This window comes from Mauremys mutica, chromosome 3 (assembly GCF_020497125.1).
Source record: "Mauremys mutica isolate MM-2020 ecotype Southern chromosome 3, ASM2049712v1, whole genome shotgun sequence".
Lineage (NCBI taxonomy): Eukaryota > Metazoa > Chordata > Testudines > Geoemydidae > Mauremys > Mauremys mutica.
In genome coordinates, this window is record NC_059074.1 from 161,796,058 (window position 1) to 161,868,146 (window position 72,089).

Here is a 72,089-nt window from a genome sequence, read left to right on the forward strand (position 1 = left end):
TTTCTGGGACAGACTTCTGCATACAAATGTGTTTTGGCATTTGTAACCGTGGTATTATCAGTCTTTTCTTTTCATCAAGACAGTTCTGACTTCTGGTTGTGAGTCACACTAAATTATAAGGACAAATGGAATCGGAGAATTCATCATTTCCAAAGAAACGTATGTCAGCACAACATTAAAAGATACTGACAGCCTCTTGCTTTTCCTTCAATCAGGTCAACTCCCACTGAAGTTATTTGAAGTAAGCGGGTAGTGTGGCTACCCGCGTTGTCACTGAATGTATCACAGATAGGTTTACCCGACTGGCCTTATAGGGTATAGCTACACTGCAATAAAACACCTGTGGCTGGCCCATGTCAGCTAACTGAGGCTTGCGGGGCTCAGGCTGCAGGGCTATAAAATTGCAGTGTAGACATTCCGGCTTGGGCTGGAGCCTGGGCCTCAATGTCTATGCTGCAAGTGTATAGCCCTGCAGCCCAAGGTCAGCTGACATGGGCCACCCACAGGTGTTTTGTTGCAGTGTAGATATACCGAGTGTCTCACAGCAAAGCCACTACAGTTCCAAAGCACAGATGAAAAGGGGTGGATGCCAGGAGCCTATGCTGAGGGGTAATCTGTGCTATACAGACTGCAGAGTATGGCTACATATTGTCACCAAGTGTGGCTGTGCACAGTAGCTTTTTTCAGGTTAGTATAGAGGATCTGCTTCTAAATGAGACCTCCAAACCTTTCCATTCTCCCAAACAAGCAGGAAACCAGGAGGGCCAGAGAGGCACTTCCATCCCCCCAAGGTAGAGTAGGGGCTGTGGAATGCTCTGGCCCCACTGCACAGCCTGGGAGAGAACAATTCTGCCTCCCTTCACTCCCCACTGAGTTACCCAATACTCAGATGAGTGACAGTTTGATCCTGCTTCCATACAAGTCAATGGAAAAACTCCTATTAACTTTAATGGTGAAGGATCAAGCCTCTTCTGAGACTGGGTGCTGGGGGCAGGATTTGGAGCAGTAGGGGCTTGATTTATATAGCTATATATTAGGAATAAGGCTACAATTTCGTCACGGAATCCGTGACTTTCAGAGACCTCCGTGACTTGAGCCTGCGGTGCTTAGGAGCTGCAGGGTCCCCCCTGCTGCCTGGGAACAGTGGGGGCCCCCCGAGCTCCCAGCCACAGTGGGCTGCAGGGGTGCCCCACAGCTCCTGGCTGCTTTGGGTTCCCGGAGCCACCGTGGGTAGCCAGGGTGCCCCAGCAGTGGTGTGGGGACCCTGCAGCTCCTCATTTTGTCAAGCATATTTTGATCTGAAGGTGGGCATTGGTGTTTTTGTTGTTTAATATAAATGAGGTTTGTTCTTGAACTATATTAACCAGCAAATTAATGATTTAACTTAAATTTAATAACCACCAAAACCAAAGATAGAAGCAATGCCCTTGTCAAACTGCAGAAACCCCCTTATAACACTTTAAAAAACAACAATCAAAAACCAAATCTAATAGGTGGAAAAATTACAGTTCTAACTATACAGCACGTACTAAAACACTTCATTTGCATTTTTGATATAACTGTGAGTACTGTTAACAAATATGGTCAAGATTACTTTGGGTGTCACTGATCCACATAACTAGGCCTTGCCTACCTACATAAGGAATTTTACAGAAAAATTCCCATTAGTGCTAGTACTATTTCAGCCTGGGACATCATCAGTGAGTACTGTAGGCTCTGATTGAAGTCAGTGGGACTACTCACATTCTTAACATTAGGCATGTGCTTAAGTATCTTGCTGAATAGGGGCCCTAATGTAGATACACCTTCCACAGTTGACCATGACAAGTCAAAAGAGCAGCGGGTTTAAGTAGCAAAAACTGGCCTGTCTCATCTAGACTGGGGCTCTCTCAGGTAGCAGAACCAGAGGGAATCTGTTTATAAAATTCTCTAGCGTAGACATGGCCTACACTAGAGGAGGAATGTGCAGGGCTCATGTAGATGTCTCAAACTGTGTCTGACAATTATATCTTTTCACTACAGTCTGATTGTCTAAAGCTCCATGATTAAGACAGCGATTGATAGCTCAACTCCTCTGGCACAATGGAACTCTCTTCAGTGAGTAAAGCTCAACTGTTCAGGAGACAAGGCTTTCTCAGGGGCTGGTCTGACCTTGTAAAATGTACTCCTCTGAGAACTAAGGACCATTACAAACCTCACCACCTTCTGTGGCAAGCGCAAGGAACTTTTCTCTGACCATTCTTTCTCCAACAAACATATAACAACACACACATTTATATTTAAAAACCCCAAATATACACACTACCAAAACAAGACACTCCACTGCACATGCTTCTTCCTTTGGAGAGAGGATGAGAGAACAAACAACACATGACGGATGTGTAGTCATGTGGCTTAATGCACTACTGGAAGGCACTTGAATACTATAATGACATGCCTGGTATAAAAAACTATATAGAACAGAATGTGCAGATGGCTACCATCTTACACTGTGCCAAGTGCTTTCAACTACATTAACAAGTGTACCAGTAGGTGATCAATTGTCCTGTTACTTCTCCTTATTCTTGCATTTCATTTAAAATAAAAAGCCGTTTCAAGGAGCTTATGCTATATATTCTGCCACCACAAAATACAGCCCCTGTACAAAGCAGTGAAAAGATCAAATTCTTTCACCTATATTAACTCTAGTCACTGCATTTTTAATTTTTATTATTTTTAATGCCAGGTTACCTGGATTATTTGGATCTGCTCTTCCATGCCTGTTCCCAGGACCCTGGCTGCCTTTACAGATGCCATTTGTGGTCCAATAGGGATGTTTAATTCTCACTGTCTCATTTTCTCACAATCAGTACTAAGAGCCAGCAACCAGTGCAGGCTGGGATTTCAAAGGAGCCTATGAGAATTAAGTTTCCAAATCCTATCCCATTTCAGTGGGATTTGGGCACATAATTCACTTTGGCTCCTTTGAAAATCCCTGCTGTCACTTTCCCAAGTTTATTTTTATTAATCTTCTCTCTCTTTACCCTACCCCTTCCCTTTAAAATACGGTGTGGGAGAAGCTCGGAGTTGTGTGTCAAAAGGGAGCCAGACACTTGCTGTTCCAATCCAGCCATTGTTAGCAGCACTTAAAGAGTAGGTAGGGAATAAGATAAGGGAGTTACAGCTAAAATACCCAGGCTTAAAAAAAAAAAAAAAAGTTCTATTTTCCTTCAGCTGGAAAATGGAGGGAGAGGGGTTGTTTTTTTGTTTTACTTAGTGACTCAGTCCTTCTTTTGCATCATTAGGCTTTGGTGTCTTGGCTTGGACAAAAAAGCCTAACTGCCCAATCAGAGCCTGGCTTTGAACCACCAATATACCCTGAGCCACACTGTAATCATTTATAAATGCAAGCATCCTGCATGGTAGTGTCTCTCCTGTGGCGAGCTGTCTCAAACACCTAGATCAGGGGTAGGTAACCTATGGCACGCGTGCCGAAGGAGGCACACGAGTTGATTTTCAGTGGCACTCACACTGCCTGGGTCCTGGCCACCGGTCCAAGAGGGCTCTGCATTTTAATATAATTTTAAATTAAGTTTCTTAAACATTTTAAAAACCTTATTTACTTTGCATACAACAATAGTTTAGTTATATATTATAGACTTATAGAAAGAGACCTTCTAAAAATGTTAAAATCTATTACCAGCACATGAAACCTTAAATTACAGTGAATAAATGAAGACTCGGCACACCACTTCTGAAAGGTTGCCGACCCCTGACCTAGATTGTCGTGCAGTCAGTTGGGCTACTCCAGGTGCTCATCCCCTCAATCTGTCAGGGAAAGTTTAGCATATTGGCACAGTGTATATTAACTAGCTCTGCTTTTCCCTCTGTCCTGTAGTAAGGGGGGGCCCACTAGATGCATAGTTCCTGCAGGAGTCGTGCTATCTGTGGGTGGACATGAAGGACTGGGACGGGCACTAGCATACACAAGGGGAATCTGTGCAGATGTTAGGGAATCTGCAAACAGCCCCACCAGATTATTTTGGGCACAAACTACCCATAAACTGCATGAACCACTTGTAGAGTTTCCTTTCCAGTCCACATGTGAAGCCGTAGCTAGCCATCTCATGGACTTAGGTTCTACATTAATCTTAGATACAGAGGAAACTATCACAGAAAACGGAAGGTTCAATTTCTCTTCAGACAGGACATTTTCTAAAATCTCTCCCAGCTGTCCTTTGCTTTCCTGGAGAATCATCTTTGACCAGAAAACAGATACCTACTACCTGCCCCCATCCATGTCTTAACAGTTTTCTGGCTAACATAATTCCAACAGGTCCCCATTTCCACGCTTTGCCATCTGGATCTCATCTTTGTTCATGGAAGTTCTATTCACCCACTTGGCTCCCTTCATCTGCACAGACTTGTTAAATGGTTTTAAAGATGATTTACTACCAAACCTTGAGTGTTATGATTTAACAGAAGGAGAGATTAATTTAAGTGCAGAACTTATAATTTTGATATTAAAAATAAGGTTACCAATCATTTTTGGCTTCCCAGGTTTATCAGCTGATTTCAGGTTTATTTGTGACTGTTCTCTGGTTCCAAGTGTCTGCAGTAGCATGCCAGTTAGCCAGGAAGTATTGCAGTTCATAGCACCAATCTAGTCACAAATTTTAAACCTCTTTTAAATACAAATTTATAATGGCAGAAGATTAAAAACAAAACACACACTTGTGCTTTGTTTCCAAGCAGCACAGAAAACATTTACTAGTTTAAATTAATTTTCTTTTGCTCACTGAATTATGAACCCTACCAAAGTAGCAGCAAGCTCCAGCAGGTATCAGGAACCTGAACAGTTAAATCCAATCAGTCATTTTTCATATTTTCCAAACATGGTTACTACTATAGTATGGTCATGAAACAGCAGCTGTGGTCTAAAATCACCCCTTGGTTGCTAATCCCAGTAACTAATGTCCAACATACTCCCTCAGTCAAAGGGTCTGATATTACCTCTGACATCTCCTCTCACCGCAACCCACCATCATCACGGCAGTCTTGCTCACTTTCATTCATGCCTCAACCTCAACTAGACACTGGCTGGGGGGGGGGGGGAGACTAACCATACTGTCCAAGTCAAGCCTTTAACACGTTACTTGTATCCCCCTCCCCGTGCCCCAGTTTAACCATCTGTAATCTTCAGAAAGTACTTCTTAGAGCACCTGTTCCATAGAGATTTTCTGAAAAATAATATTTCCAGAGTTTTTAAATTATTGGACGATTCATGACCCTTTTGTACCATAAAGACTGATTAACATAAAACCATTTCCAGGTTGTGTGTAAATCATAACATATCTATTCGGGAGTTGGATAACACTTACCTACTTCACAGGTGTGATGATAGTTAAAGAGTAGAAATGGGCACAAAATCTATATCCAAACATCTTCCGAAATGTAGTGAAATCCAGATCTGGATCTGACCTTCACAGTTGGTCTCTAATCTGTATAATGGAACTAAACAAAACTCCAGATCCACTATGGTGTTTAATAAAGGGAACCAAAGTAGTCCACTGATATTACAAAGAAAGTAAATAGTACAATGGGTCAATGATATGATATTCTTAACCTTTTTCCAGAGGGTATGGCTGGAGAGTCTTGCCCGCATGCTCGGGGTTCAGCTGACCGCCATATTTGGGGTCGGGAAGGAATTTTCCTCCAGGGTAGATTGGCTGTGGCCCTGGAGGTTTTTCGCCTTCCTCCGAAGCATGGGGCAGGGGTCGCTTGCTAAAGGAGTGGGGGGATCGGCTAATGTGGCCTGCATCTTGCAGGAGGTCAGACTAGATGATCATATTGGTCCCTTCTGATCTTGGATTCTATGATTCTATGAAAGGATGGGCACAAGAACCAGGATTAATTTTGTAACTATTCCTATTCTCACCATATTTGTACCAATTTCTTTGAGCTGCTCTGGGATGTCATTAAAAAGCCATAATGGCAGGATGAAAAGAGCTTGTCATCTCTCTTGGTCTCACTGCACCTGTCGCCAGAATGAGTTACCACCCAATGTTAGTGCTTAAAAAATTCCCATGACAGCAACTGCAGTAAGAGCAGAAAATGGTACAAAAACCAAACTGATGCATCATCATTACACTTTTAAGAGACTACTTGTCACAGGTTGTAATTATGGCTCTGCTAAGGCAATGTTAGCTCAGCTGCTTCAGCGCACACCTGTTTCAACTTAATCTGCGATAATTAGGAAACGTAGGGCAGCAAAGAAAAAAGCTTTTCAGTTACTATTTAAAATAGTAAAGTTTGTGTGCCATTTAAAGTTCTGTTTTTCAGAACAGACTGCTGACTTGCTAATGCCAATGAAATGAAATAATGCAAAATATTTTTAGCAGCAGGAAGTTGTTACTTGCTACTGCCAATTACATGCCTTGTACTTTAATACTGACACTTTTTTTCCTTCACTTATTCTTCAAGATAGGTAAAATCTGGCTCAGGGCTAAACACACAAGGGTAGAAAGAAACCTCTCAGCCCCATGGAGTTGGCTGACTCCCCTGAAGCCATAGCCAATACTGGCAGGGATTACTGTGACAGAGCATACAACAGTGTCCTAAATCTGCTCTTCAACAAAGGGGGAAGAAGGAGATTAAGCAAGAGACTTGGATGTACTGACTTTGGCAACACAAATACCTTGTCATGCCAATAAAGTTATTGAATTTGGGGAAGGGGAATTGGGGCAAAGTGGAAAATAAAAAAAAATGAAATAAGAATAGATTTATCAAACACTGACACAGGGTTGAATATAAATAATGGGGACACGAGGTTTCTTTATATCACAATCATTGTTATTTACAGCTCTTTTAAATGCAAACTGAGGACTCAAGCGTCCTCATCTTTTAGTTTAAAATGTGATCCTGCAGGCTCCAAAATAGTTCACACAAATATAAGTCTCTACAGACGCTCTTCCCAAAGAATTTTTTTCTCCAAAAACAGGGTATATTTAAGAACCATTATGACATCTTTCACTGCATTATTCCCTATACCTAAAAAAAACAAAACAAACAAAAAACCAAATACAGCTTTAACAGCTATTCCAAAACTAGATTTCTAAATATCACTACAATGATAGTACATAACAAGCAACAGTGCTGAAGCTAAAGACTTCTCATTTTAACACAAACCTTAATGATTTCTGTGAAGTGCAGTACAACCCTGTACGTGTGTGTTTCACTTTACATACTGTAAGTCTTTTTGAAGCCAATGGGATTATTCAGTGCATAAAGTTATGCACACGCTTAAGTCTTTGCAGGAATGGCACCATAATTTTTTCCTCAAATGTAACTTGCCTTATATTACACACTGCTACGTTTGTAGACTGTAAAGTTATTTTTATCCTTTTTTAAAAAAAAAAATCTATTACAGATTTTTCCATCTTGGAACAAAAACTGGATGATCTGGAAACTCATGGAACAATATATATTAAAGTTTTGAAGATAGTTTGGCCCATCTATAAATGGTTTTAATACTCTCCGTATCTTCCACAGAATGTTGTAGCTTCATGTTTTGCATACTGGACAGTAAAACCATAGTAAGTATCAGTAGTTTATCATCATCCGGGCTAGGTTGTAAGAAAGTTGTATGTAACATCAGTGTTTATATGAAGCTGGATTTGTATTTACGAAATAGATGATGCACCCTTAGGGATTGTCTAGATGAACAGTTAGAGTGATGCAGGCTAGTGTGCAGTAGACACACCCTAGTTTTCCATGCACTAACTGTCTATGTGGACCATGCTGCCATGTACTAACCATTCACTGTGCACTCTGATCTACTCCTGTTTCAAAGCAGGGAACTAGAGAGGCAGCAGGATCCACATGGACACTTAGTGCGCGGCAAGCTGGGTTGTAGATTTACCTCATACTAGCCTGCTGTACATTAACTGTTAGTGGAGGCAAGTCCTTGCCGTACATAAACATGTTATTTTGAAATATTAAGTTAATTTCATTTATTCATTTGACATTGCTGTCTCCACAGGCAATTTCTTTACAATCCAGGAGCTCAATTTTTCCAGTTCAGTTTTGTGTAACTCATGATTAAGATTTGGAAAACTATGAAAAGATGTTGCTACTCCCAATGATTTTAACATCTTGTTGGTCTCTTCACCCCACGAATGCAGAACTAACTCATCAGCTGTTCCATGACACTGAAATAATTCAGGAAGGACACTTTCATTTTTTTGTAAAGCCTAGAGGGGGGAAGAAAAAGAGTTCAAATATGGATTTTAGAAGATGCAAATGTTGAACAGATATATAAAAAGTTTATATATGGAATTCCAATATGCTAAACAAGCCCCACTTACAACTGCAAAAATCTACATGCAGCATTTGATCCTGCTCCACAAAACCTGAATAGAAGGATTAATGTTGACCTGAATAGGGCAGAATGGAAACCGTGACCTTTATAATCTGATAGACATTCTCAAAGAATAGGTACAATAATTAAAGATGGAGTGACAACATCCATGGAGTGACAACAAATAATTTGATTGCTTAATGTGCCACTGCGCACTTGGCATACTTTGCACAGTGTAATAGCAGTGAGACTGCAAAAGTAAGCAAATAAACAATGTGTAAAAATAAAAGTAGTTTTCAAGCCTTTAGTCCCTGATATTTTGCTTACCCATTGTTCTCAGTGCAGGACATTCTCTGGGGTTAATGACCACCTGGAGTTAATCAATTCCACTCCCCAGGAAATGCCGTGCTTCAATTGTTTTTGCCTAATTATCAGTTTATCTTTTTAGGTGGAATTTGTATGCGCTCCAAAAGGTATTTGTAAAAAAGACTGGCATTTACTCACCTGGTAAACAGCAGATGTCTTATTGAGAAAGCTAGAAAGAGCAAAGACTCCAGCCACATCTTGATGATACCTGTATGCTAAATGCATTGCCATGCCACCTCCCATTGAAAAACCTCCTACGTGACCAAAAAAAAAAAAAAAAGACACTGGGATTTAGTTACGTCTTGCTAATTTAACATCTGACTTGATTATTTTCAGAATTAGATTTTGGAAAAATATATATATAGAAAAACAAACTAAGATTCAGTTAGAAAGCTGTAGAGCTAAAAAGAGGAGGAAAAATTATTAAATCAGAATGGTTCTATTTCATAATCCGCTCATGTAATGGCTGTTTGGACATTGTAGGTGTGTGTTTTATAGACAATGCAAAGCAGAATTCCATGCTGTGGGTAGGGCTGTAAACTCCATTTCTTCAGGTGACTTTTCATACTTTGTTACTCTAGCACTGATGAAGGATGACAGCATATCACCATCACTGTAGGCAATCAATTATTCACACCACTGGACCACCATGCCAGGCAGACTGAGATCCTCTTTTTTCACAGGAGAGATATGGCATGGGAAGTGCAGCTGGACAAGCTGAAACGTTTCCCCACAATGTGCCCTACCCCTATTCTAATGGATCACTTTGAAGGGTAAGAGAATTGATTACTTTCTCTACTCATTCAATCCTCGTCTACCTTTTGAGAGCAATAACTAGGCTACCACCAGCATTTTTTTTTTTTTTAAGATAACGGATACTTGCCTGTTAGGAAATGGATTCTATGACCGTCACGTTACTTTCCATGTACACAACGTAGATGGTATTTTATTATTGTATCCAGCTAATAGAGGACATTAGAAGTGAAGCACTTAGCTGGAATGACTGTCCTGTTGAAATCTCTCCCTGTGCACAGACATAAGCTGACAGAGAATGGTTATGACTTAGGCTTAATTAAGCCTTTTACTTTTACACAGTTCGCTTATTTGGTGGTGCATTTGGGTTTCACCAAGTAGTCTGACTGGTGCTAAAAATAGATGTGAAATTCTGAGTTCTGAACTTTTTAAACACAAAAGGTGCTGAATATAGATTAGAGGAAAATTAAATGCAGTATGATTTTGACTGGGGCTTTTAAAGGCAGAATGGCAGGTTGACGTCATAGTCCATCCACTGGGTTGACCCAGCTCCACTCTACTTCTGCCCTGAACAGCATTTACACAAAGCTGCTAGTGTAGAATTTCTGTAAAGACACTGCACTGAGCATCAATGTAACTCTGCACTGTATAATTTAGGTACTGTGGGCTTGACTTGACCACGTGTTATGATACATTTTTCTGCCCTGTGCCTTGGGATACACTGTCTGAGGGTAAGAGCAGCAATGGTGAGATGACTACAGGGGACCAGTGCTACATCAAAAGTGTGAGGCCCTAGCAGGGGGAAAGGAAACAGCCAACATGCCAGGGGATGCAGAGATAGGTGCGGGCAGGGGTGGAGGAGACCAGAACGCAACTTCAACCTGCACCTTGTACCACCCCAGCTGAAACCCCCAGGAGAGAACCAGTGCAAATACTGCCTGGTCTTCTCCAGCAGGAAATTTCCTTTTGGGCACATGATCTCCCACATCTGTTTATCACACAAAATGCTAAAGTTCAAAGGCAAAACTGAGAACTCAAAAGACCACCACAGAAAAAACCTCAACTATAAATGCAGGTTCATGGATACAGGGAGGGAGAGAGAGAGACACACACACTCTCTGAACATTTAGGTAAAATGTTACAACTACCCAAAACTCACTTCTATAAAACAGCAATCTGTCTTGGCTGAAGTGTGCTTTATTCTCTCTAGTGAGATCCAATTGCTTCTCACCCACTTCCTCATGCCACTCAGGCATGCCATCTTCCAAACTCATAAAAATATAGTGTATTACACTCCAAAAGGTTATTTTATGTGTTTATATCCATACATATATACATATAAATACACACACTATACACACAGATACACATTGTCCATATGTAAATGTAAGCACATTTTTATGTTTTAGAATCTAGACAAATGTGTGCATTGAAAAGCCATTACTACTTTGTAAATGATTTAATCTAAAATTTTGCACCCGGTTAGTCACACTCTGGCAAGACTATCTGCAATTACTCACCAGCAGTCTTTGACAATGCAATCACCTTCTGTGTAGAAGAATATTAGGTAATGGTGCTTTCATGTGGCTCGTACTACTATGAGAAAATTTAATACAAAGGGCTAGTTCTTTGAATTCAGTTTTCCATGGGAAAAATCTGCACTTTATCACTCAATACCACAGTAGCGTCTGGGTAAATACTATATAGTAAATGCTTTGCAGACAGTGATTTCAACAAGTATTTATACATGAAGGCAAAATATTATGATTCCAAAAGGATAATATTTCAATGTATGTCTAAGTTTGACATAATACATAAAACACATGTTCATTCAAGGAGTTATTTTTTAAAAGACTTGAATATGAAAACGAAACAAAAAATAAAATATACACAGTTGTTACAGAAAATAAGATCTCATAACTGACACAACTTACAAGATACAAACAAACAGAGACGACAACTACATGCAAGTTTAAATACCAATTATCTCAATATAAGAAAAGATAGCATGGAACATGCAAGACTTACAACATTACTAACCAGATTCTGTTGTGAGTATCTATCAAGATCAATAATGCAAGTTCAGATGTTTTAATCTTAGACGTGCAGACTACTCCACTCCCAAGGAGTACATGGAATGCCATTAAAATATTAGAATTTAACAATAGGTTCCACATAAAAAACATATGCAAGTATCACAGATTTTCCCTTATAATTACAATTCGAGAGAGCTGTGGTTAGTGCTTTGCAACAGTTAGTAAATGTCGGCTTTATAATGGATTCTGTTGCATGTCAAGAACAGTGATCAAAAAGCAATGTACTCTCCTGTGGCCCTGATTCAGCAAAGTACTTAACTGTGTGCCCTAACTTTACACATACAAGTAATCCTATTGACATCAAAGGGGTGACTCATTAGGGATGTAAAATGTTAACCAGTTAACCAATAAGCATGAGTCTTATCGGTAAGGTATTCCGGTTAACATTTAAACTCTGCTGCAGGACTCTACTGCCGGCCCCCCATGCCCAAGGCTCTGCGTGGGGCCAGCAGCTGGGACACCAGGCGCGCAAGGCTGGCAGTGGAGCCTAACAGCTAAACGTTTAACCAGTATAATTTTAATAGTTTAAACATTTACTTTTTAAAAATGCTATTTACATCCCTATGATGCACATGCTTAAAATTAGGCCAACACCTATTAGGCCCCACTTCAACAAGGCTTCTCCAAAACGAGCACCTGAGATAATACACCGAAACCTGCTCTGATGGGGCTGAAGTCTGCTTCTGTAATAGATCTGCCGCCCATATGCGTCCTCTCTGAAAGTCAACCACTATTAACAGAGAAGGATATGGATAAAGTGAACTTTTAGGACACACTGCCCATGAGGAGGAAACTGCTTGTCCTTCAAATAGCTACTTGTGAGCTTTCAGCTGAAATCGGAACCCTTCACATCCTCACTTTCCAAACAAAGAACCTGAATCAAGGTTGAGCTCTGCATGTGTGATACCCATGTTAAAAGCAAGAGATTTAAAGCAGGCTGTTCTCTAGAACCTCAGGTGCAGTACAGAGTAACTCAATCACTCAAGTGCATGGTGACATAACATGGGAGGAGTAGGCAGAGACTGTGCTTCCCATAAATATTTTATTCCCTCTCAAGGAAGATTAAATCCCAACAACTGCTGCCATGTTTCAGTGGCAAGTAAATACATTCTTCCATATACAGTTTATAAAAGGACTTTAGGATTTTTCATAATGAGCTGTTCTAAATGTAAGATCTTCAGACTCGATTTCCCTTAAACCTTTAAATTTCAGTGAGGCTACTCCAAATCGACACCTGTGAGATAAGAATCAGAACCATATGTGAAGTAAAATCTGTTGCTTCAACCACTATGCTTAAACCCAGGAATCAACCAGTTTGCTTACTGTAATACTTCAGTTACATTCATTTCTTTGCATTACTCACAACCCACTATTCACTCATCAAACAATGGTTTGGGTCTCAAATCTGTAAATGAATGCTTAATTTCGTGACCCAGAATGAAAGATGCCTTATCTAACGTCTCTCTTACAAGTGCTCTGTGTACCAGCTAGCATGTTAACAATTTATCTACTGATTTCCCTTGTTACATTGTGTTTTTGATTTCCTATCCCTGACTTCAAAATGTTCAGTTCTTTGTGTCTTAGAAAGTGGAAGAATATCTTTTTAATCAGTCATGAAGACTGTACCCCATAATGGGCTCTAGGGCTTCTATCTCACTAATGGTTTTCTGAAATCAGAGACTGGAAAATGTACTCATAAATTTATTGTAGAAAATAATCTTAGATTTACAGTAGAATGGACAGGGTGGCCAGTTAGGTTTTTCCATCTAGCTTTAACGTGTTCAAAGCCACTTGGCTGGAAACTATTCTACAGACCAAAGACCCATACTGGGTCAGACCAATGGCCCATCTAGACCTACAGTATCCTGTCTTCCAACAGTGACCAATGCCAAGTGCTTCAGAGGGAATGAACAGAACAGGTAATAATCAAGCGTTCTCTAATATTCAACTTAAAGGGAATGTTTATTTCACCAAGTTACTCCAAATTTAGCATCATAAATAATTCCGCCCTTCCTCCTTGATGTTTCAGTGCTCTGTAGCGCTAAAGCCTAGATTCTTCTCTCTCTTACTGGTGTAAGTCACGAGTTGCTTCCCTGAGTCATAATCACACTGGTGTAACTCCCTTTGATCTCAATGAGAGGAGAACCAGGCCCTTAATCATCACTTAGCCAAACGATACATATTCGGCTTTTTAGAATCTTTCCTCGTTAGTCGGGCCCGTCTTTGATAATTTTTCCTGTTCTTCCCTGAATTTCTTCAGGTTTATCAATATATCTCTGACAATGAAGTGGCCAGAAATGAACCTAATATTCCATTTGTAGTCCACCAGCATGGTATGAGGAGAGACAATTACCTGCTTGACCATTTTACTGCCATGATGCACTGTATATTCAGGTCTAATTTTCTGTCCACTCTTTCAGCATTACTGATTCCCGGATGTATCCTTTCCACTGAATATCTGAGGTTAGGATAATTATTACTCAGAAGTATTAGCTTATATTTTTCCAAACTGATGCTCATTTTGTTATTTTCTGCCCATCTTTCTGCCCTCTCTAGGGACAATTTAGGTAATTTCTCTTTCCCTGTTGGTGAATGCAACAAAATATCCTAACAAGTGACCTGCAAAGAGACTCATGTGCTCATTACTTCCTTCTATCAAATCAATATTTCCATAAGCACAAACACACTACAATATCCCACCTAGACACTTCCCCCAACCTGTTATGGTTTGCCTTGAGCTGAACAGCAAATACCAAGTAAGCACTAAGTACAAAAGCATATAATGAGCATATGGCCACTAGCTGAACTGCAAAAGTGGGTGCAGCAGGAGAGAAAGTGCCTTGACAAGACAACATAACGACAGCCTATTATTGTACATATGAACAGTTACTGTGCCCCAGAACTAATAGGGCACATGATTGAATACTACAACAGCGGACGAATGTTAACGGGATAACACATTTATCTATTCCATACAAAGAACTTCATGAACATAACTGTCTTTTGTCAGTTCTTCAGGGCAAGGACTTTGTCTCCTTGTTTATCTGTAAGGCGCTGCTACATAACTCCCACGCCTATCCCCTAGCAATACGGAAATGTGCAGTTTAGAACCGCAGTTCTGTCCTCTGTTTACTGTTCAATAATTTCTTAATGCCTTTACAAGAATAAAGGCAGCTTCCTTTTAGTAGCCAGACACTTTCTCTTTTTACAAATTGGGAGCATGAATAAATTTGTTGTCCAGGTTTCTCTCCTGACAAAACACTCAAGCAACATGACATGTTTTCAGCAAACAACTAAGTGGTACAAGTTCTACATTTTTATTGTAAAAGTGATACTTTTTTACTGTATGTACTGTTTCATGTTGGAACTCAAAGAAATTTTGCCACATTTTCACCTGATATGAAAAACACATTTTCATGACTACAATTTTTAAAGTTCATTGGCAGAAAAGTAAAGACTAGCAAGAAAATGTCCATTTGTCTTTTATCTGATTACAACTATGGTTTAACCCCTATTTCTGTATGCCTTTATGAAGATGAGGTAATAGGTAATAATTGGAAATATACCAATCTCCTAGAACTGGAAGGGACCTTGAAAGGTCATTGAGTCCAGCCCCCTGCCTTCACTAGCAGGACCAATCTTTGCCCCAGATCCCTAAGTGGCCCCCTCAAGGATTGAACTCACAACCCTGGGTTTAGCAGGCCAATGCTCAAACCACTGAGCTATCCCTCCCCCACAAATCCTAGATGTGGTACTGGGAAGATATCTGTCAAACATAACAAGACTAATCTCTTACTGCTGATGACCAGTCCACACAGACAGACCTCTGCAACCATTTACTTCAATGGGGCTGTGCATGGGTGTAGGGATCTGCTCTCACTGATCAGCTGGCAGGATTGAGGGTTGGCCTTGTAACAGTTAATTAAATGTGCTTTTGCTGGTATAGTTTATACCAGCTCTCCAGATGAAATAAGCTATACTGGAAAAAGAACTTTTCCCTCCAGTATAACTGCATTTACACTTGAGCTTTTACTGGTATAAAAGTGTTAAAAACAATCCCACCACCACCATCTTGCTGCATCGCACACTGTTATATCGGCAAAAGTTTCTAGTGTAGACCTGGCCTAGCACATGGCAATGGCCTGAAACTATAAAAGAAGAAATTCTTCTGCTAATAGGAATGTTAAACAGTGGAACAATAGTGCAAAGGGAGGTTTTTGCGGCCTTACTTAACAGATCAGATTAAAACCGCCATTCATTTCCACCTTTCCAGCCCCTGCACCAACTTTGCGCCCTATGAGTCTCCAAGTCTCCCTCACAACCCCACATTTTAAAATCTGTATCTCATTCACATCTTGTACCTTCTTCCATGCAGCTTCATCACTTGTGAGGTTGTCTCCCTCCTTGTAAGCACCAAACCACCTTTGCTTTTTTCAAGCTCCCTCCTGAAAAATGGTACCTCTTATTCTGGGTTGCCTTTCAGAAATGATCCACCAAAGGTAACTAATACAAGCTTGAACTGTCATCTAGTATGTCTGTATCATATTGTGTCTCCCATTTTGGCCCTAATCTCAAAGACACTTATGAGCATGAATAGTTCCATTTCAACTAGGCTACATTTGAAGGATCAGGATTTACAAGCAGCAGAGACTATCTTCATGTAAATCTCTATGAACCTGAGCACCCAGTTGGCACTAAAATAAAATTAAAACAAACAATAGTAAGAGCTGGTTGAAATATTTTGAAAATTGAAAATATATAAAAAAAATTGACGTGTGTAATTTCATACCCTCCCCAGTTTCTGTTTAAGCCAGCACTAATAATAAAACATTAGTATACAGAATAATGTTGCATACCAACTGCAAAACGACCCAGAAGGTTTTTTCCAGTCCCAGTATCAATGATTGCATGAGTTTATGGAAATGCTCCAACAATGGGACACTGATAGGTACATGGCAAGCTGGTGATCCAAATGCTAGAACACATTCAGGATTGCTTATGATCATCTGGCTGGTGGTGCCCAAGTATTATGAAATCCATATTCTACTTGCTCAAAGCAACACTGACAAATTTGAGAATTGGTCCGAATTCAACATAATGAAATTCAACAACAGTAAGTGCAAAGTACTACATTTAGGGAGGGGGAAAAAATCAAATGCATAACTACAATATGGGAAATAACTGGTGAAAAGGATCTGAGGGTCACAAATTTGAATATGAATCAACAGTGTGATGAGTCGTGAAAAAGTTTAATATCATCCTGGGATGTATTAACTGGAGTGTTGTTTGAAAGACATAGGAAATAATTATTCTGCTCTACTCAGCACTGGTGAGGCCTCAGTTGGAGTACCATGTCCAATTGCAGGCGCCGCACTTCAGGAAAGATGTGGACAAACTGCAGAGGGTCCAGAGGAGAGCAACAAAAATGATCAGAGGTTTAGAAAACCTGACCTATGGGAAAACGTTAAAAAAAAAAAAACCACCCCAAAACCTGGGCATGTTTAGTCCTGAGAAGAAAATACTGAGGGGGAATCTGGTCTCAGTCTTCAAATACATTAAGGACTGTCATCACTTGTTTCCCATGTCCACTGAAAACAGGACAAGAAGTAATGGACTTCATCTGTAGCAAGGGAGATGTAGGTCAGATATTAGAAAAAAACTGTCTTACTATAAGAGTAATTAAGCTCTGGAATAGACTTCCAAGGGAAGTAGCGGAATCCCCATAATTAAAAGTTTTAAAGAATAATTTAGACAAACACCTGTCAAGGATAGTCTATGATGCCCATTATATGTGATCGATAATAAATACACATTTTAAAAAATTAGTTGTGCTATAAAGACATGAACATGGCCGAACTGAGTAACTGCTGATTTTACTGCTGTAACCCTTGTCCTTCCTTACTCCAACCCTTCCCTACTGTTTCCTAAGCCTGGTCCCTGTACCATGAATATCTAACTTAGATAGGGTGACCAGGTGTCCAGTTTTCAATCCTGGTAGCACTGGTCAGCCCCACTGACCGGGCCATTGACTGTCTGGTTGGCGGCACTATGCAGGGAACCACAGCCAATGGGAACTGCGGGGGCGGCACTTGTGGATGGGGCAGTGCGCAGAGCTGCCTGGCCACCCCTCTGCATAGGAGCCGGAGAAGGGACATGTCGTTGCTTCTGGGAACTGCTTGAGGTGAGTGCCGCCCAGAGCCTGCACCCCGAACCACTCCCTGGCCTCAACCATCTGTCCCAGCCCTGATCCCCTTCCCGCTCTCTGAACCCCTCAGTCCCAGACTGGAGAGCCCTCCTGCACCCCAACCCCCTCATCCCCAGCCCCACCCCCGAGTCTGCACCCCAAGCCAGAGCCCTCACATGCATCCCATGCCCCAACCCCCTGCCCCAGGCCAGAGCCCACTCCTGTACTCTGAAGCCCTCAGCCCCAGCCCAGAGCCCACTCCTGCACCCCAAATCCCTCAGCCCCAGCCCCACATCAGAGCCTGCACCCCAACCCCCTGCCCCAGCCTGGAGCCCCCTCCCATATGCCAAACCCCTTGACTCCACCCCGGAGTCACACAGCCCGGAGCCCCCTCCTGCACTCCAAACCCCTCATCCCTGGTGGTACCCCCAGCTGGAGCCCTCACCCCCTCCCACACCCCAGCCTCGAGCCAGCCCGGTGAAAATGAGCGAGTGAGGGTGGGGAGAGCGAGCAACAGAGGGAGGGGGAGATGGAGTGAGTGGGGGTGGGGCATGGACAGAGCCTCAGGCGGGGCAAAGGAGTTCGGTTTTGTGCGAGTAGAAAGTTGGCAGCCCTAAACTTAGAATGCAAATCTTTCAAGACCTATGTCTTTCTATGTGTACTGTAAAACAACTAGCAGAGTTCCGGGTGCTGTAAAAATAAAACAATCAGCAAAGACAAAGCAATTGAAGTATATGATCTTGTGGCAGACATTATTAGCCACTTCCATCCACTGCTGGCACATCTATTTGACATTTCTAATGTTCACACAGATAGGATGAAGGAAGACGAGAAGAATAGGAAGAGATGGGAATATGACCAGTGACAAATATAAAAGCTGGGTCACAAAAACCTTCACCCCAAAACATAAGTAAAAGTATCATTTAAATCAGTACTTACCAAACTTGACAAAAAAGCATTTACATTACAACAAACTGAGTTAACGTATGGGGAAGGAGGACTGATAGTACTGGTCTGAGTCACTCATTTCTTAGGTATAATTTAGATAACCCACACAGCCACATACTAGATGCTGCATGCACACTAAATTCTACTTCATCATCTTCGCATTCAGATACTACAGGAATGGGCAGTAGCACACAACCCTAAATTTACCTCTGGAGAGCTCTGTAGTAAGTGTCCTTACATGAAAGACAACATACTTCATCTTCCAATAATTACAAAAGATGCAAGATGAGAGAACTTGGAGGCTGGAGACATAAAAAGCCATGGCTGTAGGTGAAGTTGTTTGCCCAGCATGTTTTAGTGATTTATTGTTGATTTTTCATCTCTCAGTACTTACAATGCCTTCTTTCTTTGGGATGTCTAGTGCCAAGATATTTCTTCCCCCATCCCATTTTCACACATACTGAGAGGGATGACTATGCCAATATTTACAAGAGATGCAGCCCTTTCATGTTACTTCCACCATGGTCCAGTAGCTATGTAAGAAGTCTAGTAATAAACAAAAAAGTCGTTGTCTCTCTCATGTTATTGTTATAGTACAAGGGGTCAGGAATCATGCATGTGTTTTCTGGCACATGATCAAGTCTACAGGACTGTTATTGAAAGTTTATTTTCACTGGCTGCTTATACAAGTGACTACAGGTGGCAAAGACCAACGTGCTTGGATCAGCATTTCTGTGGTATACAAAAAGTGACCTGTAAAACTAGGAAAGTAGTAGTAAATCAAGGGGGGGTGTCAGCTTTTGCTTAGGTATCCAAACACCATAACTGAACTTTAGAGCAGGCTTCAACATTAATTGACACCTCATTTTTAAATCCAAGGATCTTTTTTAAATTCACACAGAACCAGGGTGCTTATACTACACTGGTGGGTGTAGTATAAAAACCTAGATATGAACAGAATAAAAATTATTCTCAAGTGTTCTAAAATTTCATCATGATTTGTATATTTTAGGATCTGCCTAATTTGGCATTAAACGCAGAAGTGTATAACATAACAATAGTCGCATTTGACCAGTTTTAACATTCCTTTGTATCTTTAATATCCATATAATTCTACTTCTGAGATTATTTTTAACCAGTAACAGCAAGACCCAACAATAAGAAATCAATGTATGCACACAACTGAAGGTGGAGGGGGGGGCAAGAAAACGGCTTTCATTTTCGAGTTCTGGATTGGGTTATTACTACACAACAATCGAATAAATCCTCTCTTTTTTTTAAAACATATGAAAAAATTCCTTGATGGTGCTCTTTAAATTGGAAATCTTGCTACCTTTGTAAGACTCGCTGTGATGCCTTGAGACCAACTTCTTATTCCTTAAGAAAAAGTTTTCAGAAGTATGGGCTGTATACGGCCTTCAATTGGTGCATGGAACTCCCACAGAACTTGCAGCACACTTTACATCAAGTATCAAAAGACATGTATTTAAAACTGTTAAACTTAGACTGTATATTTGAAAATGAGGATGTGATTAATATTAAGGAAGCTGTTCTTCTGATGTTTAGGAATTAGACTGAGGTGAAGAGGGAGGAGTGGCTATACACTACTCAGGTTACACCTTCAGGCCAGGAGCAGCTGGATGCTTCCTTTAAAATGATGTAGTGAAATGGTTAACAGTGTTGATCATTAAGCCGTCATCATTAGGTGTCATCGAGATGAATGGTTTAGGCCACAATTCTTTTAGGAACAAATGCTCCTATTGTATCAACAAACCCCAACCCTGTGTAAAACTTGAATCAGAGTAGGAAAGACAGTCACCCTCCAGAGGACCATGATGAAAATGTTAGGTTCTCCCTTTCCATTCCTGGAGTTCCTGTCTCATTTATCCTCCTTTCTTTCAGACTGTCCTACTGTCCCACTCTACACAGCTGTCAGTTTCCACCCACTTTCTGTCCTAATTTTTACACCTGGCTCTCCCTCCCTTCATAATTTCCGACCTTCATTCTCAACCTGCAACTTCCACACTGACATGCCACCTGACCCCTCATCCTCCTTTGACCTTCACCACTGAATTAAATCCCACTCACTAAAATGTCTACTCCCTCAACTTTGTCTTCAGAAAACACTGCTCCTCTGTTCCTTCAACATCAGCGTTCCCACACCTTGACTATCACCTCATCTTCTTCAGCACCCACTTGTCCATCCATCCAGCTTGTGCTGCTTTCAGCCTATTGCCATCGATGACTTTTCTGCCAACTCTCACTCTCTCCGTCATTGACTCAGCTGTCTAATCCCCCCACTTCTCCTTTCTACAGAAAAATGTCCTACTAATTTGCCACATGGCTCACCACCACCACCATTCAATTTCCCAGCATCTGCGCCACTGAACACCTCTGGAGAAAGTCTCCTGAGTAACAATGGCTTCCTCCACTATAAGCTTGTTCTCTTTGACTTCCTTGTCAAACAGCACTCTACCTCCGCCCATGTCATATCCATGAATCAGCTGCCTGTTCACCACCAGATCCCCTCTTAAAATGCTCTCCCCCATCCAGGTAGAATGTTGCTGGCATTTCCAAAAGAGATGACTGACCAGGTCTGATGTGACTTCCCGCTTCCTTCTCCCCCCATCGCCCTTTATCCCCAGGGAATTCTTCACATCTGTGCAGAGGGAGTATACAGCCCTACCACTTTGATTTAGCAGTGGGGAGGGTACCTACATGGCCATGTGAATAAGACCTTGTGCACCAGTTTTTCCACACCCACATTCTCATCACCCCTATGTACACATTTGAGCTTATTTGGTATGATGCTGGACTATGGGCTCAGTCCTTATTTGTCATTGTAGTGTCCAGAAGCCCAACTGAGATCAGGGTCCTATTGTGCTAGGCACAGTACATGCACTTAGCAAGAGAACATCTCTCAAAGACCTTGCAATCTACATAGATAAGACAGACAAAAGGTGGGAGAAAGGACAATTTTCAACAATTTAAAGATAGAGAATTTAAACACAGAGGCTGGAACTTTCAAAAGAGACTAAGAGATTGAGACAACTAACCTCAATTACTCCCTTAGGTTACGACTATACTACCCGCCCGGGTCAGCGGGTAGCGTTCGACTTCTCGGAGTTCGATATATCGCGTCTCATCTAGACGCAATATATTGAACTCCGAACACGCTCCCGTCGACTCCGGAACTCCACCACCGCGAATGGCGGTGGCGGAGTCGACGGGGGAGCCGCGGACTTGGATCCCACAGCGTCTGGACGGGTGAGTACTTCGAACTAAGGTAGTTCGAGTTCAGCTACGCTATTCACGTAGCTGAACTTGCGTACCTTAGTTTGACCCCCCCCCAGTGTAGACCAGGCCTTAGATGATTTCCCAGATTTAAAGTGTGTCTCAGACCCTGCAATCTCACTACTTCTATTTTCCTGAGGTCAAGGGGAAAATCTAGCAGCAGAATGAGTCTGTATGTGGAACATCTCCACCCGACTCCCAGAAAAAAAAAAACACCTGCTCTTCTTCAGCAGTCTCTAGGCCTGCAGGTATAACATAGGAAAGCCAGATCAAAGAGACTGTGCTGACAGCCATACAAAATAATGCATTCTACAGCCAGGGCAATGAGCCACCAAGGAAAAATAAACAGTGACCTTCAAAGAGCAACACAGGGCTGGGCCAAGAAAATATGCAGGCTGAATGGTCCTGGCTCCACTGCTTAGGACCTCAATGGCAAGAGTCAGTTGCCCATGACATCAGAAGTTCCCACATTAAAAGTTTATTCCAACCTGAAATATTTAGTCATGTAAGAATAGAACAAGGAGTCAGGCACTCCTGAGTTCTAATTCCATCTCTGACTTATGCTACTCCTGGGGCCTCAACCTCTCTGCTTCAATTTCCTCAACTGTAAAATAGGCCTGATACAGCACGTTCCTTGAGCGTGCTTGAAGATTAGTAGATATTTGTACAATGTTCTGAAGATGTAATGATCTAGATAAGGGCTAAATATGATGGGTAAATGCATTTGTTACCAAGTTCTACCATTACTGAACATTTCACAGGACTTTTGTTTTTTCATGACTGAACTCTTCCAAAGCAAACAGCAGTAGAGAGGATACAATGTGCAACAATTTGTGTTGTCTAGATCAGTGGTTCTCAAAATTGGTCTGCTGCTTGTTCAGGGAAAGCCCCTGGTAGGCCGGGCTGGTTTATTTATCTGCAGTGTCCGCAGGTTCAGCCAATCGCGGCTCCCACTGGCCGTTGTTTGCCACTCCAGGCCAATGGGGGCTGTGGGAAGGGCGGCCAGAACATCCCTCGGCCCGCGCTGCTTCCCGCAGCCCCATTGGCCTGGAGCGGCCAGTGGGAGCCGCGATTGGCTGAACCTGCGGACGCGGCAGGTAAACAAACTGGCCCAGTTCGGCCCACCAGGGGCTGTCCCTGAACAAACAGCGGAGCGACTTGGAGAACCACTGGTCTAGATGCTTATTGAAATAAAAAAACTACACTGCCTTTGAGAGAACTCAAGATTTACATTCTTCAGAAGCCCTCTAAATATGAAGAGGCCAGATAGAAATAGCAAAGTAAGAACAGGGTAGACATTGTTGACTGGTATTTAAATTCCAATGATAAATGAGCAGCTCAAAAAACAAACAAAAGCCTTATGTTTAATTTGATGGGAGAGAGTACCCAGTGAGCCAAATGCTGCATACTTTGCACCCACAGCACCTCAATGAATTCAAAGCAGTTTTAAGGGTGTCAGTCTAATTTGACCTACCGAGGACTAGATCATGCAATGCACTGAGTGCTCTCAACTCTGAATGAAGGTCAATTGAGACCTGGGGTTGCTCAGCATGTGCAGGAATTGCTTGTCAAACTTGCAGGATAGACTCCAATGGGAACCCAACGTGAGAGGCTCTCTCATAAGGTATAAACATAAAAAAAAACCCTTACCTAAAATTATCCTATTCTTGCTGATGCCATTTTTAACTTCATCATCAATCACGTTTGTAAGCACCTGACACATTGAGTCAATGGTTTCAATGTGTTCTGGACAGTCATTAGAGATCTTCCATCTGTCAAACCACACAGTGGAGAGGGCTCCTCTCATAGGTGTATACGGTCTGGGGGAAAAGAAAAGAAAGGTTGATTAAAAATGTATGAGAACAAAGGCATTCAGTATAACCACGGTAAACAACAGAGAATTTGGTGACTGACTGAAAAAGGAGAAAAGGAATCAATTAATTGTCTCTCAATTCTAAATGTGTCTAATTTAAACGTTATTTACCACTAGTTATACAAAGTCTCTTTGTTCATCAAGGACTATCCTTAAAGGGTGAGGACATTTAGAAAACTGTTTAAAATACAAATGCAAGTTTCAATCAGCACAAGGTCATGGCTGCATAGTTTCATATACTAAGTCTTTTAGAGCACAACCTTGTCAACAGATCTGCAGGTGTGACTCCTATTCCTGAGCATACTTCCTGTTGAAATAAATGAGAGTAGGGGGATCAATACATGCTGACCTATTTTCTATGGGTTGCAAGATCCTCAGGTCACATACTATGTGTGTGTCTTGGGGAGGGGCGGGTTCTGATTTTATATCAGGAATAAGGCTGAGATTTTTTCAAAACCACCTTCAGGATTCAGAGGCACAATTCCTATTGAAAGTGGTGGGAGGGTTTTTTGGTTTTTTTAATTAATCTTCTAGGCACCTATGGAAATTTCAGTCTGTGTGAGTGTGTGAAGGAGAGAGAAAATGAGGGAGTGGTGAGAGACAGTTTATCTTAATTCAGATAACTTCATAAATAAGGTTGAAAAACAAACTTTGCTTACCTTGTCAGCGTGCAGACTGAAATTAGAGATGTAATTATACCATTCTTTGCAATAATGTAGTTAGTGTCAGATTAGTATCACAAATACCTTACATACACTGTACAAAACTCAAATAATCAAGGGAGTTGCAATTCAAAGGAGACACTTTTTTTTATGATGATGATGATGAATTGACCCCTAAAATCCCCAGAAAGATGATCTAATTGTCTTACAATGGTAACAATTCAATACAAACTTACTGCACTGAGGTCAGTGTTTCATGTCAAGGGGGTCAAAACCAAGATCCCTAAAATCCTTAATTGCTATGTTTAATCAGGGGGCACATTTTTTACTCTAAACTTAAACTCAGAAAAGCTCAGATCAGATTACAATAGTTGCCTACAAACAGACAGCCTTTGATAAATTTGTCTGGCTGGGAACCCACTGAAAATGAAAATGAAGCCTTCAGTCTTCTATCTGGATTTTCTCACTACTAAGGTTTAAACAAAATACCACTAACAATCCCAAAAATGCTTAATGAAGCAGCAAATTCTGCCCTTATTTATACCATGGGGTTTGCACATATGTGAAGTAGAAGGGTCTATTTCTAAACCAGAGACACCACTGCATCTCAAAACATGTAACAGGCAGTATATTATGTATTTGTATTACTATGGCACCCCAGAACCCCAGTTATGGACCAAGACCCCATTGTGCTAGCCACTATATAAACACAGAACAAAAAGATAGTCCCTGACTCAAACAGCTTACAATCTAAGTATAGGCACTTAGGCTTGGTCTACACTAAGGGGGGGGGGTCGAACTAAGGTACGCAAGTTCAGCTACGCGAATAGCGTAGCTGAACTCGAACTACTTTAGTTCGAAGTACTCACCCATCCAGACGCCGCGGGATCGAAGTCCGCGGCTCCCCCGTCGACTCCGCCACCGCCGTTCGTGGTGGTGGAGTTCCGGAGTCGATGGGAGCGCGTTCGGCGTTCGATATATCGCGTCTAGATTAGACGCAATATATCAAACTCCGAGAAGTCGAACGCTACCCGCCGACCCGGACGGTAAGTATAGACGTACCCTTAGAGGATAACAAGGTGATAAGTAATAGCCAACATCGATTTGTCAAGAACAAATCATGCTAAACCAACCTACTTTCTTTCTTTGACAAGGTTACTGGCATAGTGCATGGGGGGGAAGCAGTAGACATGATTTATCTTTATTTTAGTAAAGCTTTTGACACTGTCGCTGGGTAGAGGTGGAGGTTGGGCTTCAGCTTCAACCCTGGGTCCCAACAAGTATAATGCTGGCCCCGGCGACCTCATGAAAATACGGTTGTGAACCACTTTTGGGTCCCAACCCACAGTTTGAGAACCGCTGGTCTAGAGAAAAGAAGACTGGGGCAGGGGGAGGCTGATAACAGTCTTCAAATATGTTAAGGGCTGTTCTAAAGAGATTGTGATCAATTGTTGTCACTTCCACTTAAGTTGGACAAGTAATGGGCTCAATTTGCAGCCAGGGAGATTTAGGTTAGATATTAGGAAAAACTTTGATTATAAGGATAGCTAAGCACTGAAACAGACTTCCAATGGAGGTTGTGGAATCCCTGCCCATGAAGTTTTTAAAGAACAGGTTAGAAAAACACTTGTCATGGATGGTCTAGGTTTACTTGGTCCTTCCTCAGTGCAGGGGGATGGACTAGATGACTTCTCAAAGTCCCTTCCAGCCCTTATATTTCTATGATTCTATAAGAGAAGAGACTACATTCTCGAATGAACTCCCACAGGAAAATGATAAAAGACAAAGCACCCCATCACAAAGTGGTATCTCCATACCTGACCTCTCAGTCCTGATCCTCAAAGGAAATCTGCACAACACTTTCAAAAGATAATCCTAAAAGCTTAAATTCATAACTCTGCTAGACACCATAGGCACTGACTCCATGAGTGCCCTGGGGCTGGAGCACCCACAGGGAAAATACGGTGGGTGCTGAGCATCCACCGGCAGCCCACCTATCTGCACTTCCCCCTCCCTTCCAATGCCTCCTGCCCCCTAGCAGGCCCCACCAATCAGCCCCTCACCATGCCTCCCGCCCGCTGCAATCAGCTGTTTTGCAGCATGTAGGAGTCTGGAGGGGAAAGGGGAAGAGTGAAGACCTGGCACGCTCAGGGGAGGGGACCAAACAGGGTGGGAAGAGGTGGGGCAGGGGTGGAATGGGGACAGGCCTGTGGCCTTGAGGGAAGGGGTGGAGTGAGGGTGGGGCCTGGGGCACAGCCGGGGGTCGAGCACCCCCGGCACAATGGAAAGTCGGTGCCTGTGCTACACACTAAAAATCATGACCAGAATAGGGACACTGGATTTATGGCTTATTACAACAACCTGTCCCACTACTAATCCCTCCTTCTTTGTCCTATGACTGCAGGTGTGTTAACAGACCACACCACCTTAAATGGTCCCTTAGACTATGTGCTAACTACCTATGCTAAACAATCTGTTCCATCTTGTATTTAGCTGTGATGCTTCGAGTACCTTTCCCAGACCTGAAGAAGAGCTCTGAGTAGCTCGAAACCTTGTCTCTCTCTTCAACAGAAGTTGGTCCAATAAAAGATATGATCTCACCCACCTTGTCTTTCGGATAGGCCGACAGACAGATGCAGGAATATAACATGTCTATACAACCCAGATCTAAGCACTGATTCAGGAAAGACGTTTCAGTTCCACAGCCTTTAATTTGCTTAATTCAAAGTTAATCATGTATTTAAAGAAATATTGCTATTAAACACATCTCTTACCAGGCCTTAGTTTGGATTCCAAAGAATAGTGATTGTTTATTAAACTAAAGGAAGGTCAGAAGACAGTATTCAATACACAAAAGAAGCTCAACTGAAATCTGTTTAAGAAATTTTGTTCTTTCTTTCTTCCACTAGGGACTTCACCATTGCTATTGATTTTACATGGAAGGCACTCGGATACTATGAGGTGTAGCAGTATAAAATAATTAGAGATAGATATTATCCAAGTATTGGTTATAGGCCCTCTCTCAAAAACCTTGGCATCAGTGCTCATGGTAAGCACTGCTATTGACAATGGAGCAAATGCCAAGAGATTTCAACTCCTAGAACCAATGGATTAATACATACAAGTAATTACAATAGGTTGTTAGGAAAAAAAATAAAACATTTAAAAGTTTTTAAAAAGAGCTTTGTCCTACAGTAGCAGGATTGCCCCAGCATTTACATGGAAAAAGTATGCATGGATATTGCTGAAATATCCACAACAAATTTAGTGGTATACAGCTTTGCAAGAGAAACTAACAGATACTTAAAAACAAAACCACACAACACAGCACCTTTTATTTGACTTTCCCCTATACTGTTTGCGGGCATAACAAACCTTTCAAAGTTGGAAATATGTCCTCACCCTCTTTGGTCTCCCAAATTATTTGGCAAATGCTTTAATTTGTCAGTGTAGTGGTCCCTTGCTCTTAAGCTGGGAGGAAGGCCACTCCGCCTCACTGCAGCAGGCAGGGCCAAGCAGCTTGTAGCCTCCTAGCAGGGACAAACAACCATTAACTGTCTGGAGCGCTAGCCCCCTTGGGCAGGGCAGCAAGCAGTCTTTAACCCAGAGTCTCCCAGCTACGGCTGACACCAATCAAGAGTCTAGGGCTCTGGTCTTCTAGGCAGGGCAGAGTAAAAGCAATCTCTAGCCCACAGCCTCCTGGCTTGGGCAGACAGCAATGAACAGTCTATAAGGGAAGTTCTTGCCTTCTGGGCGGGGCGGAGCAGGGAGAAGACTTTTGCCTAAGAGGAGTGCCCCAGGGGTCAGTCCTGGGGCCAGTTTTGTGTACCATCTTCATTAATGATCTGGATGATGGGATGGACTGCACCTTCAGCAAGTTTGCGGATGACACTAAACTGGGGGGAAAAGGTAGATATGCTGGAGGGTAGGGATAGGGTCCAGAGGGACCTAGACAAATTAGAGGATTGTGCCAAAAGAAATCTGATGAGGTTCAACAAGGACAAGTGCAGAGTCCTGTGCATAGGAAGAATCCCAAGCATTGCTACAGGCTGGGAACCGACTGGATAAGAGGCAGTTCTGCAGAAAAGGACCTCAGGATTACAGTAGATGAGCAGCTGGATAGGAGTCAACAGTGTGCCCTTGTTGCCAAGAAGGTTAACAGCATATTGGGCTGCGTTAGTAGGAGCACTGCCAGCAAATCAAGGGAAGTGATTATTCACATCTATTCAGCACTGGTGAGGCCACATCTGGAGTATTGCATCCAGTTTTTAGAGTCCCCCCCACTACAGAAAGGATGTGGACAAATTGGAGAGAGTCCAGCGGAGGGCAACGAAAATGATTAGGGGGCTGGGGCAAATGACTTATGGGGAGAGGCTGAGGGAACTGGGGTTATTTAGTCTGCAGAAAAGTGGGGGGGGGGAATTTGATAGCAGCCTTCAACTACCTGAAGGGAGGTTCCAAAGAGGATGGAGCTCGGCTGTTCTCTGTGGTGGCATATTCTAGATTCTGCCACAGACTATCTGGATGACCATGGGCAACTCACTGAACCTCTCTATGCCTTTATCACCCAATCTCTGGAGTTGAGATAATGCCACTTACCTATATGACAGGAGTGTCAGCAGGCTAAATTAACTGATCTTTGAAGAAATGTGCATTGAGAACCTGAAATGGAAGGTGCTATAGATGCAAGGCATTCATTATTTCCCCATGCAGCCTCAAAAATCCCTAATTTTGATGATGATGATCATGATTGATGATCATGAACAGAAATGTGAATAACTGTGAGAAATCAGTCACATATCTGCAAGTCACTCCACTTTTAACTCTCTTTTCACAATGACTGTGTTGTTGTGTAAGTGCCTGACATGACAAAACCATAGGCTGAAGACATGGGCAGATTTTTGTGTCATTAAACCAGAATGGCAAAAACATATACTACATTATTATTAATTCTCTTATCATAGTGCCTCGCGGTCACAATCCAGCACCCCGTTGAGCTAGGTGCTGTGCATACAAAGAACAAAGAGAGCTCACAATCTAAGTATAGGACTAGGGACAACAGATGGATATAGGCAGACTGATGGCGGACTACAAAGAAACTATGGAATATTTTAATATATTATATATGTTTGCTACAACTGAAGAGGGATTTAAAATTAAAGATTTAGAATCATGGTAAAATCCATAATGTAATATGACTGTACATTTGATCAAACCTGGGATTAAGGGCTTTAACATGCAATCTTTATAAATCGCCAATGAAGGAGATGGAAGATTGATCCATTTAAAGAGCACAGGAGCAGACCCTCAAATGGACTGCCAGAATACTTTCAGTTGTCACAAAGATGTCCTCACAACTAAATTGAATTTCTAAGAAATACAATAAAAAATAACTCACATAAAAGAATCTTACTTTTCAGTTTTAACAATACAGCCTACTGGCACATCTGTTTTAGTCATTCACCTTGTTTCTTAAATAAATCCCTTTATTAACTAGTATAATACAACTCAGACATTACCACCGTAAACAAATATGTTTGGCACGGAACTATCTGCACAGCTCCAAGAATAGAGCACAAAATTTTTTCTTTGTGGTTTAATTGTCTGAAAAAAAGACCCCTATGTTACAGTAACATGAGGAGGTTGCCCTGAAATGTACAAAAAAAAGCAAGGAAATTTATAGTGCACTGAAAATGCAGTTCAACACTGATCCTCACCTGACATCACTGCAACAAGGCTCTGAAGCAAAGCAGCTCCATGCCTGCAAGCTGTGTGATCAGTTAAGGACAGCATCGGACCACATTGTCTGTCTTAACTTTAGATTTTCTTGCCTTTGAGAGTTTAAATCAAACCCTTACCATTACTCCCAACAGATTTTTGTGGTTCATGGTGGGTTTTTTTTAAATGGCTTTAAAAGTAAAGGCCCCATGTCCCTATAATCTGTTTTTGAAACTCTCTGAATACAAATTTATGATCCACTAGCAAAATGTGTTTTAAAATGTGGATTTACTTTCTGTACTGATTTTTTTAAACAGAAGTTATATGAAGTACCTTGGAGCACATGAAAGACTCAACTCTTTAAAAGAAAAAAAGCTTCCCCCTGGGCAATTCAACCTCAAAACTCTGGCTTGTTTAAAGAACATAGCCTACCTCTCTCCCTCCTCTTCCCCCCAAACAAGCATTAGAAATGCAACATTATACAAACTGAACTAACTCTAAACACTAAAAAAATGGGAGAGAGCTAAACAGTGCTAAGGAACACCAGGCACCCCGTAAATGGAATCTTTAAAATGCTTCCAAATGTCTTCACATCTCACCTGCATTGTTTTGTCTGAATGGATTATTAAGGAATTGTTTTAAGTGTGCATTTTTTATTATAATTGCTTGTTCAAGGGAATATATTAGGGACTGAATCTATGCTAATCCATAATTTCAAGATAAGAATTCAAAATAGCACACAGGGATCTGAACGTATGTATAAAAAAGAAATGCATTACGAAAACCTGTGACTGACTGTACCACAGCGACTCATTTTAATCATTTACATTTTTATTTAAATACAACGGTAGTTATGCAGATTAAGGGCCAAATTCAAAGGTAATGCATGAAGAAGTGTAAATTGGACATCCTTTAAGTAATTTAGAAATAATTTAGTAATGTGTAAATCTAAGTTGGTGTAATTTATACACCAATGTAGAAAACATAAGTGAAAGCAGGGAGGTAATTTACACCTTTTCCAGCTCTCTGGAGAGTAGATTACACCAATTTAGACTCTAATTTATGCCATTTTAGGTATCATCTTTAAATTGGTCCTGCAAAATGTCACTTGGAAAATATTTTTAACATAAAAATAACTCAGTACTATTGGTACTGTATTGATTAGTTAATAAATAATTGTACTTGTACAACATAAAACTTAAGATGATGTGAGAACATCAATCAGCTAAAGCCTAGTTATAGCAAGAAGGTGGATGCCTCAGGTAAGCAGGGTAAGACGGCATATCACCAATTTTAAATTTTCCTTTCTGCTGGTACAGAAGTGCAGTCCAATCATGGATTGCCAGCTCCACTCTCTGTGTGACTAGCACTCTGCTGATGAAATCACACATGCTACAAACCCAGCTAGAAAACTGGAGCTGGCCTGGAAAGGGCAAGTACTAGCTATACCTTTTTCAGAAGTTTTTAAAATGTTATACTGAGAGCTTGTTGATGTGCCACATGGCATGGGAGCTGGGAATCTGTTGTGGAGCTAAGAACCCTGTACAAAGAAAGAGAAAGGTAAACTTAAAGTTAGTAATATGCTCATTCTCCCCCCGCCTCCTTTATTCTGATTAGGGCTTTGTACAAGACATTCTAATGCTGGATTTTTGTTGGTTTACATTTATATTCAAGAAAGATCACGCATGTCAGGCAACAGAGCAGAGTGCCAGATGAAAGTGTTTAAAGCTCTAGGGTGAAATCCGGGTAGTGTTGAAGTCAATGGATGTTTTCCCATTGATTTCAACGAAGCCAGATTTCACCCCTAGTGCCAAATTTTTTGCTGGTGCAATTTGATCCATTGCAGTAATTTCCAGCAGCAGAGAATTTGGCACATAGTTTTATCTGAATTTAAATAAGTAAAAATAAACAATCTACTTGAACCTTAAGATGAGTAACTTTATGAGAAAAGAAAAAAAACCTCTTTATTGCCCTTTTCCCCCTAGTTTAACTTTTTAAACTATTTAGGATGAGTTGTGAAAACCCTTACACTCAGGAATAAAAGGCACTTAATGCATACAAGGGCTTGCAGGATTAGGTTCTCTGTTTAATAAACTTGGTTAAAAAAAACTACACATTATTCCTGTATCAAAATCCTAAAGCCCAGGATACATTTCATGCCAAATTTATAAGTCCTTCAAAAATGGGATTTATTTTAGAAACATGGACACAAACACATTACTATTGTTAACAGCGCAGCCTTACAGTGTCATACTGCACCAATAGTTACTGCATTAGATATGTGTCAGGAGAAGTTCAAGAAAATTAGACTTGAAAGTATACTTAAACAAAAGGGGGAAAGAAAAGATTGCCTATATACATATCCTATTTTCAAACACTTCTAAACTAGGACCCCTCACCATTAGCATGCTGTTCCACAGAACTCAGTGGGCCAGATTCTGACTGGTTACATTAGTGCAATCTATACTGGAATTGCTCTGGATTTACACCAGTATAAATGTGAGTAGAATGGGTCAATTGGAGTAGTTATGTAGCAAGTATTTAGAAGGCTATAGGTATTTTTGTTGGGGGAGGGGAGAATCCTATTACCTTGCACACAACTCCTGACAATTCTAGTGATTGGATCTTTTTTCCATTGGGTGTAATTTTTGCCTGAGAGCAAGGGGACACATATACACTGGTTTTATATATTTTTTTTAAAATCACTCTTATTTTAGACTAGACATCACACAATATTGAAAAAGGAGGAAAAAGCCTTTAATCTCATTTTTGCAAACCCTTGCTGTTTCACAGCTAATCTCTGCTAATAACTGGAAGATCCATTGCACAATAATTAATACTATAAATTAGTGAATTTTTTTAAGTCAAGGATAGTACATAAAAATTGTTTAGCTTTAATTGCATGAGAATCCTTCTTAGCCTACCAGTAAATGTTTGACAGTACAGTCTGTAAACGTATTGACATTTTAATAATTTGAGGCTTCACTGGGACGCTATGGAACCCAGGTGCACCTTTCCATAAGCAACACTCCCTTTGAAGTCAGAACAGAATATACTTAGGCAGGGAAAAAAATCAAAGGCACAACTACAAAAGGGGCAATAACTGGTAATCCTGCTGAAAAGGATTGGGGGTTATCATGGATCATAAACTGAATGAATCAACAATGAGATGCAGTTGCAGAAAAGGCTAATATCATTCTGGGTTGTATTAACAGGAGCGTTATATGTAATTGCTCTGCGCTACCCAGCACTAGTGATGCCTCAGCCTGTCTCCAATTCTGGGTGCCACTCTAGGAAAGATGAGGAGAAACTGGAGAGTGTCCAGAGGAGGGCAACAATAACAATAAAAAGTTTAGAAAACCTGATCTATGAGAACAGGTTAAAAAAATGGGCATGTTTAGTATTGAGAAAAGAAGACTGAGAACAGTCTTCAACTATGTGAAGGGCTGTTATAAAGAGGACAGAGACTGTTCTCCACATCCCCCGGAAGTAGGACAAGAAGTAATCAGCTTAATTGGCAGCAAGGGAGATTTAGGTTAAATATGAGGAAAAACTTTTTGCTTATAAGTATAAACACTTGGATAGGCTTCCAACAGAGGTTGTGTTCCTTCGTCAGTGGAAGTTTTTAAGAACAGGTCTGACAAACACCTGTCAGGGATGGTCTAGATATACTGGGTCTTTCCTCAGAGCCAGGGGATGGACCAGATGACCTCTCAAGGACCCTTCCAGCCCTACATTGCTATGATTCTATAACACAGACCTATGTACCACTTAAGTCTCAGTCATATCTTAAAATAAAACGTAAGTGGGACTTTAAGTGGTGCTGCACAGACCTCATACAGACCCTCTGAAAAGTGGTGAATTAACCTTTAAATATTTACTTGTAAGTGGAGCGAGGCCATTAGGAATTTTTGGCAAGTGTTATGTGGTTTGGAGGGAATTAGTGGGCCAATGTCTGCTTTTAAATATCTGCAGCAGTTTAAATCCCAAATAACTCCATTGTAGTATCTTTTAGAGGTAGTGGAAAAACAGATTAAGTCTATAGGATGCTACACTGGAGTTATTCGGGATTTATATCATTGCAACAGAGCACCGTTCTGCCCAGCAAGTTTTATACCATAGTATTATTTTATTGTTTTAGATGTTTCGATCTGCAAAGCACATCAATTTTAAAAATTTCTACACAACTGTAGTATTTACTATTTGAGTTCAAAGGGCCTTCTCAGAGACCACCTCCTCCTGAGTGTCCTGCTATTGGTGACTGTAGACCTACTGTCAGTTTGCTGAATGAATATGGCCAGGGACATACCAGAAACTCTATTTGGAGCACTGGAAGGCACTTCTAAGGCCTGGTCTACACTGGGGGGGGAGGGGTGTCGATGTAAGATACGCAACTTCAGCTACGGGAATAGCATAGCTGAAGTCGACGTATCTTATGTCGACTTACCTCCCATCCTCACGGCGTGGGATTGATGGCCACGGCTTCCCCGTCAACTCCGCTTTCGCCTCTCGCCCTGGTGGAGTTCCGGAGTCAACAGGAGCGTGTTCGGGGATCCATTTATCACATGTAGACGAGATGCGATAAAATCGATTTCTGATAGATCGATCGCTACCAGACAATCCGGCGGGTACTGTGGATGTACCCTAAAAGCCATGCTCTGAAGTTCAGAATGGCAGCTTTCCAGAACTGGTGGCAAACAAGGTAGAAGGGATCGGCAGATGACATAGGGGCTCAACAGGCTAATCACAATGAAAGAACCTAATATTTACAATGAGAAAAACATAACAAAAGCTTTAAAATAAATAATGTAACATACATCTCAAACCCACATAACTTGGGAAACAACATGAATAATGCTGCAACAGCAGAATTCTTACCCATTCCCAAGGTGGAGATAACAGGTTTCCCCATGCACTAGGAAAAAGTTGAAATGAAGAGAAATGGGAGGAAGAATGCCACTAGAGTATAGATAAAGGAACAAGGAACCTGAGACAGAACCATTATTATACACTGCTTTTCCTCCCTCAAGGTACCTGCTGGAAAAGATGCATTCACTGTATGCATGTATTTCATATGGGTATGTTATCCTGAATGTTAAACTATTCACGTACTTGCAGACCATAAACAGCAAAGGATACATGAGAAATGAAATGAAAAGACATTGAATTTGCAAAAATATGCTTTCTCTATGCTGCAGAATAGTGGTATAGTGTAAATTCCAAGATAGGTCTTGATATCTATGTGGTCAGAATAAAGAGAAACAGCTTAACAATATCTGAAATCCGTCTATGCATCCATCAAAATTCCATTTCTACAAGGCTCCTTTGTTTTAAATTTATGAATGAGGTTAGGGCTCATGAAACTGAGGGATTAATAACATTTGCTTGAGCCAAACATAGTACGGATAGGCACGGTGCATGCTCCCCCATACAGCTCTGCCAATCCATCTCAATCTTGACCTGCAACACTCCTGCTGCTTTTCCAACCCTAGGCTTCTCACGAGCAGAGACTGCTGCCAATGTAGCTGAATGGTGCCAAACTGTCTGGGGGTTTTGTGATGTGGCCAAATGGGGACTAGTATGAAATGAAACTCACCTCCACCCATAAGCAAAGTGAAGATTTCAACCCAGGTGAAAGGCTGGAAGGCTAGCCCGCAGCATTGAACAGCCTTTAGCAGCCATAAACTTCCAACAGAGGAAGGACAGGATATTTTGCAAAATGCGTAACACTCAAACTATACAGAGCGATCGGTTGGCCATAAGAAGATATGCTAGTGGATGTCAAAAAGATCCACAAAATAGTCCAAATTGTATATTTATAGTTTACTTTCTGACTTACAACAGGAAAGACTGTCAGAAGAGACTGCTAGACAGCACAAAGAATCTTTGACCTAGATTTTTCAAGAGAATTATAAAGGTAAGGTATATTTCTTAAAACAAGTGGAGTCTCAATAGTTTTAACTTTACCACGTTAGCTGCTGCAATGCCAATTTAAACTATCACTTTCTATTTTTTTTTAAAAGGCTAAACTGGATGGTATTCAGTTCCCCTGATTTAGATATTCAATAGAAACCGAATGTTTAAGTCATAGTAGTAGCAGTGAAATAGTATTTAAAGCTGCAGCCATGCTGACCCAAATAACGAAGGAAAAAAAGGAAACCCTTTTCCTTTAAAACTGTGAGTGCAGACGTGGCTTTAAGTATTGCATCAGCTACTAGGGCTACAATTTAAACCCTTGGTTTTTAATTAAAGCATGTGCATCAACATTATTGGGGGGAAATCCTAATTCAACCGTGTTTAACAATTTAAATCTGGCTACAGAGACATCAATGTTGGAAGAACACTAAAAAAGAAGTTCATTGAATGAGCCATTAAAATAAAACAATCATCTTTTTCCATATTTTAAGCTCATACAGAGATCAAACAAAATGCTTCTACGAAAAGGGAAAACTAAGAACAGAAACTTGTAAAATGATTTGGCCTCAGCTACATGTTTGTACCTTCTAGAATCCATCCCATTAATCTCCCCCCCCACACACACACACACACTTCTTCACAGCCATTACGAAATTATCCACTTCTTATTTTATTAAATTAGGGTTTTATAAATGCATGCATTTCTTTCACATTAATAAACAGGGGCCCACATGCTCTCTATATCAGAGCATGTTAGTATGTTAGAAAGTAGTTTTAGATCTACATATATAAAAATATTTTCATCTTTTGAAAAGGAATAATGCAAGAACAGGCTGATGTCTTAGACTAACCATGGACTAAGTAGCTCACTCTGGGACCTGGCAGCTATTGCACTGCCTTTATAAAATTTAGTGCAATTTAATGTCAAGAACAAAAGCTAAACAGGAACGTGTCTGAAGTACTTGTCATTGGAAGGGTTTGTTTTGTTTTATAAAAGAACATTAAAATGAGGCCCTGCATGTCACCAGTATTCAGAGCCAATCAAAAAAATCTAGCGCCACATCAGTAATGGATGAAGCTATCATTGGATGACTGTTTGGTAGTACATTCCCACTTCTTAAAGGACAAGTACCAATTAAAAAAATCCAACATGGCACTAATTGGCAGCCATCTTGGTAGTCACAACATATACATCAAGGAATGAGGGCCAAATCCTGCAAGGTGCTCAGTGCCCTCAACTGGTGTCTTCAGTCAACTTCTTCATTCAGATGACTTCTATATTTAATCATCTTCTGATATCAACATGTCTATTGACACCTGAAGCCAGAAAGCAGTTTCGGCCCTCAGCACCTCAAATGAAATACCCCAGAAGATACAATGGTAAGGATGTACAAGGAAGTTGCTGTCCATGTTAAACCTGTTCTAGGGACTGAAGGCCCTCAGTCTCCAAGGTGGTTAATCTAATTCCTTATACCAGAATTATTTCCATATATGTACATATATTTTAAAGTAAAACAAATTTTAAAATTATACTTTGTTTTTAGCAACTGAGAGCCAGCCATATTATAGACTTCTTTTTTTTTTTTAAAGCAGGCAACTCAGATATTTGAAGGCAGTCAGCTTCCATTACAGAAGAGTGTAATAATAATAATAATAATAATAAAAGATAATCTCTCTCTGGGTTTTTTAAACTTTCTATAGAATAACAAAATTAGACCCCTTCTACAGACTGGCTAAAAACAATGATAAAAACTGATATAATTTATTTAGCATCTTATTGCTTTCATCCCTATTATATAAGGCTTTTCCCTGAAGAGTTTTACTCTTGGGGGAATTCTACACCACTGCTGCGCAGCAGAAAATTCCCCCCCCCACCCCGCAGATTCTCTTTACTTTCCGCAGAAAATGATTTTTGTGGGGAAGCAAAGAGAAGCTGCATCAGTTCTCACTCACCCCTCCCCAGCAGCTCAGACATGTCTGTTTGGGCAGCCGAGAGAGAGGTAAATCACTGTGGGGAGGGAGGTGTGGGGATGCCTCCCCTTCCACCTCTCCCTTCCCTTCCCTGCACAGAGCTGCGAGTGCTGGGTTAGATCAACCCCCAGAAACTTCGCCGGCTGCAGAAGCTCTACACAGTGTGTGTGTGGGGGGGGGGGGCAGGGGTGAGAGGCTCAGTGGGGGGCTGGCTGTGGGGGGGGCTGGATGTACAGAGGTTGGGCGGACAGGGGGAGCAGTTCCCTGTACAGTGATTCCTCCCCCCTCATCTGTGCACCCAGAGCCCCCCGCATTCAGAACCCCCCCACTGAGCCCACCAAACTCCCCACCCTGCTGAGCCTCACCCCCCGCATCAGGAGCCCACCGCACCCAGAACCCCCTCCCCGAGCCCCCACCCTGCTGAGCCTCACCCCCCGCATCATGACCTCCCATACCCAGACCCCCACCCCACTGAACCCCAACCAGCTGCACCTGACCCTCCCACCAAGTCCCACTCCCCCAAGCCCTAAGCACCTTCACTTGGACTCCCCTGCAGAGTCCCATTCCCCCTGCACCTAGTACCCAGCACCGAGCTCCTGTGCATCCAGATTCCTCCCCGTACTCAGACCCCACACAAGCAGCCTGCACCCAGACTGTGCCACACAGAACCCTGGTATTCTTGGGGGAATTCTGTGCCAAAAAATTTAAAAAATTAAAATCTGCAAAGTTCTGCAAAATAACACAGTAACACAATAACAGTGTAATCACACCATCTTCAATTATTTTGGTAATTTATTTCAAAATACTTGTCAGCAAACAATTGAAAATGGTGTGATTGTGTTATTTTAAACAAATAAAATACACTTATTTTTGCAGAATTTTAAAATATTTTGCGCAGAATTTTCAATTTTTTGGTGCAGAATTCCCTAAGGAGTAGAATTTGCCTTGTATCATTCCTCAATCAACACTAAATCATTTTATATTTTAAAATCTAATCAAGCAGGATGAATATGTTTTTAGGATTTTATTCTGGAGTATGTTCTTTAGTTGCTCTAAAGGAGCTCAGTCTCTGATATTTAGCGTTAAGGGTGATGGGGTGAGTTAAGCCCCAGTATCTCCTATAGGAAATAGGAAGGGAAAAAACAATTATTTCAGTGCTGGAATAAAACAAATTTAAAAAAAAAATTCCATGACAGCATGATAAAAATTATACAAGTTCTACTCCTTGTCAGGTCCCTTAAAAATTCAGGCAACATTTATAGGCATGCCTAACTTCTGAAGCTTCTTTTTGCTTTTAATCATTTGGGCCAAAACTGCCAATAAGCATTATGCTCTGATGCACAACTGTGGATTGCTAACCTGCTCAGAACTATATGGATGTCAACAGAGCTCCACTAAGACACAACCATCCCCTTATAGGTTATCAACCACAGCATCAGGGCCTTAGTATATTTGGACACGTACTATTGGATAATTTAAGGCCTGATTTTCAGAGGTACTGAAAACCTTAACTGATGCTCAGTACCACCAAAAAAGAAAAAAAAAATCAGGCCATATATTTAGGTTCCTAAATATGGATTGAGGAGCCTAACATTTGTCACTCCAATTTGATATTTTTGGCCTTGATTTTTCTTTTCTATGGAAAGAGGGAAAAGAAACCATTACAGACTTTACAAAGTGTATAACATGCATTAGATTTAAACACCAAAATAACTTTTGCTTGGCCAATATAGGTTTTTGTTATTTACATTGCAACCAGTAAAGCACACTTTTACAAACTTCCTTTGTTTGTACATAGCTCCAAACAGTGGCAAGCATTACTGTACTTAAGTGCATCTGTTTTATTTCACTGTGTCAGTTAATGGTGCTTAACAGGAACAAGGGGGCTGTAAAGCAATATTCTATAATGTACTTCTCAGTTACCAATCAAAGACAAATGCACTACAGGTATTTTTCTTTGGATATATCCCTTTCGCACAAGGAGAACAAGATGGAAAAATCATGCTAAAAGCTGCAAATTTGAATCAAATCATGCTTGACCTCAGTTTGCTTTGGAAAAGAATAAGGAGAGTAATCTTGACTGAAACAGGGCAACTATTTATTCATACCTTTTACATTACAATCTAGAATCTTTCTTTACATGCATCTTTACAGATATCTTACAAGCTGTGTGCAAGTAAAAAATAGCTCATTGGAAAATCATAACATGTACTGATTAATCATGTATAATGTTGCCTATAGCTGTCGTTATCTACAAAAATAAAATAATAGGTCAAGATTGTGGCTTTGGACACGCTGGAATGGGAAAGTGGAATTTTAGTGGCCAAATAGATGTGGCCTGAGGCATTTTGCCCACATAGGACACACACAGAAAGACTGAAGGAGGAACATTACAGAAGTTAATTCTAGCAAACCTGTATCTACTGCCAATATTCATGCAGAAGATGGAGCCTTTTGGGCCCCACGGATAACACAAGCTGCACACTTAGCCTAGTTGCCAAGGGAGCAGTATGTTGTTTGAATAAAATCATGCCCATGGTGGAGCTGACCTATTGAACTACCTCCCTTAAATCCCTCCATAAAACACAATTCTTCCACAAAGATTTTCAGCAATGGCCTGTGCAAGTTTTCTCCACAACCCCGAGTTGTTCTCATCCATGGACAATGAGTCAGTTATGTTGCATGCATAATAACTAGCCTGTAAACTCCTTGGGTCAAGGACTGTTTCTATATAGATATGTGATGAGCCAAACAAAATCTTGACTGTCTTTTTGTCCTGTGTTTGTCCAGAACCTAGCACAATGGGATACCGGCCCATGATTAGAGTTCCTAGGAGGTGCTACCATAATAAAAATTATTATTATTATTAATAATACGGTACTTGTTTTTGTACCACCTGAACCAATTCAATGAAAACTCTCTCAAACTTCTGGTCCTTGAAAGCCTACACGAGACGTCACAAACCCCACCCCATATACATATTTAGGACAAAAGCTTTCAAACACTGGTACCTAAAATTCATACCTCAATCCATATTTAGGCCCAAAAAATACTTACACATATGCTTCAGTCTCACTGACTTCAATGGAAATGCTTTCCTGAATGAGGTCATCAGACACTCAAATAAGTGGCCTGATTTTTCAAAGGTGTTTGGCTTATCTCTGAGTATCAAGCCATTTATTTGGATAGTTAAATATGGATTTAAATGCCTAGCTTTAACCAGTCAAGTCTGAACATGCTGGCCCTGGCTTGTAAGCTCCTCAGGGCAAATACCATTAGCTCCCTCTATTTCCTGTATATATACACCCCTAAGCACATTGTGGCACTTTACTGTGACGAAACAAATAATAATGGGGCTTGCAAATGCAGGCACCTGTGATGAGGAAGCTGGACTCAATTTTTATTGATTCTGTGCCCAATTATTCTAAATTAAAAACCAAAGCAACCTTGTGATTGAAATGTTTTAATTTCCAGTGCTGTCACCAACAGCTGAAGATGATGCTTTCATTGCTCCTAACTATATATTTACTACAAGGCAAATTCTCCTACCAGTCACACAGGACTATTGTTCGTCAGAACCAGTGTGATATTACGTATAGCAAAGTGTTTGGATAGTTCTGGTAATAGATTTATGGGAACAATTATAGGTATGGACATGGGCGCCAACTTATATGGGCTCCTGGGGCTTTAGCCCCAGGAATATTCACAGACAGGGGCTCTGCTCCAGCAATATTTGGAGCTAGGTTTCTCCCCTGCTCTGTGCTGCTGGCAGCCCAGAGCCCTTTAAATCTCAGCCGCAGCTGGGAGTCAGAGGGCTCTGGGCTGCCTGCAACCGCGGGGAACCCAGAGCCTTTTAAATCCCAGCCGCAGCCGGGAATCAGAGGGCTCTGGGCTCCCTGCCGCAGCGGGCAGCCCAGAGCCCTCTGATTCCCGGCCGCGGCTGGGATTTAAAAGGCTCTGGGCTCCCCGCCGCAGCGGGCAGCCCAGAGCCCTCTGATTCCCGGCCGCGGCTGGGATTTAAAGGGCTCTGGGCTCCCCGCCGCAGCGGGCAGCCCAGAGCCCTCTGATTCCCGGCCGCCGCTGGGATTTAAAAGGCTCTGGGCTCCCCGCCGCAGCGGGCAGCCCAGAGCCCTCTGATTCCCGGCCGCGGCTGGGATTTAAAGGGCTCTGGGCTCCCCGCCGCAGCGGGCAGCCCAGAGCCCTCTGATTCCCGGCCATGGCTGGGATTTAAAAGGCTCTGGGCTCCCCGCCGCAGCGGGCAGCCCAGAGCCCTGTAAATCCCAGCCGCGGCTGAGATTTTAAGGGCTGCGGGCTCCCTGCGGTTGCAGGCAGCCCTGATCCCTTTAAATCCCAGCCGCGGCTGAGATTTAAAGGGGTCTGGGCTCCCAACCGCAGCGGGCAGCCCAGAGCCCTCTGATTCCCGGCCGTGGCTGGGATTTAAAAGGCTCTGGGCTGCCCGCCGCAGCGGGCAGCCCAGAGCCCTTTAAATCCCAGCCGCGGCTGAGATTTTAAGGGCTGCGGGCTCCCTGCGGTTGCAGGCAGCCCTGATCCCTTTAAATCCCAGCCGCAGCTGAGATTTAAAGGGGTCTGGGCTCCCAACCGCAGCGGGCAGCGCAGAGCCCTCTGATTCCCTGCCGCGGCTGGGATTTAAAAGGCTCTGGGAAAGGCTCTGGGCTCCCCGCGGTTGCAGGCAGCCCAGAGCCCTTTGAATCCCAGCCCCTGTCCGCTGATTGCCCCCTCCCAAGACCCCTACCCCAACTGCCCCCCAGGACCTCCACCCCCTATCTAAGCACCACTGGTCCTTGTTCCCCGATTACCCCCTCCCGAGACCCCTGCCCCTAACTGCCCCTTGGGACCTCAGCCCCTATCTAAGCCTCCCTTCTCCTTGTCCCCAACTGCCCCCTCCTGAGACCCCACCCAACTCCCCCCCCAGGACCGCACCCCCTACCTGTCCCCTGATAAACCTCCTAGACTCCCATGCCTATCCTCTGACTGCCCCTTCGAACCTCTGCCCCATCCAATCCCCCCTGCTCCTTGTCCCTTGACTGCCCCCCGGAACTCCCTACCTGTTCTCCAACCCCCAAACCGCTTACTGTGCCACTCAGACCAGCGTATCTGGCTCCGTGCAGCTCCAGACAGTTGCTGCCATGCTCCCCCATGGAGCCCACAGCCCTCTCCCACCCCCAGCACCTGCCTTCCAGATTTGAACACCTCAAAATTCAGGAGTGCTCAAGCTCGGTTTGGGCAGCTTTTACTTCATTTCTCCCAAATCAGTTTCCCCTGCAAGGTGCCAACTGAAGGTGTTGGAGAACAGAGAGATCGGGTGGCCTCCTAATGCCTGGAAAAGAGACAAAGGCCAGAGGAGGGAGTGTCAGTGCCTGTGCAGACTTCCGGGAAGCGCATGGTGTGGAAGGGGATGCTGGGATGCTTTGGAACAACTCCATACAAAGCCAGTCAGGACTCTGGGGGAGCCTCCTCTCTCGGAGCATACTGTCTCCAGGGCAAGAAGCTTACACCTTCCTGGGTCTGACCTCGGAGCATTCAGCATGCCCTTCCACACCATGCACTTTCCAAAGTGAGTGTGCCCAGGCTGGTCCTGGGGCAACCAGAGGGCCCTGCATCCCAACTCCGCAGTCAGATGTGACTCTCAGCCAGACAGTAAAACAGAAGATTTATTAGATGACGGGAACACAGTTTAAACAGAGCTTGTTGGTACAGAAAACAGAACCCCTCTGTCAGGTCCATCTTGGCGGGTGGGGAGCCCAGAACCAAGTTCTGGGTCTCTCTCCATTTCCCCAGCCAGCTCCAAACTGACACTCCCTCCTCTGGCCTCTGTCTCTCTTCCGGACAAGGAGGCCACCTGATCTCTTTGTCCCCAACACCTTCAGTTGGCATCTTGCAGAGGAAACTGAGGCACCCACACAGTATTCAGAGAAAATATTAAGAACATTCCCACTTCATCACAACAGGTGCAACAAAATATAATACTGTATATTGAAGTAGGCAAGTGCTGCTTCTGACTTTCCACTTTTAATTGACCCTTGTAATCTTGTGGCACTGACGCGTTGTAGCTTCATTTTATATCGGCTTACAGGGCAGGAGCGGGGGGGCACCACCATTTTGAGCCCCACCAAAAATTATACAAACCTGCCGCCTATGGGTATGGAGGTAGTCTAGAGTATGATTTAATAAAACATGGTTACAACATGTCAGAGAAAAATCCCTATCTATATTATTCTTGTGAATAATTCAATTGTAATGCGGACAGGGCTTTAATGTAAATTAGAAGAGTGTGTCCTACATAAAATCTCATGCATTTAAAAATAGGGTCCTCTGGTTGCAAAGCATTATTGAGCTCCAAGTATCACCAAAAAAAAGTACAGAAAGAATTGCAAAAACAAAGCAGTACCTGTACCCAAAGGTATAAAAATATTTTCACAAATGATTTTGTCACAAGATTAGAGGACTTAGTCTTAGTAGTAAAAGGCATTGCACAATACCTGGCAGGAGCTGTTGGATAAATTACTTTTATATGTTGGAAAACCAAATCCTGATTCAGAACTTGTTTGATCCATGCTCTTACTCCTGGGCCAGTGTCACCTGCATAATACAAACACACAGGAAATGATATTCCACATATTTATAGGTAGCACCATACAGTGCCAAAAATGTTTATACCTGAAATTCACTTCATTTATAAACTGAATCCTGCAAGCTGCTCAGCAACTTCTAAAAGTACTAAGAACCCTCAACCCCCTTTGAAAACAGGACGTACTCAACACCTCTCTGATCACACTCTTAAAGGGGCTACACACTATAGCTTTTATAAACATTTTGCTACAGCACTACTGCCATGGATTTCCCAATTGGCCACAAAAATTGGGAAATGTGTCTTCCTTATAACCTAGATAATTATCCACTAATAGTAAAGTGATAAAAAACCCACAGGGGAATGCAAGAAAATGCAAAGTAAAAAAAACAAACCAAAAAGCTTGTCAGTTGGTGACCTCACTTAAAAAAATGCAACTTATTAGTTTCATTTTTTTTAAATTACAAAGGTTTAAATGAACAGTCCTCAAAATGTAGTTGAAAATAATAACAGTATAATTAAATGTGATGTTTTTATTAGAAATAAACTAAAATCTCAGATCCAAATTCCCCTGAACTCTTGGTAAAAAGAAGTTCAAAATATGAACCTAGATCCAAACATCTGGCTCCTAGAATTATGACAGGCTGATCAAAATCCTAAATCCAAACCAGTCCATTTCTTAGAGTTGGCTGAGATCAGGGTCTGAATTTTGTAGCTCCGGCGAACACTCAACAACAGTTTAGTCCATGATCCTACAAACAGGTCCACATGTGTGGATCCTTGCAGATTCAATGTTTTCAAAGTGCCTTACAAACATCAAACAAATATTCATTTTCTCCTCCTTTAAAGCTCTTATCTTCAGTGAACATCTGCAGTGTTCTCAATGTATAACTCGAGTTTTGCCCCTAACCTATCCAACTCTCATCCAAACACACAAAAATGTCTAACTTGAGTTAAGTGTTTCTTTAAATTGGAGCTAGCTGACCAGTCAGGGAAGTGGGTTGAAGCTCTAAGGGTACTGACACTCCAGCAAATAAAGCAATGGGGAAGCAGCATCTTGAGTTACAGAAACTGATCAGTGGCTAATCTAATCACTCTGTGCTACTAATCCAAATCACTGTGTACTTGAAGTGTTGTTTTACAGTATAGTCATTCTCAATGGAGTCAGGCTAACCTGAGTGAGATAACTCCAGTGTATTCACTCAAGGTAACTGTTGCACTGAAGACAAGTCCTTGCCTGGAAAAGGCTTTTTATTGCTTTAGGTTTCAACAAAGAAAGCCCCCGAGACACGATTTACAAAATAAAATGTAAATAAATACTACTAGGATTATGCTTCAGTTAATGAATGGAAGGCAAAAGGACCCTGTCCTGCCACTGCTTACTTCCAAGCACAAAATGTACTATGAATAGCCCTATTTATGTCAAATCACAAATAACTCACAGTAGTAAGTGCTAGCCTCAATAGTAAGTCTTTCCAGGATTGGGCCCAAGAATTGTACACTGTTTATTTTGACTTTGCCGTTTAAAAAAAAATCTATATACAAATTAAAGACATAACTAGGAATCCATTGTGGATTTATTCCTGCAAACATGCTCATGAGTAACTTTAATCGTGTGACTAGTTTAGGCTGGAATCGAAGCAAATCTAGTTTTCAATAGTCAAATTTGGAACAGATGGGTTTTCTAAGATGCACTATTAAAAAAATACGTTTAAAAGCTTGAAAATAAAATTCCTTTCCCTACAAATATCTGTCCTTCATTAGAGAACATAAGCCTTGATTCTGCAAATCAAAATTATGCATGCATGCTTATAAGCATTTGCAGGATTGGGGCCATAGATCTTTATATGTTTTCTTTGTGATACAGGAGATATCATCATTATCCCCCTTTCTCTACTGACATTTCAGCTTTGAGTGTCAGCAGGAGCATGCATAAAGCTGGGAATCAGAGCTTGTACACACTACCACTTATGTCAGTATAACTTATTTTGGTCAGGGGTGTGAATAAGCTTCAGTTCCCTGAGCGGCTTAAGTTACACCGACCTAAGCTCCGGTGTGGACAGCACTATATAGTTGGCAGGAGAACACAGCTACTGCCTCTCGCAAACATGGTTTTATTATACTGACGAGCTCTCTCCCATCGGCATAGAGCATCTTCTAGCGTAGACTAGCGGCTATAGTGCTTCCAGTCTATTCGAAGAGCTTGCAGAAGACTTGTTAGTTAAGAGACTTTGACCCTCACATACCAACTGTCATCATCGCCCTAACAATGTCATAATTACCAGGGCTCCCATTTGGATGCAACTAATTTCTGTTATGTAAAAAGCACACATCAAAAAGTGCTGGACTTCAGACATTTTTACATACTATTTTAACACTATCTTGTCTTCTGAACAGTACTAAGAAGAATGAATAATGCACAACCAATTCAGTTTCAGGAACCTATTTCAAAGCCTGTAGCTAAAATCAGCTAGCTGTGGTACCGATTGCTACCTTTTCCTTTTAAAATTAAAACACAAGTTTTAATTTCCCTTTCCACCATGAGTGGCCAAACTTCTCCAACCTTCCATGTCTCTCTCAGACACATACACAGAGTTGAGTATCTGTCTACAGAATGATTACAGATTTAAGGCCTGACTCCAGACCACTGCTTTTCTTGCTGAACTACTATATTTCTTGATGCTAACACTGGATTTACTGCATGGGGAGTTCTCCGCTACCTTCCCATTCAATCTGGGGTCAACTCGTCGTCTTATTACAATTAGCTGGTGGCAACCATTAAGAAAAAAAATGGATTCATGGGATTGCCACTCAGCTGTTGCTCTGTCCGGAGGGCATCAATGCAGTGTAACATGCCAGCCCATTCTAAAATAATGGGCTACCCTTGCTTTGGAACCCACCCTGCAGAACTGTTAAATAAAACCAGATAAAAGTGCACTCTTACTTTTCCTTACAGCTCCATTGTAAATATTATGAGTAGAGTTATAACAAAAATGAAAAATTGTACAATTCTTAAACCACTTGTGGAATCAACTTCTAACCATAATCTTCCCCCACTTCTACAAAATAAGAGGAAATTATTTCCTTCAGCATTAAAATATTAGAGTTAACAGGAGAAGCTGAGCATATTGTATTAACTCCCCTTCATTTGTATGCTTTGTGAAATCAAAACAGTTTTGACAGTCCTGGTTTAATAAACTAAATTCAAACTGGATTATAAAAATAAAAACACATATGAGTACTTTGTCAAATCAAATATAAACATCATGCTTATACATATGTATCAGTAAAAAAACTTTAAGAGATCTAATTCAAGCACTGACAGATGCCTGTAGACACAACAGAATGGATTCCTAAAGCCTTAATCCAGCAAATACTTATGCATACCCTTAATTAATTAGAGACAGTCAATTTCAAGATTACACTTCCATTTGATGTTATTTTTTTTAACGTAATGTTGTTACAAACAATACCTAAAATGACTATAACGTATAATGGAGGAAATTATTTTTTCGGTTTGTTCACTCTGTGCAATTAAAAAGCATTTTTGTATAGTCAGTTTAACCGTTTCACCTGTCTGGTCAGGTAGGAACTGGGTTGGGGATTTTAGAAGCATTGACATGATACAGGAGCACCAGTCCCACTTAGATTTAGGCACTTTTGAAAATGTCACCCCGTTCCTGTAAATTTTTTGTGCACATAATTTTTTACTTATGAAGGTAATCCCCTGCATGAATTAAGTTACCCATATATCTAAGCCTTGTCTAGCCTAGGATAAATATTATATTCGCTAACACATGTTGAACTGGTCAAGTTAAAGCTAAGGAGGAGCCTCAGCTTTATGTATATATATTAAAATACATCCCACCTTGTCTACACTAGACTTTTAAAATGCATCAGTTAGGATGTTAGCTACCACACTTTTTATCCTAGTCTAGACATGGCCTAAGTGTTTGCAGGATTTGTAGCCTTAGTTTCCCTGTTATTTGTGTGCAGACTGCATCAGGGGAGAGAGAAAAACATTTTTGAAAGGGGAGGAAATTGTGAGTGTAAAACCACTAAAACTAGCATGGGAATTTGGGAGCAGATACAGAACCTCAAACTCATTTTAACTCCGTTTTTTAAATTGTCTAGATTTCAAACTGACAGAGTCCCTCTACTGCCCCTATTGCCATTTTACAGGTGGAGCATGAGGCATGGTGAGGTCAAGGGTCTGATTTTGAGCCCTTACTCACAGGAGCCATCTCATTAAAGGTAGGGGGGGGGGCACTCACATCTGCAAAGCCCTGAGCCTCCTGCCTAAATTCAAGATGGTCCGTACGTCTGCACTAACCACTGCTGGACAACACACCCCTAAGGCCCGAGCTCAGCCACCTCCCTGCAGAGTGGGGCAGGGCCCCCGGGCAGGCCCCAGCCTAGCGCCCCCCTGCAAGTGCCTGGGGACACGGCGCCTTGAGGCCTGCACCTGAGCCGTGCAGCAGGATCACCGAGGCGCGGTGCCTGCCCGCCGGGGACACAACGCTCCGCTGCAGCGCGGCGCGGCCCGCCATGGCCGCGGCTCCCCTCCGCCAAGCGCAGGGCGGGCACCGCTCCCCGTCCCGCGCCGGCGCGGCTCGCTGGCTCGCTCGCTGGCTGGCTGTCTCCGCCCCGCTGCTTAGGTCGCTCGCCGGAGGCTTCGCGTGGAGGTGGGGCGGCCGCGCGCCAGGCTGCGGGTTGTACGTGAGGCGCGCGCCGGGCTGTGGGAGGCCTGAGCCCGCTCTCCCCTTCACAGCGCTCCCGGGAGCTCCCCTAAAGAGCCCCCCCCCCCCCGCGCCCCAAGGCGAGTGTGGCCCACGCAGGGCGGTGCCAGCTTTGCTTCTCGCCAGCAGCTCTGGTTTCATCTGAGCTGCAGCTGCATAGGCACCACCAGTGCCCGTGGTCCCCTCCATAGCTTGCCTAGTCACGTAGGGGTGCCATCTCCGTCACTCCGTGGTACAGAAAAAACCACATCTGGGATGAGCCTGACCCATAAAACTGGAGAGCTGACAGTGGGTACTGAGCATCCTTACTGCTATCCCAGCCAGGCTAGCTACTTCCAACAAAGTGGCAATCCTAACCTAGGGTGGGCATATAATCCGATCCTTTGGATCCCCACGCGCCCTTGTGACTCACTTGCAATAATGGGGTTTGTTATGAACCCAGTTTCCCAAGGGAGCAGAGATCAGGGAAGGCATCCGCTGCAGTGAGCCATTGGAAGGGGAGTTGGTTGGAAAATTCCAAATTGGTGGTGGGGGGAATTGCAAGAAAAGGGACAGATTTTTCACAGAAGTGTCATTTTTTTAATCATCTGTAGCTGCCACTGTGTGGTTTTAAAAAATGGGGTTGTGGAAAAAAGTACAAGTGGCAGGAGGTGAAGAAATGGCAAAGGGACTGTGAGAAGTAGCAGTGCTATCACCACAAGTCCTAGAAGATTAAACGCTAAAGATTCTCATTTTCTCACTAACAGGCACAGAAAGAGAGCACTGATCCTGCGTCCCTGGCTGACCATTGAATTTTTTTTTCTCTCTACTTTGAAAAACAAACCAAAAACAAAACAGGAAATCAGAACCACACTGAACTTTGTTACTGTCATTTTGGATATTTCCCAAGCCCCCTACAAAATAAAGTTTCATGTTGCAAAACAGGTCCCAAAGATCAGCACAGACACCACTATATGTTTAGAACAGGGATGAGCAGGAAAATGATCCAAACTGGGATGCTTAAAGTGCTAACTGTTGTTATTATTAACCCCCGAAGCCGCATTGTGTGTTACATTCAGAATTTTATATGATGGATTCAGGGTTGCCTTTAATAATCTATTAATACTGTTGTTGCAGTTCAGGGCATATTTGACCCCGCTCTCTGTTTTAAGTGCCCCCGTTCAAGTGACAGGCCTTGTGTCTTCACTTCCCTCTGGGGTGGAATCCCATGATTCTCCCACTCATAGGCTATGTCTTCACTAGGAACGCTGCAGCAGTGCTGCTGTAGCACTTCAGTGCAGACACTCATTACAGTGATGGGAGGGTTTCTCCAATTGCTGTAGTTAATCCATCTCCCTCAGAGGTGGTAGGTAGGTTGATGGAAGAATTCTTCTATTGACCTAGCGCTGCCTGTGCTGGGTCAGCTTAACAGTGTTGCTCAGAGGGGTGGATTTTTCACACCCATGCACAACATAGCTGGGACCACCTAACTTTTAATCAGAGGGGTAGCCGTTTTAGTCTGTATCTGTAAAAGCAGCAAAGAGTCCTGTACCTTATAGACTAACGGACGTATTGGAGCATGAGCTTTCGTGGGTGAATACCCACTTCGTCGGATGCAAGGTGATGCATCCAACGAAGTGAGTATTCACCCATGAAAGCTCATGCTCCAATACGTCCGTTAGTCTATAAGGTGCCACAGAACTCTTTGCTGCTCTAACTTTTAATGTAGACCTGGCCTCAGACTAGTTCTTGGACTACAGCCTCCGATGGACCAACCAGGACTAGGTTCAGTCCCTGCAATTCTTCCCTTCAGGTGCTGGTGCATACAGTGACCCAAACAACAGCCTCCATATTGCTTAATCTAAACAGGAACAAAGCATAACAAGAAAAAGATTTTTAACACAACATAAACAGTTTAAACCCATATCTGTCTTACCTAATGCTTTAGGTAAGGCTGGTTTATCCCAGATGCCCCACTTCTTTGATCTGGAGAGGACAGTCAGCATCCATGCAAGCTCTCTCTCTCTCTCCCTTTTCTTCAGGGGTTGCCCTTTTATCTACTCCTAAAGTCTTTGTCAGTGCCCTGTGTCTCTTGAACCTGGTTACACCGTTTTATGTGGTCCACAGGGGACCAGGGGGAGGAACAGGTGTATACTTCTAGAAGATTAATGCAGAGCATCAATTGCTTTGATGTCAGCAAATGGGTCTACATGCAAATATTATCTGCTTTCTAGCTTACATGCTGTCCACTCCTGTTGGGATTAATCCCTTGTAGTTGTATAGGAAACCACACAATAACAATCTAACAGATGGACATACAATATAAAATAATTCAGGCATCACCTACTTCCTTCACAACTATGTGCTCGATATGTTGGTCTGAGTATTGTAAAAATGTTTATTGCATGCATATATTGGGTTAATTCAGTGTCTGGGTGGTCAGGAAATGGACCCAAGAAGATGAAGAATACCCCACAGAGGAGCTCTGCAGCAACACCCAGGATTATTAACTGTAATATTCTATTTCCGCCCGCTGGAGGGCTTCCCAGACTAGCTTTCCTAGAACTCAGTCACATGCATACGCCTCCATGAAGGAGGGAAGATCAAAAGACAGAGAGGGATTTTAAAATACTACACTCTATTGATGGGGGTAGATGGCCCTGGGATGCCTTGAGGAAGCTTCACCTGCCTAGATCTTCATTTCAGGATGGTCAGATTTTAAGTAAAATAAAATGTTATTGTTTTAAAATTCTCTTCTCCCATTATGCTGCGTTCCTGTTGCTACAATTAAACAATACTTGGTTTTAAGAAGCCTGTTTTGAGTTACTATATTCACTACTGGTCACAGTTCCAGTGGGAAGAATTGGAGGTGCTGAACACAGTCTGGCTAGGTGAGCAATTGTGGTTGGTACACAGGGGGCTAAGCCAAAGACCTGGTCTGTGAGTGGGAGAATGCCAGAATTCTGCTCCTGAGAAAGGTGAAGGTGAGAGGGCTGTCACCTGAGAGGGTGCACTTAGAGAGACCAGAGGGGGTCAAAGATGCAGCTAGCGCCAAACCATGAAAGTTGATATGAACCCACCTTTGCTACCAGAACAAATCAAACCCTTGTCACTTCCTTCTATTTGAGACTGGCTCAGAAGCTTTCATTGTTGTTCCCTTTCCTCTGTTTTAATCTATTTATAGAATACATTTTAGGTTTGTGGTTTCTATATTTAGAAATGCCATATGGTAGGCAAACTATGGAGCAAACAGTAAAGGAGGTTTGTTTCTTTCATGTCGCTGTGCAAGTCTGGAAATGTAATTAAGTTTCAGTGTGACCAGGTGTAGTTTTACAGATAAAGGCCCAGTTGGCAAATGAACTGAGGGAGACCAGGTGGTAGAGACTTTGCTTAGTGATTCTTCAAGGCATATCACAAAGTGAGGGACCTAGACAGACCCAACATTGTGAAAGGCCCAATAGACATTGACAATTTTGCCCATCCTTAAAGCCATCCCTGCACATAACTACTTTGTTGCTTTTGATAGCTTTTACTGTTCTGCGGGTCTGAATACCTTGTGAGAAGGCACAGGAGTTCTCGTGTATTACACTGTGTCCCTTGCCTACTTTTATGTAGCATGTATGCTTTCATTGAGGCCATAAGAATATTTTGGTGCTGTATAGATTAACCACTACCATGGTGATTTGAGGTCCATAGCATTCCAATAAGGACAACCAAACAAATCCCAATACTGCCATTTCACTGACCAGGTGCAATGTGATCCAGGGGGTGAATAATGAGTTTACAGTTTAGTTTTGCAGTTCATCATGAAGTATTTGGCAAGCCATAGAGGCACACCTGTTAGTCCTTAAAAATGTAATGAAACCTTAACCCCTTGAGGTAGTGTGTTATTACCTTAACAATGGTTGTGGGTTATGTAGGTGAAATATCAGTGTATGTGTAATATGAAGAACATGTGCTCATATTTCTGTTTGAATTACTCTTTCTTTTACCACCATGGAGTACCATTTCCTAGCATACCTAGGCCATCAAATCTGTGGGCATCACTGTGACTTGCAGTGGCACATGTATATGGCACGCTGCATATCTAAGATATATGCAAATATCTTCACTGTGTATCCAGAAGCATTATGCTGTTCTAAGAGGTATTGTTCCTCTTAATTTTATATTTTAAGAAAACCAGGCTTAGCTCTGGTCACATGTTCTCCCTAGTTCAATAAGTAAATAGAAAAAAACCCAAACCTTTCTGAATTTAATGGAAATTCAATGAATTTACTTTAATGGGCAGAGGACCGAATTCAGTGTTTTGTCAAGCTTTATAAGATTACAGTTGCACAACACAAGAATGCAAAATTCCAGTAAAGTAGTGGTCACAAAGAAAAGAGGCAAATGTAGTGATCAGCATAAAAAGTGAACATTTGCCAACAGTTATTATCTGAGATATTAATTATTTTCTATTCAAAGAACAGAGAAATAATTGTGATATCTCCAATATTGATGTTGTTGATTAATGTTGACTTTTAAAATGGGTTAACCAGGAAACTTCAATCATTATAATAAGACATATTCATATTTTTAATTATCCTTATTTATTAATAACATTACTTCACATTTCATGATTCTGTTTGTGGGTAAATTCTAGTGCTCATAAAAGTGAAGGGTTACCCTGGGCAAAGGTAGGCTATTGCTATCTGACTTAGCTATGTAGAAAAAAAATTGTCTATGTCTCTGTCTCTTGTTTTGCTTTTGTCTGAATTTCAAATAATAGAGGGAAGTCCAGTTATCTTTAGAGGTAGAGAGTTACTCTGTGTCAGTGAGGAAGACTGGATGCCAGAGCCAAACTGAAAAAAAAATAATCTTGGGTTTGTTTGGCAATGTATTGATTTGGCATGTTTTAAATTATTTTTTTTTAAGTTAGAGAGGGGGAGGCACAGTCTTGGCACATGATTTAATTGTTTATTTTTATTAAAAACCAAATTAAAGGCTGTCATTAACTTTCCTTGAAGTCAATGGAAGGATCTCTATGACCTCTGTGGGAAGGCTGTAATATCTTTCAAACTTTAGAGATAACCCAACACAAACAATGGAGGTGGATGCTAGCCCAACTGATTCCCTAGGACACTCTTTCCCTCTCTCCCCCACCCCCAGCACCCAACTGCATTTAAGCAGACCTAAGGTGACCTAGCATTGACAGCACTAGGTCGATGGAAGAATTCTAGCCCGTGGTTTTATCATGGCAATTATGGCCATTGCAAGCATACAGCTTTACTAATCAGGAGAAGGTTAAATTTGAACAGATTATTTTAACAATATAACAATATATAATAATAATCCTCGATAGGTATAGCCACTGTGGTAGTAGTTTGCAAATTGTGTAGGACTGAGCAATTTATACTGCATGTTCTGATGTAAAAAAAAAATTCACTCATACAGACGTGTAATATGTCTTCAAAGGGTTTATTGTATACCACAATATTAATAAAAATAATTCCTCCCTACACCACTAAAAACCAACACATTTTCTGTTGACAGCACTACTATTTTTTCCTTTCACTGAATATACACAGTACAGGTATTACGTTTTTGTCTTAAAACAAAGTCTAAATAAACGTTTAAATGAACACATAGGGGCATATTTGGCTTTGGTCATAGCTCAAAATTAATATTCACTTTCATTATTCTGCTTCTTAGTATCAAATGCCACCCATCGTGCTCTCTGATATATATGTACTAATCTTCAACCTAGTCAGAGGAATGCACAAGAGTTTGACCCATCTGTAGCTTTTTTGATGTTTTTTTTCTCATTTAAAGTGGTTTTACACTTCAAAGTTAATTTTAGCTGAAAACAATATGCTGCAGAGTATTTTTTATGTCCGGGGTATGTAACATCTAGCCCGCTATAATTACATACAGGGATCTGAGTCTCTCTCCTCTTTGCTCCCACCTATAGACATCTAAATGAAAATCTAAAGGCTCTATTTATTGAAAAATACAGTTTGTGGTCAGCTTGTATTCATTCAACATTTTCTTTTTTATGAGTCAGTTGGCCCACAGGTGCTATATAGATTTTTATTTCTAACGGGTTTATGTTTGCATGCAGATGGAGTTGATATAAGCAGGGATTCTGGTATGGAAATTAAGCACCAAGTATATGTTGGGACATTGTCCCTGACACTCCCACCACTTATAGGTCCCATGTTTAGCATTTGGTGTTCATCCAGATAAGTTGAGTAATAGTAGATATAATTTTATTGCTTTTTTCCAGAACAGAAGGCATCAGAAATGAACGCCAAATCTCTCTGATTCTTTCCTATCCTTCCTTCCTTTTGCCTGTTCATTCTTCCTGTGAAGGCCACCATGCCGGTTACAATGATTAGACACAAATAAACTGCCTCCTGAACTTTGCATTCCCAAAACAGATTCAAAGAAAAGGAAAGCTGTGGCATTGCTTTGAACCACAATTCACATGGAATGTCTTCTTTATTAGTCTTCTCTTTTCAGTAAGTATCATGGCCTTACCTTCAAGAGGGAGTTTTAGCAAACATTTCCCACCAGAGCTGCTGCACTTCTGGTAGCAATTGTCTACTAAAATTCTTCAGTGTAGACCTTGCCCTGATAGTGTATGGTCAAGAATACCTTCTCTGGTATATCATATTTCTACACTGGCTTCAGTAGCACTCTAATACAGTCTGCACTTCTGACCACTCATTGTTCCAGCTAAAATAAAAATAAAAAATAGTTTTCCTCAAAGTTTTCCGTGGAAAAGTTTGACTTTTCAGTAAAAAAACAACATATTTCAATTCTGAAATGCACCACAGTACCTCATTGGAGTTGTAGTTCAAACAGAGTAGTTGGTATCACCCACAGGCTTATCAAAAGGTTTATACAGGCAAATGCAGAAAAAATCCCATTACCCAAGCCCTTTCTAATCATCAGTCAACCTTCTTTCTCTCCAGCCCTCTATTACTACATCACTTGCCAGCACAAGCAGTTTCTATAAACTCTTTGGGGGCAGGGACTCTCTTTTTGTTCTGTTTGTACAGTTCCTGGAACAATGGGATTCTGGTCCTGACTAGAGCTCTCAGGCACTACTGCAGTACAAATTAATACACTAGTAAGAATTTATTATTAAAGCCCCCTGGGTTTGCTGAAACATTCTCATTTAGGGTGGAAATGTTCTATGATTTCTTTCTTCCTGAAGGTGATTTATTTTTTAATGTTTGGATAGAATTCCTTCAGCAATTGTTGAGTTATGGGAAAGTGGGAAAAAATACTTTACCCACAGTAAAATAATTCTAACCTTGCTTATTTTGTACAGGGTTAAACAAAAATGGCTGAAGCATGAACCTTGGAAATGTTCTCAAGGACGCGTGTGCTTCCCTAAGATTTGTGTCAGGAAGGCAAAAAGTATAAATAATTGAAAAATCACTTCTGAGAATGCTCGATGGATGTGACCTGAAATTTTAGCAGAGCTCAGCGAAAGCTCCTCCTTTCCCTTGTGACATTATTGTACGTTTTCTCTTCCCAAACTGACTGGCCAAGAGGCTACTGCTGTCAGACACTTGGGGGGATAATTTGAATGAGTGAGATTGTAAATTTCTCACTGAAACACACATAGCAAAATCCCTTAAAACTGCCTTAATATCAGGGATAGGAAAAAGTCACTGATGCACAAAAATCAGAGATTGGTGATTTTAATTTCTTTCCCCATTTTTGGCTGCACTTTGAAATACTCTGCAAATTCTGATCTTTTATTATGAAAAAATTAAGCTTCTATTTTTTTCCCATTGCAGATTAACAGCTGTCATGGTGTAAATCAATGTTCTTCTCCTTGTTAGCTCAGTCTAGCAGAAAACTAACTCCAGCTAAAGAAATAGCAGCAAATGAGGGAACTCACCTCTCCTTTGTCCCTTTCCCCTCAATGAGGTGTGAACATCAACACCTAATTGGTACCATTTAAATGCTAACATTATTGAAGTATAAAGAACAGGAGTACTTGTGGTTCTTTTTGCGGATACAGACTAACATGGTTGCTACTCTGAAACCTGTCATTATTGAAGTATAGGGTTAATTGGCAAGCCATTCACAGTCTTTGTTTATAGTTACAGCCATGTCTGTCCCAGGATAAATGACAGAGAAGGTGGATGAGGTGATATCTTTTATTGGACCAGCTTCGGTTGGTGAGAGAGACAAGCTTTTGAGTTAATGGTCCACTGCCACAATGTACCTTGAATGGTCCCTTATATGTGCTAACTAGTTGTGCTAAATAATCTGTTCCACCTTGCACTTTGCTGTGGTGCTGGGAGTTCCTTTCCCAGACCTGAAGAAGAGCTCTGTGTAAGCTCAAAAGCTTGTCTCTCTCACCAACAGAAGCTGGTGCAATAAAAGATAATACCCACTCACCTTGTCTCTAAGGGTATGGCTACACTTACGGTTTGCAGCACTGGTAGTTTGCAGCGCTGGTCATCCAGCTGTGCAGGGCCAGCGCTGGTGTGTGGCCACACTCACAGCTACCAGCGCTGGTGTGTGGCCACATTTGCAGTATTTGCAGCGCTGTTGGGAGTGATGCATTATGGGCAGCTATCCCAGCATTCAAGTGGCCACAACGTGCTTTTCAAAAGAGGGGGTGGAGTGGGGTCTAGTGTGACAGGGAGCGGGGGGAAAGAGAGAGGGGATTTTTGGAGCCAACACTGTGTGTTTAGCTTCCTGCATTGAAAAATCAGAACATGTTTCTGACCCCTTAGTCTTAACTCTTATTGCAAACAGCCTGCCTCCAACACGGACTCCCCGCGGTGTACTGTGACAGGGAGCGGGGAAGAGAGAGATTGGAAAAATCACAAAATGTTTGCGAACCCTGCATCCAATGCTGTTTCCCCTGCCTCTCATTTGATTGTTCACAGCCAGGTACAGATAGCTCCTGTTTGCTGTGATCAGTGTTTGTTTTTTTTAGATAAGCAGTTCAACGAAGCTCCTCCGTTCTGCCTCTCATTTGATTGTTTACTGCCAGGTACAGATGATCACAGCAAACAGGAGCTCTGTTTGTTCGGAGCTTCGATCGGAGCTCGTTCACAACAAAACAAAGAGAGGCTGCATAACAAAACAAAGAGAGTAATTTATAAAAGCATTCTGGGATACACCTTATACCCTGGAGGCCAATCACAGCGCTGGTGTGTGGCCACACTTGATGACCAGCGCTGCAGCACCAGCGCTGGAATCCTTATTCCCCATGCCGAGTGAGGTGTACGGCCAGCGCTGCAGCCAGGGAGTTGCAGCGCTGGAAGTGCCCTGCAGGTGTGGCCACTTACTAATTGCAGCGCTGGTGGAGGCTTTCCAGCGCTGCAAATCGCCAGTGTAGCCATACCCTAACGTTATTGAACACAGGCAAGTTCTCTCACTCTCTTTTTCTCTATTCTTGCCTACATTAAAGAAATTCAAACTGGTGTCACTAGATAAAGGTAGTTGTATAGTGGTGCAAATGCCTAATGCAGGGACTCTTCTCCAATTCAAAGCAGGTCACTGGTGCGACTTAATCTAGTAACATAGTACAATTGGGCCTGAGGTGATTTGTGCTTTCCCAATCCTAGTGCTGCAGCCATGCATAAGAGGGAATTATATTGCAGCATCTGGAGATCACTGGAATGCAGCAGCACACTGGTCATGCCCCCTTCCCTCTGACGTCACCTATACCAGGATCTCTGAGGGGGATAGTTTAGGGTCAGGATATCTTATTTAACTCACCATCTCAGGCCAATTTTAAGTGTACTACAAAGCAAACTCAGTGGGTCTAAAATTAAAGTCCTTACTCTGTAAAACTTCATTTGAGAGTTTTACTTCAATGAGAGGTTTGCCTGAGCAAGCATTTCAGCATAGGGCCCACAATATTGATTATTTAAATCTATCCATTTAGTCATAAGTCATGCTTTTGGGCCCAAGGATTCTTGATCTTGGACTCAGTGTTGCCAACTCTTGTGATTTTATTGTGACTCTCACAATATGTTTTCTTAAAGACCCTGGTCCAGAATCACATTATTAGATGAGGACTTTTGTCTTTGCTTTTAAAAGAAAGTAAATTTCTAGCACTCTTGGTTGCAGAGAAAAGTTTGAAAATATGAACCATAAAGGCTCTAAACCCAGAAAGCAAATAAAAATAATTAAGATTTTTCTTTTTTAAAGCTCATTGTTTCTGTGTCAATCTCATAATTTTTTGAGGCCTGACTCGTATTTGAATGCTGAGGGTTGACAGTACTGATTAGAGTGACCAGATGTCCTGATTTTATAGGGACAGTCCCAATATTTGGGGTTTTATCTTATATAGGTGCCTATTATCCCCCACCCTCTGTCCATATTTTTCACACTTGCTGTCTGGTCAATCCTAGATCCAAAGAGAGCATAGTACTATGTGATGCAGCAGTTCTTATATTATTACTAAACTTGCTTTTCTATGTTAGTACTAGATTCTGATCTCACTTACCCCACTGTCAATCTGGAATAACTCAGGTTGACAACAGAGATATCAGATTATAACAGAGATGGTAATCTGGTGCATGTCTTCTTGACTCACTGCTCTCTAATATCAATACCTACAGAAAGCACATTTTTATTACACAGGGTGAAGTTGTTATAGTAATGCCCAAGTTTAAAATTGTTTTTTAACTGGGATTGCCAGGCGTCCGGTTTTCAACCGGAACACCCAGTCAAAAAGAGACTGTGACGGCTCCAGTCGGCACCACCAACCGGGTGGCTAAAAGTCCGTTGGCAGCTCAGTGGGGACCTAGGGCTAAGGCAGGCTCCCTGCCTGCCCTAGCTCCGCGCAGCTCCTGGAAGCAGCCTCCAGGTCCCTGCACAGCCCCTAGAAGGAAGGGCGGCCAGAGAGGCTCCGCGCATTGCCCCTGCCCCAAGGACTGGCTCCACAGCTCCCATTGGCCAGGAACCGTGACCAATGGGAGCCATAGGCGCTGACTCTATGGGTGCTCCAGGGCTGGAGCACACACAGAAAAAAATTGGTGGGCGCTCAACAACCACCAGCAGCTTCCAGTGGCACTGCCCCACCCCCCTGCTCCAGCTCACCTCTGCCTCCTCCACAAGCACGTCGCCGCATCCTACTTCTCCCCCCTCCCTCCCAGCGCTTGCACCGCAAAACAGCTGATTCGCAGGGCAGGGAGGGACGGGGAGGAGGGGGGACGTGGTGCACTGGGTAAGAGGTGGGGCTGGGGCTGGGGCTGGGATTCGGGGAAGGGATCCAATAGGGGTGGGGGGCCAGAGTTAGTGTGGGGACTTTGGGGACGGGGTAGAAATGGGGGACGGGACGGGGCAGGGATGGTGTGGGGGCGGGGCCAGGGGTAGGGAGGCACAGGCACCCACTGGCGCCAGAGAAAGCCTCCCTGGCCAACCATGCTTCTAGGGGCTGCAGGGACCTGGCAGCTGCTTCCCGGGAGCTTCCCACTTCCCGGGGTAAGTGCCGCCAGGACCCTGCACTCCAAATCCTCTCCACACCCCAACCCTCTGCCCCAACCCAGAGTCCACTCCTGCACCTAAAGTCCCTCCTGGAGCCCACACCCTCCCAACACCCTGCCCCAGCCCCCTCCTGCACCCCAAACCCCTCATCCCCGGCCCCACCCCAGAGCCTGCACCCCCAGCTGGAGTCCTCCGCCTTCCCTCTCGCACACTCCAACCTCCTGCCCCAGCCTGGAGCCCTCTCCTGAACCCCTCATTTCTGGCCTCACACAGAGCCCGCACCTCAGCCCATAGCCCATACCCCCCACACCCCAAACCCCTCTCCCACACCCCAAACCCCTCATCCCCAGCCCCACCCCACAGCCTGCACCCCCAGCCGGCGCCTTCACCCCCATCCCCCGCATCCCAGCCTGGTGAAAGTGAGCGAGGGTGGGGGAGAGCAAGCAATGGAGGGAAGGGGATGGAATGAGTGGGGGCAGGGCCTTGGAGAAGGGGCAGGGCAGGGGTGTTTGGTTTTGAATGATTAGTTGGCAACCCTATTTTGAACAGTATTTTGTTAAATTTGCCCATTCTAGGATCCAACAGGTAAAATATTCTGCAAACTTGTATCAGTTTAAGAAACATATGTTAAATAAAGAACTCCCTGATAGACCCTTCTTATTGCCCTCCTCCCACTTTTATACTACTGGGACCTGATCCTTATGGCTTCCACATTTTGACATTTAGTTTTTGAAAGTGGGGCGTAGGTGTAAGTACATTTTTGCCAATTTATGTGATGCCATAAAACAGCATTTTTCATTTTTCAACACTTATTAGCTCAGCTCCCCAGCTGTGCAGCACCACACCCTGGTGTGAAACTTAGAGGCATAATTCTGACAAGTTTATATTGGCCTAAATTTATAGCATTTCATTTGGGAAAATGAGTATCTTGTTCACATTTCCAGTGCAATTTTGTGATTATTTGACAAGATCGACTCATAACCTTTTTAATACTGAAAAAATACAGGGCATTATAAGAAAATTGATAGAGTGCAGTAGGCAAAAGGAAACACATAGTTATTAGAAAAGAATATGAACTATCCACTTAAATATTGTGTGTTTCTTGTAACACAAAGTGTAGCACATTGCTTCATCAGAGAAAGTGTTCGTATATATTTCTGGTTGTGAAACATTGCACTGTTGGCTGATTGCAGTCTAAACATATTCAAGGTAAGGAAACGACACTGTGGCTTATCTTTTTCATGTACAACGTAATACACAAAAGGAGTGCCCAATGCATTTCTTAATAAAAATATTTCCATTTAATGTTGAGAGTTAGCATAATATATAAACTCATCAAGCCATATTTTATTATTTTTCTCAATAGCTTATACTGTAACCCAAAACTGCAGGTTTGATATCTTATAATAAGATAAGGTCTGGATGTACTGTGCAAGGTACAAGCAGTAATAAATGCCAAATGTAATAAAGCTTAGTAAGATGGTTGTTCTCTAATGATTTTATTTACTTGGACTTTATGTTTCTACTTTTAACCTTCTGTTGTTGGACTTCAAGTCATGGCCATAGCATTAGCATTTGACCTATTAGTTTCTTGAGAAATCTGAGGGCTGCATGTCTCAGAGGACTGATTCAAACCCGCTTCAGATTGCTAGTTGTTATAGTTATTGTCTCATTGCTTTCTGATGGGAATGTGAAATGAACTAGTGTCCTCAGCTCTGTTACTGCTGGACATTTATCCACATCATACAAACTACTACCACAGTTAGCAATAACAAAAACTCTTCTTGTCACCCTCAGCAGAGAAGCTAAAGAAAACTGAGGAACATTAGCAGGTCAGTGTAGGGAAGCTAGATTGGCCACTGTTAATGTTGTAACTTTTCTGAACCTAGATGTGCCACCATTATTCCTGTACTCATGTAAGCACTCAGTCATGTGAGTAAGGGATGCACATCATTCTGTGTCAGTCTGGCACTTTCCACTAGAACCTAGTTCACTTAAAAGTATTCTAAAAATAAAATATTTGGGCAACAATGAACCAGGATAACTCACCCACCACTACTGGACATACAGAGCTAGGTTTTCAGACAATGTGCAAAATCTCAGTTAAATCAATGCAAATTCATACTGAGTCCACTGAAGTCTAGGTTTGCGCCAGTGCAATTGAGAGCATAATTAGGCCCTTTGATGTCTAAGAAATATTTACAAATGGTGTGTGCACATGTCACGTGTTGTGTGAACAAATACTGCATGAAATATGTGAGTATTTTTAGGTGCACCAATGTCTGGAAATGAGGCCTTTATTAGATACGTATGGATATGATAATAAAAATGGATATGTGAAGATCAATATCCCTGTGAAGAACTGATTGCTCCAAGCACTCAAATGTTTGTGATATGAAGATCTTTGCTTGGATTTTTATGCTTTTTATTACACTACAGTTAACCTATATTTTCAAAACGACTTGCATAGTGTCTCAGATTCAAAGGGCATCACTTAGCACAAACTGCGCGTGGTGCTAATGAAAGCAAATAGTACATGAGAGCAATTACGCTTTTACTGTCCCCAGTGTGCATTTGATGCTGGGAAGTTCTGAAAGTCTGAATATGCTAATTACTCTTTCCTTTGCTCTGTGGTAGATGCTGTTTAACTATAGAATTGGCTCAGGGATCTGCATGTTTTTGTGATGTGCTAGTTGCCATCTGCTTTGGAGATATTCCCGTGCACTTTTGTTGATGCAACAGTTATAGTGTTTTCAAATGTTGATACTATGAAAATGTAATGTGATTGGACTTGGACAGGTGCCTTAAACAGACCACCCATCATATTTATTTTGCTGCCAATCAGGTCAGACAAACTCATGGGTAGAATGTTGAAGTACTTTGAACGTTCCAGATAGTGAATAATTTACATTTCATTTCAAAAGATCTTCTTAACCTCCTACAAAATTCTTGCTTAGCTAACTAGAAGTCAACATTATGGTCCTGCTTTTCAAAGTTTCTGATTGTTGACTTAGATTTTAATTTTACTCACAGATCTGTTTTGGTTTTTTTTAATCGGCTTACCTGGGAAGGTTTATTTTGTTAGTAGGGGCCAGGAGAGATGAAGTTTGTTGAAGTTTAAAACAGCACAGGACATGAGCAAAGGGAGCGCAAGCAGCTATACTGGGTTCCATTTATAAAATGTCTGGATGTAGCATATAAGGTACATGAACAATATTGTATACACATTGCAAAGAAGGTCTAGTGAGGACTTCTTTGTTCCTGAAACCCTTGCATAAACTTCTGTTGCAAATCCATGTTTGGAAACTGCTAATTTTATGTTTAATGGACATGTTTTATCCTTGTGAACCCAGGAGAGATATAGAAATCAGGATTCAAACTACTAATGGGACAAATTACTACATTATTAGCATGTCGAATTTTTCTTGTTTTACATTAATACTAAAGATAGTAAAAAACTGAGACCTCAAATATAAATCCTTTCAACTGTCAGGGACCAACAGTAATAGATTCAAATATCTGGATATAAACCCATTCCCCACAGTTAAAGTAGATCAAAATACAAATGACCTCATCAACATAGGTGGTCAACATGATGGGTCTTGAAGACACATAGCATTACAGCTGAGTGATTCTATTTCAAAATAAGGAGGCTTATTATGGTAATAGATGCCAGAGTTATCAAAATTCGGTAGAGAAAATGGGATCTGGGGAGGTGCAAAAAGTGGACAAAGTAGAGTAACCGGGTCTGATTCTCTGCTCACACTAGGTACAAATCAAAAGTAATTCCATTTAAAACAATGAAGTTACATGGATAGAAAACTGGTGTAAATGAGAAGAGAATCCACCTGCACTCAAAGACAAAGTTATATGGAGCCTTGTAGGTGGGGACATGGAGCTTAATTTTGGTGTAGTTTAAGGAAATAAGATCCTGTTTTCATGCAAATATTCCTAGTAATATAAGAGACGTTGAATTGTCTCCAATTGTCTGGATGTAGCATATAAGGTACATGAACAATATTGTATACACATTGCAAAGAAGGTCTAGTGAGGACTTCTTTGTTCCTGAAACCCTTGCATAAACTTCTGTTGCAAATCCATGTTTGGAAACTGCTAATTTTATGTTTAATGGACATGTTTTATCCTTGTGAACCCAGGAGAGATATAGAAATCAGGATTCAAACTACTAATGGGACAAATTACTACATTATTAGCATGTCGAATTTTTCTTGTTTTACATTAATACTAAAGATAGTAAAAAACTGAGACCTCAAATATAAATCCTTTCAACTGTCAGGGACCAACAGTAATAGATTCAAATATCTGGATATAAACCCATTCCCCACAGTTAAAGTAGATCAAAATACAAATTTCATGAGGCATCAATTAATTTTTCATGAGGCATCAATTAATTTTTAATCATTTATAATCATAAGCTGCAAGGAAATTTGGATTTGAAAGTGATTGGAGATGTGGTAATGAGAGAGGAGAGAAACTGAAGGTGTGGCTGGTCATTTCTGAAAGAAAGATACTGTTAACAATTATTAAGAGGATGGCCTAATGGCAGAGTGATTAGCCAGAGTCCAAACCAATGGGCTCACATTCTTGCTGAAATGTTCAAATTACATGAACACACTGTATTTTTCCAGATGGGTGACAGAGGAACATAATCATCCCTGTCTTTAAAAATGATGATAGGAATTTCTGAGAAAATTATCCCCCAATTAGCTTGATAAATCTATTCAGACAAGCTACACATAATCTGTCTTTACTAGCACAGAGGAAGAGATGAAAAATGTGTTTGTTTTGTTTTGTTAAGAGAAGAAAGAGAGGTTCTTTCTGGGTGGAGTTTTTTCACATCAGCTTATTTATTAAGTAGAGATGAGCTGCAAGCTGTTTAATTTGAACCAAAGTTCAAGTGGTTCTGATAATAAATTTCTATTGTGGACCATCTCTAAAATGGGCAAAACTAGGATTTAGTCTTGAAAAACCAGGGTTGGTTCAGTTCCAGTTTTCCTTTTATCAGGCGTTCTCCAATTGTCACTGTTTTATATTAGCAAAAACAATGAGGAGTCCTTGTGGCACCTTAGAGACTAACAAATTTATTTGGGCATAAGCTTTCATGGGCTAGAACCCACTTCCTCTGATGATGTGGGTTTTAGCCCCCAAAAACTTATGCCCAAATAAATTTGTTAGTCTCTAAGGTGCCACAAGGACTCCTCATTGTTTTTGCTGATACAGACTAACATGGCTGCCACTCTGAAACCTGTTTTATATTAAAGGCTCCAGTTTGGTCTGTGAAATCAGAACTTAGGAAACCACATCATTTAGATATGCAGATGCCAATTTCAGTATCAAGGACTGGACTCCTCAGATTAAGCATATCTTGGCATCAGAATTAGATTATATGCTTTTGAGATACAGAAAAAGAAATAAGGGTTCTTTTTCAAAAAAAGACCTGAGGTCCAAGCATAATGTTGTGCATGCATTTGCATATTACATGTTTGTGTATAGTTGCCATGATTGGTCTAGGCTAATTTGGTATAAATGGTTAGTCAGAATCTTAACTAGCAATTTGTGTATACAAATATTGAATTTGCATACTCAGTCATGGTAATTGTATTTAGCAGTGTAGATGCACAGTTGCTCCCACATTTTTGTGAAGAGAAGTGAGGTTTCAGGTTTTGAGAATTTGCCCTTCACTGACATATTATGTACTTCTGTGTGGTTAACGTCCATTCCCCTCTCTTTGTTTAAAAAGAGCCTTAGAATCTTTGAGACGAAGTGCAGTAAAAGGAGTTTGGAAATACATAAATTAAAACAGAAATCATGGTAATTGGAGAGAGAAGAAATTTAAGATGCCAAAAAAATAGGTGCTATATTGAAGGGAAAAAGACAGATCCTGTAGCCCTTACCCACATGAGTAGCCCCAGTTGAAATCAATGGGACTATTCTCTTAAGGGTTGCAACAGAATGACTCTGAGTTGTTAGATACTCCCTATTGTCTTGTCCCTGAATTGAACAATAATTTCTTATAGTGCAGGAAGCCAAATAAAGAATGGCTAGTGGGGGAGGGATTTTGCTACCCTTGGCAATATGGAGGATGTGCTATTTGTTTGTGTAAATCACAGTTATTGGAAAGGAAAAAAGGAAAATATGGAGTTTCATAGAAGTGAAAAAATAGAATAAGTTTAAGATAACTTTGCATGGAGATGACATTGCCTCTCTCTTGTTCCAGGGTATGGGATATGGCCTTAGCTCCATTAACTGCCCACAGAAACTTCAGCGTTGAAAAGGAACTCACATTTTTATGAACAGAATGGATCATGGAGTTTCTCTAATACATATTTAAAAATAAATGTAGGGTTTCAATTAATTCTGGTCAGTGCATTTACATTGTATCCTCCCCAGATGTACCTGAGGCAACGTCCACACAAGGAAATTAGGTCGCTATAACTATGTCGCTCACGGGTGTAAAAAATCCACACTCCTGAGTGATGCAGATATAATACTGACCTAAACCCCAGTGTGGACAGCGCTGTCAACAGGAGGACTTCTCCCATCGACACAGCTACCACCTCTCGGGGAGGTAGAGTACATACAGTGATGGTAGAAGCCTGCCCATCAGTGTTGGTCATGTCTACACTGAAGCACTACAGAGGCACAGCTATGCCGCTGCAGCCTTTTAAGTGTAGACCTGGCCTGAGTGATATGTAGTTGGAATCTTAAAGGCACCCCATTAACAGGAAGATCCTTTGTCTCAGAGTCCAAGACTTAGAAATGCAGAGTAGATTTCTATTTAATAAAAATGACACATTTCATCCATTTGTATAGAGCTTTGAGGGGGTGAAATTCATCCCTGGGCAGAGGTCTAGGACAAAGCCTAAATCCCACTTAAACCCTATTTTGAAGTCTTAAAGTGACTTAAGTGATTCATGAGCCTTGTGCACAGTGATGAAATTCACTTTTAATTCTGAACTGCAGTTTAAGAAGGCCTCCAAGAATGACAGTCCAGGCAACATGCCCTATAAGATCAGATGGGAGGCTTTTTTGTATGCTGGAGAGTTCTAGAATTAGAGTCTAAAAGGTCTATAGGCCTGGTCCTGGTGAGTGCTAAGTGTCTTCTTCTCCTATCAATTCACAGGACTGGCACTTATATACCATACTAAACCATTCAAAATTGTCACACTTCATTAAGAGAGAAGCAAGAAAGCTGAGTGAAAGTTCCTCCGATTTTAGGGCCAAATTCTTCGACTCTTATTTATATCAAGCAGCAGTTGTTATTCATGCCAGTATGTGCTACTTTATTTTGTGGAAGAGTTGCAGATTCAGGTCCTAATTCAGTAGCATTTTTAGGAAGCATAAAGGAACATCCATAACTTCTGTAAGTGAGATTTTTTTTTTTTGTCACAGCATAGGAAGAAACATTTATCAAGGCTTTTAATTTTAAAGCAGAACCAGTCAGCACAATGAACAATGTTGTATCCTGATATTTTAGCTGGACAGGATACCTGCACTTTGCTCATGCCACCCATGTGTCAGAACATTCGATAATAGTAAAGAAGGAGCTGTTTTACCAAGCTGTTTCTGACACATAAAAGCAATAAGATGACTTCAAATTATTTTTCCCTTTAAAAATTCTTAAGTGATGATTTTTCTCAGTACAATAATAGAGTTGTTATATTTATTTCCTAAGGGCATCCAGGTGTTTTCACTGGAATAATGCAATTTTGCTACATTTCTTTCCTCCCATCCCAAATCCACTGAACTAGTCATTTTCTGTGCTAACATGATTCAACACTAGAGAGCAATTGGTAATGGGATACAGCTTGTAGGTGACTGCCTTCAAACCAGCCGATGGTAGTAGTGATTAATACTCTTCACCATCTTGTGGTTGTTTAACTATAAGAAATTAGTTGGTGGTGTGGCAAAGTTCCTCCTCTCCTCTAGTAGGTCCTGCGCTTATTGGCGGATTTCCTCCCCTCAGTGGTCTTCCCCTTGGATGAAACCCACAGTCTGGATCAACTCCTCCTATGTCTGATTAGGAGTAGCGAGGCTTGGGGGGGAACCCGGGCCTGCCCTCTACTCCGGGTTCCAGCCCAGGGCCCTGTGAATTGCAGCAGTTTCTATAGTGCTACTTGTAACCGCTGCTTGACCACTACAGCTCCCTGGGCTACTTCCCCATAGCCTCCTTCAAACACCTTCTTTATCCTCACCATAGGATCCTCCTGGGGTCTGATACTGCTTGATTGTATGGTGTTTCCTCAATCCTCCAGTAGTACACCCTCTCAATTCTTAGTTCCTTGTGTCTCTGGCTCCCAGCTCCTCATACACACTTCCTTCCTCTGGCTCCTCCTCCCTTGACTGGAGTGAGCTCCCCTTTTTATACCAGGTGCCCTGATTAGCCTGCCCTGATTGGCTGCAGGTGCTCCAATCAATGTAGCTCTCTCTGGTGCCTTCTAGAAAGTTCTTAATTGGCCCCAGGTGCCTTGATTACCCTGGAGCAACTGCCATTTTGGTTCCCATGGTACTAGGGATTTGCTTAGCCTGGGGCTAACATACCTGTTCCTCAGTACTTTCCTGTAGCCATCCGGCCTTGCTCCATCACATAGGCTTCAGTCCAATTTCAATGGACAAACGATCATGTTGCAAAAAACGCACAGTCACAATGTCAATAATTAGTACCCTCAGCAAAGAGGCAAAAGACTGGCTAGAGAGCAGAGATGGGTCCTTCTCATGCCTAGAGGAAGGCTCTCAAGAACAACACCGAGCCTTGTTGTCAGGGTAGCAAAGAAGTTTACATTGATACCTGTTGTATGTATCAACAGAGTGGGACTAGAGCAGGGGCAGGCAACCTATGGCACGTGTGCTGAAGGCGGCACGTGAGCTGATTTTCAGTGGCACTCACACTGCCTGGGTCCTGGCCACCGGTCCAGGGGGCTCTGTATTTTAAGAGTCTTAAACATTTAAAAAACCTTCCATACAACAATAGTTTAGTTATATATTATAGACTTATAGAACGAGACCTTCTAAAAATGTTCAAATGTATTATTGGCACGCAAAACCTTAAATTAGAGTGAATAAATGAAGACTCGGCACACCACTTCTGAAAGGTTGCCGACCCCTGGATTAGATTCTCCAGTGCTGTCAATTCAGCAATGTTCATGCACATTAAATTTACTGGAAACAAAAATGCTGAAGTATGAACATCATGCCTTAGGGCAAATCTGATTGAGAAGGAGGAGGCTAGTGGTGCTGTTGTGAGGAAACGGAATGACAAATGTCGTGTTAAGTAATAGCAGTAATCATATTCCACTGCCATTTACTTTTTGAGCATGGCTTTTAGATAATTGTCTAACACTGTTTTAAAGGACTGGTGTAGAGACACAGTTGGATCAAAGGATTACTCCATCCAGAAAAGGCCTTTTTCTCCACATGCCTTCTCCACCTTAAATTTTTGGAATTAAAAATATAGAACTAGATCCTCAGCTGGTGTAAACTGGTATAGTGCCACCGAAGTCAATGAAATTACACTGATTTACACCAACTGGGGACAGGTCCAGGAAGCAGAGCTGAGCAACTAAGTTCAGGGACAGATCCGAACTGCTCCAAAATTTGGGGTTTAGATTTGGGTTCAGGCTTAACTTTAAATAGAACTAAATGGTTCTATAGAGACAAGAAGGTTCTGCTAATTAAAAGCTAAAGTTAATAATAATGGACCTACTCCTGGAAGGTGATAAGCACTCTTCGCTTCCATTGGTCAAGTCTAATATTTCTAATAATAAGGTCTTTATCGTAATGGTTAAAAAAGGTAATTGGGCTCATTCTTGTAGACCTTGTAAACAAACCCTTACTGATAATTCCATTGTAAGCATCTAGCACTCATTTGGCTCTATTCAAACAAATAAATATTAAGTAATAAAACAAATAATAATAGTTAATTTCATTGTCAGTTTATAGTAATCTTTGTAGTCCATGTTCAGCCTGCATGTTCAAGTAGCCTCCTTTTGCCCCCATTACATTTATCTCACTTCCATCTTCTAGTTTTTTTATGTTTCTTGACCTTCTCCATAAAACTGCTTAAATTATTCATGCAAATGTGCTTTTATGGCCTAATTTGGCAACTTATCCTATGTGTTGACTGCTTGTAGAGAAAAAAGTTGTTACTGGATTCCCTGTTTATTCTTACGTTTATAATTGTTGGCCTATGTTTCATGGTTGTTGAGCCTCATAGCTCATAGGAAGGTTTATCTTGTGCTTTATTATCAGCTTCTTTGTTATTTTGAAGCTGTCTATTCAGTCATCTTAAAATTTTCTCATCCCCATTGAAAATATGATTAATATATATTCTGAAAACATGGATTTTTAGGCCCAGATTTTCAAAGGTGAGCACAATGGATCCCCCAAAGAATATAGGTCTTCCATATGTGCATTTACTTCGTGCTCTTCCATTGTGTTTTCTCTACACTACTGCATCCATTTGTATGTTGCTTGTCTTCTTGTTGTCTGAGCTCTTTAAGACAGCGCTGTTGAGATGAGTTCCTGTCTGCATCCTGTAAAACTTGCCCATACCGGTATTGCCCTGGCCTCTTCTTTTGTCATTCAGTGTTGAACGCATTCTAAAACAATATGCATTTCCTCACCTTTTGGGGGCGAAGCCAGACTTTAAGGCACCTGCTCCCCTACTTGGTGTAAACTTTGCTTGTGCCAATCAGAAACGAACACAAACAGGTTTTGGGCCCCGTCCCCATGACACTTCTATAATGTCATAGTTGGTACTTTAGGCCTGCCTGCCATGTGCAGGCAGGAAGAGGAGAAAGAAAAACAAATCCTGTGTATCCTGTGTACACCCGTAACCGAGCCTGATCACCTCGAAGCCTCTCTCTCAGCTCACGTGTATCAAACAGAGTTTCTACGTTTGCCGGTCGTTATGCGTTGGTTTGTATTTGTAAGTATCGCTTATTACTAAATGCTGCATCTTTGTTTATAAATATTGTTAGTAGATATTTTAGACACTGTGTGTTTTAAGTTTCATTAACTCTATTAGCTAATAATACGCTGCTCCCTTACCCCTTGTAATTATCCCCAATAAAACTTTAAATTGATTAACTTTAGTTGTGTGTGTGTGTCTGCAGTTTGCATCGTGACCCATATTCTCCTTGCATCCCTTACCAATATAGTCTATTGCCACGTGCAGCCTGGTAAATAA

General features: G+C 41.7%; 1 protein-coding gene across 1 annotated transcript; it reads right to left on the bottom strand.

Annotated features, from left to right (window-relative positions):
- Positions 1–7,388: 7,388 nt before the first annotated feature.
- LYPLAL1 (lysophospholipase like 1) lies at positions 7,389–49,453 on the bottom strand. Its single transcript, XM_045011385.1, has 5 exons — positions 49,174–49,453; positions 44,620–44,719; positions 23,630–23,799; positions 8,843–8,958; positions 7,389–8,231 (listed from the first exon to the last, which is right to left on the bottom strand). The coding sequence occupies exons 1-5, from the start codon at positions 49,256–49,258 to the stop codon at positions 7,992–7,994; spliced, it is 711 nt and encodes a 236-aa protein (XP_044867320.1). The 5' UTR covers positions 49,259–49,453; the 3' UTR covers positions 7,389–7,991.
- Between the last annotated feature and the right edge of the window lie 22,636 nt (positions 49,454–72,089).

What these genes read in the sequence shown, in the direction of transcription:
- LYPLAL1 (XM_045011385.1), bottom strand. Translation starts at nt 49,258, where the DNA reads ATGGCGGGCCGCGCCGCGCTGCAGCGGAGCGTTGTGTCCCCGGCGGGC. An exon ending in GATCCTGCTGCACGGCTCAG is followed by an intron (nt 44,720 to 49,173) that starts GTGCAGGCCTCA and finishes TGTATTATGCAG; the next exon opens with GTGACACTGGCCCAGGAGTA. An exon ending in AGACATCTGCTGTTTACCAG is followed by an intron (nt 8,232 to 8,842) that starts GTGAGTAAATGC and finishes TCCCCCCTCTAG; the next exon opens with GCTTTACAAAAAAATGAAAG.